Below are 52,123 nucleotides of genomic sequence, written 5' to 3'. Positions count from 1 at the left end.
TACTAGGAGAGAAAATAAAAGACATGAAAAAGATGACTAGGAAGGGAAGAAGAAAAATTTGTGATAAGGGGATAAAAAAGGCAGGAAAAACATATGGAAAAGAAGGTAGCTTGAGAGAGGCCTTCCTTACTGGGCATCTCTTTTTATGAGAGTAAAAGAATGGCAAGGAGACACAAGATGCTCACGTGCTTTTAGGGAGGGAAACTGGGAGCTGGAAATCCTGGAAAATATCTCTCCACAAGGGCTATAAGCATAGCCTGACACTTATAATCATTCAACCTGGTCTGGAGTTACTTTTGGGAACTGGCATGACAGCAACAGCTAAGAAAAAGTGTTCAGTATTTGTACTGCTGACTAAAGCACTGATTAATATGCAGTCCAAACACAAAGGAGCTGTGCAGATGTGTGAATAACATCTGAGAGCTTTTTTCAGATCCTGCATTGCTGTATTGTGTGCACTGTTTAATGCTTTTTTTTCATACCTTTTAGAATGAATTCGGAAAGAAAAATGGTAATATGCCACAACCATCAATTTAATTAGTTGGAAACCAGAGGAAGAGGCAATGTCAGCTGACAAAACAGCTCTAGTATTTTTCCAGGCTTAGTTTTCATCCTGTAAACTATATGCTTTTCCATGTTTCATCAGCTTATATGTCTAGTTTTATCAGCTGATGTATCAGACACTGGCTGATGTAAGATCCAAAGTTTACTAATTTTCAGAGGCATGTTTACTTGTTGAGTCTTACAGAAGCACGATGGCTGCCTAAATACTTTCAGGTGCTGAATCATGGCTCAGAGGTACTACAAGATCAGAAGCAAAGTTTTGCTTCTTGCTAGCCTCCATTTCATTTTATGCAAAGAAAAGTCCTATTTTTTTCTAGGAATACTGGAAAAAAATTGTCCATGTTGAAGGTGAAAAGTCAATATTTGATTATTATAGAAAAAATACTTAAAGAAGTTCTAAGAACTGTTCAAACACTGCTCAATATAAAGTATTTGGCCACCTAAGTGAGATGGCTTTGTAAAGTCATCTTACTCCTGATGGGAAAACAACTGCATACTTAATGTTGATTGATGTGGACCAAATTTAAATTTAAATTCATATTTTAGAATGTCAGAAATCCAACTTGATTTTTTCCACTGAAAACTGGGTTACCTTTCACGATAATAATTTTTCAAGGCTGCTTTTTTTTTTTTTTTTTTTTTTTTTTTTTTTTTTTTTTTTTTTTATTCAGATAAGCATCTGATCTGAAATCCTCTGGGGTTCCAGGAATGTAAAAGTGAATTTCTTATTATAGAGATAGATTGGGTTACATAGGTCCCAAATGGATTATGGTCAACAAATTGACAGTGAGAACAGCAGCACTGTTTTGAAATGGCCATGACAGCAAAAGCAACACAATTCAGCTGTTCCCTCATTCGGGACAGTGAAGCAGCTGTTCCCAGACAGGGAAGATGATCTTATGGGTCTCTATTAAAAACTAAGGGAAAAGGAAGGGCTAAAATGTGGATTGTGAATTTCCCTAAGCCCTTTTCTACCTCAATCATATATAGAACAGTAAAAAAAAGGTATCAATTTTGAAAGTTAATTTCAAAGGAAGGGAAAGTTGAGAAGAAAATACTCAACAACTCTCTTACCAAATCCCTGTACCCACAGAACTGCTTTTTGGCTCAACCTTAACACAGCATATTTTTATTTCAATACACAATCTAATTAGGGAATAAAATGTTGGTTTGGATCATTCATTGCTTCTCCACAGTGACTCATCTTCTTGCCAGAATTCCACAGTGGCAAGGTTGTTCTTTGTGTCAATAGCTCCCAATTGAGTGATACTTATGCTTGTTTCAGTACGTTTTTTTCCAAATAAATATGTGTAGCACACAAAAGAAACATACTGCATGCACGTAGAAGACACAGGAGAAAGGAAGAGTCACAAGAGTGAATAAAAGCTACTATAAAATGAAGACTTTTATGAAATTTGGTTTAGTTAGAAGAAAATAAACCTTTTAGCCATAACCAATGCTTCAAGCTATTCTGGAAATAATCCAAGATAAATGAAATGAGGTACATGAAAGCTTCTGGGTTTGAAAAAGTAACAGCTGTGTCTAGAGAACCTGGACAAGAGGGCTTCTTATTCAAATATGTCTGTTTTAATAGTATTTCTAATTCAAGCATACATCTTAGTCCATTAAAACAAAGGAAAAAAAACAGGGTAAGCACAAAGGACAAGCACCATATGATCTTCAATAAACAGCCTTATAATCAAACACTGTAATTATTTCAAGAATTGAATGCCAAAAATATGTTGTGATTCCGTGAAATATACCCTTAAGGATTTGTGCAAAAGAATAGATATTCTAGGACCTTTGCCCATTTATCCCCTTTTGTTCCACATGAAAGAAATTATATTAAATCAACTGAATATCTGGAAAGAATTAAATCATCATCTCTCACTGGCAAACCTAAAGGAAAAATTCACAAGAAAGTTTTATATAATAAAAGTTCTCATGTTTCATGGAGTAAAAGGAAAAAAAACTAACTGCCAAAGGGAAAGTTTTTGTTGCCTTTTGGTTATCCTTCTTAGACTATATATTAAGGAGTTCTCCTCTGCTCCCCTTTATTATCTTTATTCAATGATATAAAATTCCAGATGTAATGAAATGAAACCATTTCAAATGTTCTTGCATTAAGTACTTCAGGAACTTTTCTCTGTAGCAATTGATACAGTGACAGTCATCGGCACTACAGAGTAGCAACCAAAGCTGACTAGTCCCCTCAGCAGGATTCTTTTTAATGATAGAAATGTCTGACTTAGTGCCCTTGAATTCTATTTAAAGTAGCACATGGGCCAAAATATGCCTTTGTTAATGGGGTTTCAGAGGTGTAAATGAAAGCAATTACTTTTGCCAGCAGACTGAGCTCACCACAGGTTCCAAGTGATTTACCTCAGAGATGGCTCTACTTCAGTAATGTAGTTTTTTACAAGTCACACTGCATTGTTCTTTAATTAGTTTTGGCCCATCGTGCTTATGTTGTAGTTATCATTAAACTACCGTAAAATGTTGAGGGCTCAACTTTCATTACTCTGCACTCTGACAGGAAAATCTGATGTTTTTCACCAGTTGCAGCTCTCTCCCTCAGTATTTACTAAGGCAAAGAAAATCTACAAATACTAGAAATTACAAATGAGATGAACACTTTCTTCTCCGCATAACAGAGATAAGCTGAAATGTCTTTTTTCCTTCCAGGAAACGATTACGTGGTTTTGCATCTTATTTATGGGTTAAACAGCCACACTGGTAATTGGGTGTCCTCTGACTTCTCAGGTCACTCTTCAGTAGCTCTTAGTCCTTCCCTCAATCTCTTCCACTCCTTGCTGATTTCCCTCTGCTCATTTTCCTTGGGCAAGTTTAATGATTCACACTACTTGATCTTTATCCTCTGTGGTAGGGATTCCCCAGTCTCCTGTTGACAACTATATTAAAGAAACTGGAATTTTAAATGGGGAATATGGAGCTTACTCTTTCTCTTCTGTAATTCTTCACAATGTGTCTTCCTTACTGATATCTAACACAACCTTCTGGATGCCTTCTGAACTCCAGTACCGCAATTATTTTTATTTTCCTTCTCTCCTTGTACATGGTTATTCAGATACACTTCATACATTATAAACACCCAGTTTCAAATGCTCCTTCTTGTCTGCCATTTTGACTATGTCAGGTTATTGTTGCATATTCCCACTTAATGCCTTTCCCCAGATGCTAAAACAACCTCTTCTGATTTCATGTACAACTTTTTAATTTGGAGCAAGAATCTCCATTATTTATTATCACATAAACTAAATAATGCATTCCTGTGATTGTATGCTAAAACGACCAAAGTGTCCTGGGTTGTAGTTTAGGATGTATTCTATCACCATCTTCAGTTAATGGCCCATCAATGCCTTGTGCATGACTCATAGATAACTCCCTCCGGGAGCTATCTCTCTTTAATGAACCATCAAGGCCCTCCTCTATGACTCATCATCCCATTGTGAGATGCTCCACCCAGGGGGAGGAGCCAAGCATTCTCACCTGGATATAAACTGGGATTTGGGACAGTAGAAGCAGTCTTCACTTACTGGATTCCCAGAGGACTGGAGCTACCAGACCTTTCTATGAGATCACTGCTTCAGGAAGACCACCTCGTCTGGACTGTTTCCATCACCCTGATCAGGTTGTATTCTGACTCTGTCACTGGTTTTTTCTTTTTGTATTGTTGCTTTTATTTTATTTTATTTCCTTTTCTTCTCATTAAATTTTATTTCTGACTTAGAGCCTCTCACTTGGTTTGTTTTCAAACCACAACACAAAGGCTTTCCACCATCACAGGACAATTCCTCTACAGCTCTTACAGTTGGGAACTTAAAAGCTTCCACCTGAATTTATATATGGCTGACAGAAGGCCTTTTGCTATGGTGCCAGCAGATAACTTTTTTCCCAGTTACTCACAGTGGACCAATTGACTACCAAAGGTATCAGCAAAATAACTGTGGACATCTGGGCAAACAACACTATAATAACTGCACTGCTCATCAAAGGACAGAAGCAAAAAGAAAGCACCATTTTTACAATGAGATTTAACACTGTTTCCCCTGAGCCTGGATGTAGAATTTTTCTCTGCACAGGGTTGGAGTTATTCCCTTAGTCTAAAATTGGATTAATCCAGATTAATCTGGGTTTCCAGATTTCAGGAAACTTGCACAAGCTGAAACTTCCCCATGAATGATTCCTTTTCATATTCATCAGCACACCTTTATGTGAAAACAGGACATAAGCAACCTTGAAATAGCACAGAAACTCACTGTATTTGCAGTTATGTGGAAACCTAACACTTTGCTTTTGCCTTCTGTGTATCATCCATTTCTTGTGTATTTTCCCAACACTTAACACTTGCTTGGATTAGGTGCTCAGGTTTTGCTTTTTTTGTCTCTTCAGGATGATATCCAATAGTGAAATTTCACTCTGTGAACAATTTTATCTGTATTTTAGCTGCATTGACCGTGGTGGATAAAAAGCCTTTCATCACCCTGTTCTGATCCTGTTTCTGTTAACAACAACAGAGAGATGATGGAGTTTGCAGAGCAGAGACCACGTGGTAACAATGCAGATGGTGAGCTGAGTAAATACTGATTTTAAGCAATGAGGCTCAATGACACATTCTGCACGCAATGAAACACAACAAAGAAACCTCCTAAAAGACAATGCCACTAATCAAAAGTTTAAAGGCCATTTTATCTCACTATCTTGAGATCTTTCGAAGCTACCAAGATCTGTGTGTGTGTGTATATAAATTAGAAAAAAACTTTTGAAATGTGCCACCTCTATTTCAAATAGAGCTAAAAAGAAATGTAACACTTCAGTTCAACAACGCATATAAGCACAGAATATTAACTTAAGTATTTTTCTTGGATACCTGCATTTTAAAAATATGAATGTTTGACTTGTAAAATAGCAGAGAAATTCACATGCTGCTCATTAACAAATAATTATTTCCTTCATTGTCATGCTCATAGCAACCGGCACTTTTTCTGAACTGCTATCTCTGTTGACATTTTCTCCAAACTTTGTAAAGAGGCCTTCCAAACATTTAATTTTTATAAATGAATGTCTGATTAAAAACATCTTTAATTCTCATTCATAGCCACATTATTTTATCAGCAATAAACAAATCCATAGTAATTCTAATAGTTTTCCTTAAAATCTATGAGAAAAACCAAGATTCTCACATTCTTTGTACATTAGTGTCTCTAAGGACATGTTCCCACATGTACTCAGAAACAAAACAGTTTAAAGCAGAAATTCAAACCAAATAAACAGAACTATTGGCTGAAGGGTCTCTTATTTACAGTGCCAGAGGTCCTGGAGTCAGACTGTGGTTAGCCCTGGCCCAGAGCAGCTCTGTCTGTCTCACTCTGTGCAACTCGTCCACTTCTGCCCCATGTTCCCTGACCACAGCACCCACTGTGTGCCACCCTTCCTTCTCTGCCTTCAGCTGTGGAAGTTAAAGCATCCAAAAGCCGGATAGAGTCTGAAATTCTGTGTATAGTCAGGGCTGGATCATCTAACAGGACTCTTATTCAATCATTGATTCCATAAGAGATTAAGAGAGTTAATATATTTCAAATATACTAGATCAGAGCAATGTAAATTAAGGTCAGTAGAGCTTCCCTTGAGATCAAAACCCTCAGAGCCACTACCTTGGCTTCTTCTAGAAGAAACAATCAAAAGGGGATGATGCATATATGGCATTGAGATGTGCAACTGATATTTTGAGAACATGAATGTTAACTGCACATCTGACACACTGGTGACCAGGGAAATTCTTAAACTGACTGATTTATACACTGCACTAATAATTCCCAGATTGGATTCTACAGTCTGGAGAAATTATGAATTTTTGGATCACTGTGTGTGAGAATTACTTGCTAGAAATGGACTGTCATAAAATTTAGGATATTACAAGTTATTAATATTCATTTAATATAATAGCATTTTGTAACAAATTCAATAAAAGCAGAAAACACCTTTATGTTGCAAATGTGGGATCAGTTGAAGGCAGTCAAATGCAAGAGGTCATGCCATCTTCTTTACATTTTTTAATGTATTGGAAACACAAATGGAAGGTATAAACCACTGCAACATATGTAATGCAACATGCAAACCTAAGAGCATGCATGCAATTTCAAACTTCATATGAAACTGGGAAATATTTGTGGTAATGAGAAAATAAACTTTAATTTGTTACATCAATTTCACATTTTCCATAGGATTGAGAACACTGTGCTACAAGAAGTTTGTTATAGTCTCTATCCATTAAATAAGTGCAATGTAATAATGCTCAAAATTTCATTTGAATAAATGGGTATGTCAACATAAAACACAAATCTTGTGATTTTCTGAATTCAAAGTCCTTGTCTTATTGAACTTTTTTTCTGGTTTATTTTTCAATCCCAAGCAAAATATCATTCATCTTTTAGCGATAACTATGATAACCCAGCTCTGAACTGTACTTGTTTAGCTAAGCAAAAACAGATTGAAATTTTCCATCTCTGAGGCCAGGAACTGCATTTTCCTGAAAGGGTCTAACACCACCAGTCTGCAGGCTAGGCTGGAACAGCAGACAACAGCTCTGTATGCTAATAAAAACCATTTTGCAATACCACATGCTTGCGTACTCAGCAGTGCTATGTTATATTCAACCATCATTAAGGAAAGAACAGCAATTTCTTTCCCTGCCCCTTCTCAAAACTGATGTAAATTATACCTCTTAAACAGCAACTGTAAATTTGGTTTTAGAAGAATGACAGTCTGTCTAATATGAGTGGAGTAGAACCCAAGTATGTGAGCCTGAAGCTCTGACTCCTGCCTTTGGCCTCACTGGGAATTCCTGAAACTGCCTTCATTAATGAGCTCTGGTATAACCTGCAAAGATCTGTGTGCATGCACGTACCCGACAGAACAACCCAGCTGTGTTGTAACTCAAGTAATTTCAAAAGTATGAAAGGAGTAGTAACAAGGTAGAAAAAATTGACCCATTAAGATTTTTCCAGCAAAATCTTAAAAAAAAAATTTCTTTTCCTTCTCTCATATGCATTTTTGTATGGAAAAGGGAAAATTTTTATCTTAGGCACCAACATCAACTTAGATAATATTTTAGTCTTACCTCCCAATTGTTTCAAAACCAAAATTACTAAATATCTTTCAAAAATATATTGTCTTGATACTTTTTAATCAAATAAAAAGAAGTGCAAATAATATGATTTATAAAAAAGGGCATTTCGGACCAGTTTTAGCAGCATTTGAATAATTGGACTTCTCTGATTTCCCAAGTGCTTTTCTAGGCTAACTATATGGTTTATTCTTATACAGTATATATTAACAATCTGACAAAAAACCAAGCTTTTCATCTGCTTTAAACTTTATAACATACAGAAAGAAGGAATAGCATGCTATGATGGATTTAACTTGTGGGCTTATTATACAAACAAATGTTGGAGATGTAAAACTGGCAATATATTTAAGGAGGATCTTTGAACTTTACATCAAGCCTGGCTTAAGGTGATTAAAAGTAATAAGTTTTGGATCTTGCTCACAGTTAGCCACAAAGTTTAGTAATTTCAGAAGCAGATATTGGAGTTTCTAAATCGCCCTTTCTGAAAGGAAAGTGGAAGCCTTCCATTCCTGTTGCTATAATTATGGATTGTTTGATTATACTGTAAATGTGCATGATCTCTGTCAAAACCAATGCATTTTCTTGACAACTAAAAAATTTCAAGTATATTGAACACAATGATGTATCAGAGATTATGTAGATATAGTCGTTCCTTATGAAAGAAAACAGTACTCTGAATGCTGATTAAGAAACACATCAGTTTAGTAGACCAGACTGCATGAAAAATTTCTGAGATTTTACTCTTAGTAAGCAATATTAGGTGGATCTAGCATACATCTGACAATTTTTAAATTGGCATGGGTTTTTTTCCAAGATATTTAAAAAACCCTCACCAAAAAAAAACGAAACCAAAACCAAACAACCAAACTCAAAAAACTGAAAGCCCCCCAAATCCAAAGCCAAACAGCTGGACAGGCAGTACAAAAAAAAGCTGCAATATATATTTGAAGGACAGGAGGAAAAGTCGTATACTATCTGCCTGTATCAGCCATGGAAGTAAGAGGTGACAATTAAAGTAACCACAGAGGAAAAGAATAACATACTTTAAGAGTACGTGAATTGAAGTCTGCCATCAAGAACAAAAAATCAGGCAAACATGAGAAATAAGACACTTGAGTAGATCTGTATGTAAAGAGTAGTTATTTCTGTGACTCATTAAAAACCTTTTTATTGCTTACATTCACTGTTTATGCATTAATAATTAAATCCAAACAAGACTTTGCTAGCAAAAACAGTTGTAGCTATCTCACATTTTCTTTTTAACTCTCTTTTCCCTGCTGTTTATGCTAATTTGCACAGGGGATGGAACAGTTGGAGCACTCTAAATCCTTCTTTTGTGCTTCTCTTAACTTTGATGAGCAAAATGGAAATGCTAATCCCTTCTGCAGACACATGATTTCCTTCCTTTCTCCTTCTCTCTGAGATATTTGTTTTTCTGTTATCCAGCCTTTATTCCCTAGTCCCAGCAAGGTTCATATGATGCTATCCTTTTCCCAGGGCCCTAGGGTGAACGGAATTCCACAATCCAGCAATTCATGAAATGCAAGTGATACTGAGACAGGCAAGAGCTCTATCAAAGCAGATTCCTACCTCTCCATTCTTTCCCTGTGCCTATGGAACAAACAAACAAACAAAACAAACAAAACCAACCAACCAAACAAAAAAAACAGTCACAAGTGTTCTGTATTGCAGAAGGAATCAGTTTAAAATAGTGGCCTGAATTTTAGCCCTGAAACTGATTGCAGTAACTTCAATTATTCCAGCATTTCATATTGTGCTTTTCCTTTGTTCAGTATAACTCTGACCACGTATTTAAGATTGGAAAATTAATAATAAATAATGATTCATGAAATAATAAAGTCACAACCCAAAAACAAGGTTAGAAAAACTTTTTTTTGGACATGAAGCAGATGCACTGGTATATCATGTAACACACAAAAAATATTGGAGGATTTTCATATTAAATGACTGGAAGACATGGGATGTAAAAGATGGTTATCTAGATGTGAAAAGGGAGTGCTCTTTGCTACGCATTGTAGTAAAATTTCTCATTCAGTGGGCATAATCTGGAATACTAAATACAACTTTTATTTAGAGAACTAAAACAAATAAATTAGAGTTAGGTAAAGGTACATATATGTAGGTAAAAGGATGTTGTTTAAAAAGTCATATTTTAAATCTTAATTTCTTTTAAATTCACAATAATACATGACTTTCCAAAGAATTTAGTGTCTTTAGAAGGAGTTACATCTACTTTGCAGTCACTTGTTTACAGTAAATTAAAAAAAAAAACAAACACACATTAATTTGCTTCCTCATACTAACATTAACAAGCTCATGAAGCATAGCATTTTTTGAAAAATAAATATTCATGGACCTCCCACTTCTGACCAAAATTGTCTCTGTCACACAATATGAGTGACCTTATTTTGTTTATCTGACAGATGCATTTTCTGGTCACAGAATATGAAAAAGTTGGAGGAAACGGAATGCGACTTTTTAAGATACTGTGTAACCCAACCAACCAACTTACTGTCACCATTACTGGAACACTCATTTAATACCTCCTCCTTATGCAGGACTGGTCCCTGGCCCAGGAGCAGGTGACCTTTCATTTTGTAACTGTTGTTTTAGATGAAAATATACCAACATGTTAACTTATTTTGCTTTATTACTCTTGCACTATAGCTTCAGACCAGGAGAATCTTTTAGCTGGGTGCCAAGGTGAAACATCAAAAGGAGCAAGTTATTTTGGGATTTCCCTGTCACTCCTTTCAAAGTGGGACATATCTTGCTTTTCTTGTTAAAAATCTGTACTAGAATTTTCCAGAGCTGACACAGTAGACTGAAGACCTCTGCTTCTGTTCAGACTGGCAGGCCGAGAAGTCGACAAGAGGGAAAGCTGGTACAATACTCAAGCTCTTTCTGAGAGTCAGGAAGGATTTTTCATTTCATGGCAAAAGTACCATTTTTTTCCACATATTTTTTTCTTATTGTAAGTTCCTGGGGATGAATCTGTGAGGACCAAAAGAAAAGAAAGCAAAGAAAAAATTATAATGAATGAATGTTGACAGTCTGGATCAAAGGCTCAGTGCTTTATAATCAAAGTTTTGGAAAAACAAGAATAGGACGACCCTGAGGCTTTGGCACTGAGTTCAAGAGCACACTTAGGAGTCATTGCACCTCCAAGAACTGGGAGAGAACTGAAATGGAAACAAAGCCCTCTCAAAAAAACAGGGGAATAAATTAATTCATTTACTACTGCCAGAAATTATGCAGCGGGAATACATTCTGACTAGGAATGTGTTAGGCAATGATCACAGCTGGGTATGCTTCCAGTTTAAGCAGTGCCCCAAAAACCACTGAATGTGATGGAACTCTCTATTAACTTCAGTGAGCTTTTAATTAAGCCCAAGTGAGTCAGACAGCAAGATTTAAAGACAGCTGAGGAAGTTCACAAGACAGTAACTTAGATTGCACAAGGCCAGAGGATCTGGAAAAACCCCAAGTGTCAGTGAAGGGACTGATTAGAGGACGTGAAAAGCTCACTCCCAAATGTCCTTTTGTCAGTCTCGGGAATTTCATTATCTTCTGTGATAACAGGATTCAGAAAATGCAAGCACTGATCTGAATCAGTTTCTAACTCAAGCACAAATTTTCTGTGAGCTTTTTAAATGCTTGGGGTTTTCTCAGCAGTACCACAAGGCCTCTAAGTAGTCTTTCTTTTCTTTTATCTTTTTTTTATTTTTGGTGCTGGGTCTCTTGGGTTTCTAGCTGGTCTAGTATTGCTAGCATCAGGACTTCTGTCATCCAAGCTCAAACACATTGACAAACATTAATTTCAGCATCAACTAAGGCATGTCCCCTATAGATACACCACTCAATCTCTAAATTCTTGTTCTTTAAAGCATAAACCAAAACAAACAAAACTGTTTTCTTATTTGTGTGCTATGTAAACCATCATGCTTGTAAGCTTGTAAAATTCTTTATATAAAATATATTCTTTTTCAGACAAGTTTCCCTAGCTCAAACAAAAAATTGAAGTCCAATATTTGTAAGTTACCATTTGCCTTCAATTAATTTCACTTGCTTAGTGTTTCTGGAAAACAAGGCCAGCAAAGCATATTGTATTCTGATAGGAATACAGTAAATCACTAAAATCAAAGTTAAGATCCAGACACAAAGTGGTTTGAACTTCACTGGTCTTATAAAATTAAAAAAGCAGACCTACAGACCAAAAGATACAAAGATTACAGACCCTAGGTCTGAGTATGCCTAAATGTACTTAGTTTTGTAAGAATGAAGAGAAGCATTAATAATTATATGAATAACCTGTTACAGATAAGATTTTTCCTTCAATAAATAAAAAAATGATATCTTTTGCACAAATGAAAGCAATGAATATTGGACTTACCTAGAGAGGATATGCTTTGTAAATGAAAGAGATACATTGGAAGTGAGGCTTTAGCAGAATAAATCTTAAATTACCAAGCATAGCAGAAAATACTGTCCTTAAAAGTGAAATAATGTTAACTACTTGCAAATTAGCAGCATAACAATTAGCAGGAGCAGTAAGAAGGTGAATGACAAATTTTTGCTGCAGAAGCTACAGATGTTTGTTTTGTTGTCAGGAAGGCACATACACAGGCATTGCAAGCAACTAGATCACTAAATTAAGGAGTGATCTGAGGCTATTGATCCGAAGAAAGAGAAGAGCAACAGGACACTGTGTTTTCACTGTACTTGCTGCCCTGATTCTTAATGGAAGAAGATGCTTTTACACCAGGATAGACAATGAAAAAATAAATTTAAAACACCTGATTTAATGATTCAGGACCCCTATTTTCATAGAAGCAATTCATGCTAAACTCCGCCATCTAAGAGTGGTCATAATACTACTAGCCACTGCAGACTTGATTCAATTGCCAAAACAACACATGATACCTTGAGCTATCTGGTGTGCCCCACAACACGCTAACATCTACCTGTCTGCTAACAGAGCTATTGCTCTTCTACTCTTTGACCTATGGGCCAAACCCTGCCAAACATCTTGGATTTTTGCCACAAGGCATGTGGCTTAAAATTCTTGATGTGCTTTCAGTGCCTCATGTAAATTTGGTCCACTAGGATGGTCTTATTGGAAAAAAAAAAAAAATGCTGTAGAAGTTACATAAAGCCAAGGGAATAAAGTTTCCTTAGCACATTGGAGTCTTATACATGGATCTTACATCCCTCCAGAGATACAGGAGAGATTCTGTAGTTAATATTGAATGTTGACAGTATTAGGAGGCATATTTCACTGAAGAGTTGGAAAAAATGTGAAAATATTCAGAGGAATAGGTGCATGTTGTACAAATACTGATAATATAAAAGTACAAAATTAAGTAGGAACTGGTAACAAAGAAAACACAATTAATTAAGAAAAGAGATAGCTTGACATACTAACATAGTAAAACTTTTTTCCAATGTAATAGAACACATTATACTACTGTGTATGCCCATAATTTGCTTATGATAAAGGTTCGTATCTATCAAGAAAGTGGCATTTTCTCTCAGAAGAAAAACACTGGTAATAGTATATTCTATGAACATTGCTTCATAAGTACTAATAGAAAAGTAAAGAGAGGAAAAAGTACCTCTGAATACATAGCAGATAATGCCTGCAGTGGCTGGAAATTCATTAAATATTATCATATATAATAAGTCACAAAATAGAGGTGATACATATAGAAAAAATGTTAACATATAATCAAATTTGCTTCTGCCTTGATTTTGGACACTGAAAAATTTGTATTTGTAAGTTACCAGGTAACACAAAAAAAGTTGTTTCCTGAATACAACTAGAGAGTGTTATTGGTATATTGGTAGGAGCAGCAGGAAATTTGAGAGGAAGGGGTAAAAAAACTACCTCCCACAGCCCCAGAATACCACTGCCATTGGTCAGGGTCTAATAGCACTGGCTCTTCACTCTGAGTAACTCCAACCCATTTGAGACAGTGGAAGCTAAAGGTAAGTTTTAGCATTTCTCTCTTAGTTGAATTTTTAATGCTGGAAATACTAGTATTTGTTTTATTTTATCATGGTTAATACTGATTCAAAGCTCGCAGATTGTGAAGACTATTTATTTTTTCCTGCATATGTCTTAGTTCCTTCCTGTGAGAGGTGTACATAATCTTCATCAAAATATTTGATCTTATAAGTTCATACTGCAGATGCCAATATTTCTACAGTGCGTTCCAATATATTACATGAAAGGGAAATAGAGACAGGCAAACCCTGCAAATTACTGCAAAAACTATAGCCACATATAAACCTTTTTATTCCACAGATATTTGCTGATTTTGTCTCTATATATATGCAAAATATTAATACTTATCAAGACTTATACCCCTTAAAAATATTTTATTTTTAGGAGTTGTGACATGAAAACAATTTTGCATAGTGAGCAATGTTTTATTTAAGAATTGTTTATTCAGAGGAAAAATTACACCATATATATGTTAGTACTACATTTTGGATTGATAGCTGAATCATCTGGGATAAATGACATGGAAAGGAAAAAGCAAGACCAAAACCAATTCTGTCAAAAATAAGCAGCAGAAAACATAAGACAGACAAAACCCCACTAATTCTAACATACTTGCTTATTTAAAAGATTGATTGTGCTTTTATTATACTTTATTTAATTTTTTAGTGAAGCAGAATACTTTTAGCAATATTGGAACCTAATACTGAAAGGTGAAATTCATCTAAGCTTTCTCAAAGAGAAGATCCAGTGACTCTAGCTTCTTCCAGCAGCAGCTGAAGTCTTTCTGAATAAAGAAAATGAGAGAAAAAAGAACGCCTTGTGTTACTGGCCATCCCCAGAGGAATTTCATGTCCTCATGCCTAAACCAACTTTATAAAGACCTCTTTTCATGAAGCTAAAATTCAGCTCGTTGCTCAGCACATACATTTAAAAAGATCTCATGTATTTTTTATACTTTATTATAAGTAGTTACAATTTTGAAATGAAATATTTAAGAGTGCTTACCATGACATCACATAAGGAGTACAGCTTATTAGATGTATACATTGCTCATTATTATTGTGCTTTTGGTGAAATTAATGTGAGCTGTGGATAAATAGAAGCGTAAGTAAAGAATACTGAATAGAGCCTTGTGTCAGGCATCTTATATGATAACAGGGAATGCATCTCTTACAAGGAAAAGGGAATGAATGAAGACTAGTGCTCAAGCCTAGCACGAATTTTTTACCATTTTACAAAATTTTGGGACTTTAAATAGGTGATAATTCAATTCTATAGAATTTTAAATGGGTGAGAATTCAATTTTACAATTCTATTTTCCAAGGATAACAGGTGAATTCACTACAACCACAATTTTTCACTACTTTAAAAAACGTGTTGATTGAATAATGACGGAATTCAGAATACTGGCTCTACTGTCCACGGGGCTATGGAGGATATCTTTTTATTTTGTGCCCAAGACTGTTGCAAAAAGTATGATGCAAATGTGCCACACCAATTAAAATTATGTTCTGACAAAACAACTAGCAAGTGAAAAGTGTTTTGATTATGCTTATCCAGAAATAGCAAAGTTTCTAATGTTTTCTAATGAGTGGGGGGAGTGGTGTAGGTTGGTGGTTTGGGGTATTCTTTGTTTTCTGTGGGGTCTTTGGGGTTTGTGTTTTCTTTTTCTTATGGGGGTGGGTTGGTTGGTTTTTTTATTTTTTTTTTGTTTGTTTGTTTTTGTTTATTTGATTGGTTCCATTTATTTTTTTTATAATGGAGGAGAGATATAATGTTACACTGTTATACATCCCAGAATATAATTTAGTGTGATAAAGACAAGTAATATAATAATTTATCTTTTCTCTAGTTTCTCGAAAGTTCATATCTAAGTGCAATGAAAATAGATAAAGTTAGATGAAAGGGAAAAAGTACCATTCCGACTCTTTCTCATTGAAGTCCATTTATTTTTACACCAATAAAATTCAACAGGTCTTTTCTAAATTATATGACTGTGAGTATGGCCAAAGCAGTCTGCAGAATTCTTAGATCTAGGGACTCTTCACAAAGAAAACAACTGAGTTACCATAAATAAATATAAAATATTAATCAGAAATATTTTGGGGTGTTTATATATAAATACTGTATTTGTGACATTAAATAGTCATAGATTCCATGTCAATACCATAGTACCTACAATCTGTCCATTTTCTTCTCTTTCAGAAAAGAAAGCAGAATGCAGACCTTTGTAAATGTTTTTCTGGGATTTTTTATCTTTGAGTCTGTAGGAGCTGCCCCTATCAGTGGTAACATAATTTATGATTCTGAGTTCTATGACATACCACTTGGAGAGCTGCCTCATCCATTTGCCTATGATGAAAACAAGCAGTCTGACCAAGCAGAGGTAATTAGAACTTAATTTATTCTATCTTTCCAAAGTGCATAAATGGAGTAGTTACTAATCAGTTTTTCTTCGCCATGAAAGTATTTATCAGACAAATCTACTTATGTGGTTTCTATTGTCTTCACAGTTCATTCACTTTTTCCCTAACCTTCAAACACTGCCAAAATATATTCTGATTGAGGTTTTATTTGTGTCAGTCTTTAAGAGTAGGTGAAAGGTACCATGCTTTCCTCAGGTCTCCATGCAATTCCACAAATTCTGTTGGAGGTCATTGTTGTGATTTCTCTGTCTGGGTGATGCACAGAGGCAGTGGAGACAGGATTTTCAGCATTTCCCATTAAACAAAGTTGTAAAATTCTGTTTCCTTAAGTTTATGTTCAGTACAAGTATTTCAGGCTATAAATGCTAATGCTTTCTATTGCTGTTAGGAAAGTGACAGAAGGAAGAAAAAAGAAAGAGAAACCATTTGAATTTAAACACAGGGAAGTAAGAAAAATTACTGAAGAAAACCTTTTGAAATTCTGATACAGTATGAGCCGGTAAGGTATGTTGCCTGTAGAAGCAAGGGACTCCACTTGACTTAAATGCTTCCTTCCTCTTCTACAGCCCTTTATTTCTTTACACTTACTAAAATGCTACATTATTTCTATTCTCACCCTGCTGATTAGACATCCACACTACTTCTCTGAAGGTTATATAAGCGCTCTGTGATTCAGGATTGTGTGTGATAGAAGTTGAGTCAAAAATACAGCATTGAAATAATATGGTATTTTCATTTTTTATACATAATATTTTAACACTTTTTAAATGTAATGAATAATTCATTAAAATGCAATTATTTGAAAGATTCATGATTACAACAGGAAGGATGGGAGATATATTTTCATCAATGTGAGACAGAAATTGTATAACAGTTTTGAAATCAAAGGACAAAGACAATTTAAGAATAACTATATTCCAAAACAGGAGAACTGTAGAGATAAAAATAATGTTAAAGTTAGCACTAAGATCAGAACCTTATAATTTGTAGGAAATAAAGTTTCAGTGTCTAAGAGGGATTGATAAGAATTTTGCTGTAAGGAACTTACCTTGCCTTTGGCATGTTTGTTTGCGCCACTCTTGTGCTCTACTTGATCCTACTTGAGCTTGCTTTCCTGATAAAGTCACTACCAATTTTAGTTGCTGTGCTCTATTTCATGTTGGTTCATAAACCACAGTTTCTGTCTCTCTTTGCTCTTAGAAATGAAGCCTTTATCATTCCTACAGAAACTACTTTCTTCCCAGAAATGGAAAATGTTATTTTGAATGTGCCTCATGGTTGAGTTTTTCTCATTTAAACAAATTTCTTAGTAATGCATTGAATTCTCCTGTGCTGTGCTCTTTCTGTGAGGTCCTATAACACCAAAACATGAGATGGCCCTTTCCAAGTTTATGAGTGAAGGATAGAGATAAAGAAAGGCTTTAGGTGTTGTTTTCAGGCTGAAAGGAAATTCAGGAGGACTGATGTTACACCCAACAAGAAAAGATACAAGACATCCCAACACAGGTTGTTTTCTTTTTAGAAGGCATGGAATGGGCAGAGTCAGGGTAAACTGGCAGCTTCTTTTCCAGAGCAGGATTATCTTCCATTGCTGCGCTCTTCAGACAGGCTTTTTAAAATTCATCCAGTGAAGCCCATCCATCACAGCAGTTGAACAGAGTTTTGCTTTGCATATGGATGGACCTCCCTGTGAGAGCCTTTTTTGGTATAAGTCTAGCCAAAATAATTTTTTTTTTGCTTACATTCCTAATACCATGTACCACCCAAGAGAATCCTAAGCATTCATAGTTCCTCATATCCCAGGAGATATAAGTGGTCAGTACTGTAGAAATCAAGAAAATTTTATAGATATGTCAGTGTACTGTTTGATAGGCCATGTCAGTCTTGAAAGTTATATTTTAATCTGAATATAATTGATGTCCCCAAATTTTAAGCAGAATACATTTCATTTCTTAATTCTGGATATGACTTTATTGCTTAAAATCTTGTTGATATAATGATGTGAACAGCACAAGTGGGTCTATGTGCAAAATCCAATATTTATTCAAGGTCACAGGTTAGTTTTTATTATGCATAGTTTACATGATGAGCAATACCACAGAGGCCCAGACAAACAGGAAGCCTTCAACAGATCTAGCCTGTGTGCAGTAACTCTTTAAGACTTGAATTTCCCTTTAGAGAGCTTTGAATCGTGTCTTCAGACTTCTGAAATGGTGAAGATAAGATTCAAATAACATTTTCTGTTGTACAGTAAGATTTTCAACGTAAGATTTTAAATGTAATTGTAAATGTAAGATTTTAAAATTCAGTTATATGCAAATGGAATCATTTTTTTCACCCATTTTTAGACTCATTGGCAAAATGCAAACTTTACGAAGGTTGTATATCCAACTGATTTACAGGAGGTCCAGGAGACTGACCAGTTCTAGCACTTAAGATACATTTAGTGTTCTACTGCTGTTAATTGCAATGTCAATTAATCATATGTGCACCTCTAGGAGTTAAACTAAAGCATCTGTGTCCACATGTCGTTTTCCAGACCATAAGGTACTGTAATCACACATCTGATGTATAATCACTGAAGTGAGGAAATATCTACAGGTAATTAGAAAGGGATTCTTTCCACTCGTTCTGTCTGGTTAAAAATTAGGCTTGGCATCCCAAGACCATGCTCCAAGACAATTATGAATCATTCTCTTAGGATATCTGTTGAGGTGGGTTGACCTTAGCTGGCTGCTTATGACCATCAAGATGCTTTCTCCCTCCCACTTCTCAGAGAGACAGGCGAAGAAATTAAGGTTAAAAAACTTGTGAGTTGATATATAGGCAGTTTAATGAAGAAAGACAAAGGTTGCAAGCAGAAGCAAAAGGAAAGAAAAGACTTATTCTCTACTTCCCATGAGCAGGTGAGGGCCAAACACTTCCAGGGAAGTAAGACTTGAGTATGTGCAGGAGGTGCTCCTGATGACAAACCTGTAAATAATAAAGCCTACCCCCTTGCCCTTGCTGCCTCCTTTCTCTCAGCTTTTATTGCTGACAAAATGCCATATTGAATATATATCCCTTTGCTCAGCTTGGGTCCCCTGTTCTGGTTGTATCCCTACCTTACTGGTGAGAGGGAATGTTGGAGAGTCAGCCTTGGTGCTGTGCCAGCTCTGCTCAGCAGTCGCTGAGCACTGGTGCATTAACAACACCTTTTCAGCTGAAAACACAAAGCACAGCACTGAGGGATGCCATGGGGAAAGTCAATTCCATCCCAGCCTGACCCCATGCACCTATCTGCCTCAAATAACTTATGATGAACCACAGACATCTGTTTCAGACTTAGTATGAGAATTTCATGTTAATACAGTTAACTAAGAGTGACTGGGTCCAAGTTTCTGACTTCTTTGCTACTTCTCCTACTCTGGAAATATTGTTTCTTATATGTTTCTGAAAACATTTCTAGATAATGGCTCTTGATATTCTTTCACTTTAAGTCTATTTTTGTCAGAGATTCTAGAATAATCTTAAGATTGGAAAAGGTTACTAAATGTATACATGGAATACTTTTTTAATGCAAATATTCGCATGGGGGAAGCAATTTCAACTGTGAATTACTTGGGAGAATTATATTGAATCCTCAATCTAAGCTATGTATTGTCATGTGTTAGGTGACACTATAGATTATAAAATCGGTGGCTTCCAACAACTCAGGTTAGTGAGACACAGAAGACTTAGCTAATGCTTTGCATCCAAATGGAGATTATTACCGAAAAAACTGTAAGTAATATATCACTCAGAAATAAAACGTGCATCAAGACATTAAGATAGCAGTATCAACTCTTTCACAGATAATGGCTAAAAAGGCAGTGTAAAAGAAAAGCCTATTATCAAGGAATGAATTCCAAGGTCCTCAAGGAGAAAAATATAGCAAAGAAATGTCACTGAAAGAGTATAAGCTTTCTGTTGAATTTATCTTCTGGCAGTAACAATAATATAAACATGAGCTGATGTATCTTCCCTTTTCTTTACAGTTCATTAGTCTTTTGAATTAATATTTTTATCATGATAGAGTCCAGAGGTCACAGTCAAGATTGGGTCTCCCAACTCCTCTGAAAGCATACACAAAGAGAGATTTCCTTCTTTGAAATTAATAGAATCAAACCAGGCTCTCGGAGGAATTCTTGTGTGAGCTTCTCACTTTTCCCCTCTTTGAAACTAAAACTTTGTTTGGAAAAAGTGTGAGAAAAACTGATTGTGGAGACAGATTCTTATGTACATCAGCTACTAATGCCTAATAAAATGGCACTACAATTTTATCACAGTGTCTGTTAAAGATAATCAGTCATTTTTTCTTTAGGCAGGAAAAACTAAGTCTGAAAAATAAGAAGTAAAAATATAGGAACATCAGAAAAGTATTTTCATTTCTAAGATAGGCTATCAGTGAGGCTGAAAAGCAAGGGAGCACTTAATTAAGAATGGTTAAGAGTGGCCTAGCACTAAATAAGCAGAAAAGGAAGGGAGTTAAATACAGATGGGTCTGGATCTGTTTACACAAAATAGGTGAGCTATAAAGTATGATTCACAAAACATTTAGAAACACTGTGAAAACCTAATATTTGATGGATTTTGATTAGCATTAGTTCACAGCTTGTTGAATTTGAATCAAAATAATAGTAGGGCATTTTGTTGCCTGCGTAAAGCTCAGAGCTTGGGCTCCACACTCACATTTGCTCATACCTGTGCGCATACACACAAACTGTCTCTCCTGTTAGGATAGCACACACAAAGAGGAACCACATGAACAAGAACTCACTCTTGCCATTCTGCAGAGTTGAGAGAGACTTACACTGCTGTTCCTATCTTTGTCATAGGTATCTGATTAAATAAGACACTTCAAAGTGGATATACAATGACTTCTCAGAATATACATTTTTCATTGTATATACTTTTCATAGAAAGAATATACTTTTCATTGTATACATTTTTAAGAAACCCTATTAATTGGTACAAGTAATGTACAAGTCAGCTACATAATTGATAGAAGACTCAAACCTATCATTTGAAGTATTATCCCCAAATAGGATTTTTTCTCATTTTTCAGAAAACTGTTGACATAAGCTCTTGTTATTCACTTGTCTGCAGTGACTAATAGTTCTATTTCTTTTTAAGATAGAACAATAGGAGAAAAGGAGTCTTTAAATGCAAAATTCAAGAACAAGTATAGGCCACTTTTGGAAAGGAAAACAAACCTCCCTGCCCATGGCAAGTGGGTTGGAAATATATAATTTTTTTATTCCCATCCAACCCAAACCATTCTGTGATTCTATGAATAACTTCTACCATAATTTGAGATTTTTTGTAAGCCTTTGGTAGTTTCAGAACAGCTATGGGAGAAATCAGTTCCTTTTGATGGGTCATTGTGTGGAACAACGGTCCCTTCAAGGTTAAAATGTCTTTTTTTAAGTTTTAAAATTTTATTTGTTTAAGAAATGCATCTTTTGCAATAAAAGAAACACTGAAACAGAACACACTTCTCAGTCTCCTGTGGATTTAAACTTATCACAAGTAATACATCAGCTTTGATCCTAAAAGATGCAGATATAAAATAAACATATAAAAAAGACATATAAAATAAACTTCTGAGCCTTTTCTAGTCTTTTGTTTGTCTCGCCTCCTTTACTGTCAGTGGTGAGATACAGATACCTAAAGAGCCCACCTTAAAAGGAATTTCTGTAGCCAGTGTCTGGAGCTGCTTTTCAGAAGTTTTGTCTCATTCTGTACTGACTGTGAAGCAATGATAATATAAAATAAATATCCAGCCTATGGAAGGCAAGTTGCAAGTTGGATTTTACCAATTGCATTTTATCATTTACTGTTGTGTTCTGATTTCTGCATTCTAGATTTTTGTTACTTCCTGATCTGAAAGTGCCTCTGAATTGGCCAGCCACACTAAGAACTTCCATTAGAAAATGGAGTCGCATTGGATAAATATAGGATGAGGAAAAATGTAGGTACTCCATGCAATCCTAGGAAAGATACCAACTATCCTTTGGCATGCTCTGGGACTAATCTGCACTGGTATTTTCTAAAACTCTTGGTTGATTCCAAAGACAGAGTAGAGTAACTATTAACCACATAGATACCTAAAGATAGGTGATGTGATACCCCTTCAGTTTTTTTATGTCATGTATTAAAACTTTCTTGGAAGGCAGATTATTATCTGAAGACTTGTAGCTATTGGCAAAGAGAAACATAGTTTATTGTATTTCTCTACAATACTCTTTCTGCTTTGTGATTTTTCACAAAGCATATTTCTAAAAGTATCAAATGAAATACAAATCCACTCCCTGCCTAATTCTAGGTTCCCTCCAAAAAACTCTATGGAAAATAATGTCATTAAGTGATATACAATAATTTAGGTTTCAATTTTTTTTTTTTAGTAAAGTCCAGTTGCCAAAAATAAACAAACATCTGAAAGATGAGAGATTATTCTGTACAGTACAGTACATAGTCCAAGAAACATCTTTGTCTTGTTACAATCTCGCATGATTTATCCAACTTGTAAAAGATACAAAGCTGTATGGATCAGATGACCAGTAATGGGAAACAGACTTTTACCTTTAGGTCACTGGTTAAAGTCCAAGTTATGTACAGCAAGAAAATCCTGCTCATGCTCTGGGTCTGGTATGTAAAGCACATATATCAATGAACTCCTACACTGTTACAAGTACAAAAATTTGCAACGTCATTAAGTTAATGTCAATAATTTTAATTTTCTTATGACACTCACAACTGCAGGAGACTAAATAGATAACGCTAACTACTTGGAAGAGTTTCCCTAAACCCCAGACTTAGTGCATTTGCAGGGAAACTGCGGGGAGACTTTCACCTGTGCATCAACAAATGTAGATAACATCCTACAGTAAGAAAGAGATAACAGTGTAGAAATGGAAGTGCTAGAGGTTAACACCTCTGCTTTGCTACCCAACAACTACAGTGACTATTCAACTAAGAACTCTCAGAAAGCACAAAGTAATCACAAATCCCAAAATAGTACATCCCATAAAGAATGGCCTGAAATATGCAGAGAGGTGGCAGTCAGCGTAGATGACCCAAATCCCATAACAAGTGAAAGGAAAATTATCTTTGGTCTGAAGCCTATTTACAGAGCCTCTTCTCCAGAATAATGCATTCAGTAGAACAAGAATTGTATATGAAGATATTAACAGATCTTAAGATCTCTGGATTTAATTCCAAAGTTCTGAAGAGGGATTCTTATCTGATTTCTACAAATCCGGTGAAGAAGTAGACAGCATGTGCAAGAACTTTAGGGCAGTACGAACCTGGGTCAATAAAAGTCTGGAATGTATCTTTCCCTCTAGGCTTCCTCCATTCGGAGAACAGCTGTCCCATTTCCTTTGTTCCCAAAGCCTTCTTTTGATTTGTCCCCAAGTCCATTCCTGGTTAAGCTGTCTACTGTCAGTGCAGCAGATGGTAACATTGTGTATCTGTCTGCACAAAATGCCAAGGTACATCCTTACTCTTTCTTACATCAACTCAAGTTATTCAGTTCAGCTGAAGGTCATCTTGCTCATTTGATTACCTTGCATTTTGTGAGGTTGTGACCTTGGTAACTGTATTGGGGCATTTTTATCTATAAACTCTAATTAGTAATAGTATCTGTGGCTTAGTAGAATACAACTAAAGAATATACAGAAAACCTAAGATGTTCTTAGTCAAAGTCTGAGCCTGTGTGGTTCAGAGTGCTTACTGGTTTTTTATTGTTTTCATGTTTTCTGTCTTCAGTGAAACTAATTGATATAAAATATCTGAACCTATTGCCATTATATAACCTAAACCAAATTATTTGTGTACAAAAAAATAATTAGGTAATTATTTAGATGTTCTAAGGCAATCCAGGATCATAATGCTTAATACTGCTTGTAATGATATATAGCTATGCTGCAGGATAGTCTATTATGTGATGTAAAGCTTTTTTTTCCAAAATTTTCACAGTTCATAGAATCAGAATTATTTTGGTTGGAAGGGATTAAAATCTTCTACTTCCAAACCCCCTGCCATGGGTAGGGACACTTTCAACTAGCCCAGGCTCAAAACCCCATCCAACCTTGCCTTGAGCAAGGGAATCCATAACTTCTCTGGACAACCACATCCAATGCTCCAGCACCCTCACAGTGAAGAATTTAATAATATGCAAAATTTTCAGTTTCAAGTTCCCCTTGTCCTATCACTACATGTCCTTCCAAAAAAATCTCTCTCCAGCTTTTTTGTAGGTCCCCTTTAGGTACTGAAAAGCTAATATAAGGTGTTCCTAGAGCATTCTTTTCTATAGACTGAACAAGCCAAACTCTCTCGGCCTGTGTTCATCTTCCTTTGGACTTGCCCCATGTCCTCCTTGTGCTGAAGACTCCAGAGCTGAATGCAGTACTGCAGGTGGGGTCTCACAAGAACAGGGTAGAAGAGCAGAATCATATCCCTTGAGCTGCTGGTTACATATGAAATATATATACACATACAAAGAGATTCAAATAGAGATCAAATACAGCAAAGCTTTGCCTGTGCTTGGAATCCAGATGTTAGGTGTTTTAGTTCCTTTAACTCCTATAGTCTACATACAAAATCAAGATTTAAAAATTCCGACTTTTTGGCCAGTCTGGATGAAGTTCCTTTTAACCTGTCTTTTACAATTAGAATTTATGAACACCTCTGTGATTGATTTACAACTTGTACTTCACGGAGTACACAAAGAAAACAGTAGCTGTTGGATGGTCTCAGAAAAGGAGATGCTTGATCAGGTGAAAGAATCGAGATTCAATAGTTCTGCAGTAGTGTTGTGTTAGAAAGCCATAGTGGATGAAAACTGAAGCAGAATTTTGGGCTTTGGTGCCTTTGCACTCAGAATAATGATACTGTGACAAAATTCCTATATTTGGCTGTGCCTTAGAAGAAAATAAGGACTGTTAACTGCAGCACAAGCGTGCAGTGCCCACAGGGTTAAATGCATTACGTACATTTTTAACAGCACCTCAGATGTGCAAAATTCTATAATGACACTAATGAATTGTTTTGGATTTAAAGAATAAAGAGTGCACTTTCAAAAGGGGCTCTGGCTCCATTGAACAATATTATTGCATGTTGGGAAATGAAGATACAGTAGGAAAGTAACTTGCAAAGATCACACAACTATGTCTGGGTGATAACAGAAAACAACTCTGCCTCTTTGCTAATGCAGAACTCTCTGCAACAAGCCTGGCAAGTCTGCAATACTCTCTTTATAAGTGGTGATGTGATACAAGAGAAATGCTGCATCTTAATTTTTATCCTCAATTGTCATAGAGGAAAATCAGCAGAACGCATTTTTAGAATTAAAGTTAACCTGATAAAAATTACTGCTTTGACTAATTGATTGAAGGACAAAAAAAAAAAAAAAAAAAAAAAAAAAAAAAAAAAAAAAAAAAAAAAAAAAGTTTTCCAGTTCCACCCAAGGATCTTCCAAATTTTATAAGTGTTTTAAAACCAAGGTTTTATCCGGTATTTTTTATCTATATCAATTTTTTTCATATTACATAATACAGCTACTAATGAATATAGTTAATCAGTCTTTAATGTATTAGAAAGTTCTATGTGAAGTAGGAGTTCAGAATTATTTAGTAATATTTTTAAATCAAGTTAGTGTTCTAAGCAGAGTCTGCACAGTTATAGTGGATTTGGATTTATGGTGGTACAATTTACAATTTTATGATTAATGACTTGCACCTGTTTGATATTTCACAGCAAATTTTCATTTTTTCACACACCTGTTTATCAATTTTTATCACAAATCTAATTTATCTTCAAATAAATATTGCAAAGTAATTTTTCTAGTATATATTCTCAGTATTGAAGTATACGTATGTGTGCATACATAAAAAAAACATTCAAAACACTGAGATAAAAACTAAATAAATATGTTGAATTTTCAGGTATTGTTTATATACCATTAGAATTCATTATAGGTCCTGGATAAAAATGCAGCTCAAGCACTAAACCTCAGAAAATATATGACCTCTAGTGGGAGAATATGAATAACTGGAAGAGAAACAGCTTGCAAGGGAAGTAAATAGTAACATTTCTTTCTCATTTTCCCTAGAGAGATACTGGGACAGAACTATCTTCAGTAATTCGAGAGTTATTCTTCTGCACCATTGACAGAAGAAACTGAGGATGAAGCATCAACGCCAAAATTAGTTGATGGATCTTCAGCACAGGGGTCAGGTGTTCTTGGACCCCAGACTCAAGATGGTTAGTAGGAAAGTGAAATTTTTTTGTGTGTATCTTAGATTTGAGCAAGCCCTTTTTTTTTTTTTTTTTTTTTTTTTTTTTTTTTTTTTTTTTTTTTCTGAAAATGAAGTACATATTTTCTGTGTGTCTCATACTGAAGAAAGATGCAACAAGCCTATCTTGAATGCTCCAAAGTGAGTTAGCTGCCTAGTCAAAAGACTTCCATACTATTTAACTGCCAGTGAATATTTACCACTTGAAAATTTGCTGATAGTTGGCAATACTACTTGTTTTTCTATCTTATATTCCAATATTATTATCAACTGTCTTTACTTAAAATGATCTTCTATGCTTTTTATACATGTATTTATACAAAGTATAATTAAAATGTTGAAGAATTTTGACCATGAAAACTACAAACTGAAAAACTTAAGGAAAGAGAGCTACTTAGAAATTTTTAGTGAAAATTATTTTCAATTCTTCTGACTATCTATAGTGAAATAAGAACTTCATAAATCTTGTAGGGGAATGAAAATTGCAAAACATTATCTGTCTGTCTCTCACACAAATTTTGCACTGCTAATTTTTGACATTTGTCCAAAGCTTCTCTAAATTACAGTAGGTAAAGCTCACTAGAGTTATCCATTGCTGTGAGAGGTCTTTGTGCTGTATGGTGATCAACATCCAGTAAGAGGAAAATCCTACTTTTTACTATGCGCAATATTACAGCTGAGTGCCATAGAAGAAAAATTTAATAAAAAAAACCCCAACAAAACAACACAACAAACCCAAGCATAAACCCCAGAGTTCCTGCATCCAAAATTGTGTATTCAGTGAAGTTAATAATTCATAGTCTTATTTTGGTACATACTACAATTGAGCTTAGCCAGGAAAAAATATACAACGTCAAAACAAATAGAAATGGAATAAAAACTTCCCAGGAGATTCCAGAAAAAAAGAAAAAAAAGAGGCTCATACTTTTTTTCAATTTTGAAAATTAAAAGATGTTACAATATGTCCTGTAAATATTATATATAATGAATTCTGCATCTGTCAATATTTTTGAGTTGTGTAAGTTGTGCATCAACTAAAGAAATGCTCAGGAAATGTCCAATATATCAAATCAGATTTCTCTTGTGTCTTTCTTTTTTTAGCAACACATTTTCCTGTCAGATGTTGCTGCATTTGGCCTGGTACTGAATAGAAGACTACATGGCTCAGTAACATTAAGCCAAGCTCATTTTTCTTGTTGATATCTTTTTGAATCCTTCCTCTACCTCTGTTTATTTTCAGTGTCCACCAGACATAGTGGAAAAGTACCACACCTCCAAGATCAGAAATAGGACAGGGCAAAACCCTTTCCCCATACTATGGTACTATATTGAAATATTATGGAAAATATCAGCCATCCTTAACTCTATATTGATTTAGGCTTAGATTTGCTGCAATAGCTCGATGTGTGAATACTTTTTTCCCTGTGTCAGACTTCCTCTCTTCAGCCAATTCAATCTGTACTGTAGTGAAGGTTAGGGAAAGCATGAAAAGGTCCTTATCTCTCCAGAAATTGTACTCCTGGATGTACAAGTAGAGATTATCACATAAAAATAAAGGAGTATTCTGGTTACTGATTCTTTAATCTTGCCTCAAAAGGCACCTGAATAATCCACCAATAACTAGGGCAGATTGAGAAGGCACATCTCTCATGTAGCCACATTGGATCTGGAGGAAAAATGTAGCCCTGATTCCATGCCTGAGGTGTTTTGGTTTTCTGAAATTCTTTTCCCAGGGAATTTTTGGTAAACAGGAGAAATGTTTTTGCAATTGTACCCATGTTATTAATTCCTTTCCCTAGGAGGGACTTCTTGATGTCCCTCTGGTCTGACCAATGTGATTGAAGAGATTTGCCTTTGTTTCACCAATCAAATTGGTCTGTATAGAATAGTATGAAAAAGAGACACATCCCAAAAATAAAGGAGTCATTTTCAGCCTTCTGAATCTAGAATCTGTGTCATTGTAGTGTAAAAGAGCGTCAGAAAAACTAATCTGCAAGAAAAACATTCTCATATTCCTGAATTATCCTGCTACTCTATAAGACATAGTATATATCCTACAAAAGCAAACCATCCTATCTGCTACAAGGAGGAAGAAAAAATGAAATAGAAAAGTATTTCTATGGGATTAAAAGCTGATAAACAGATATGCTCATTTATACTCATAATCAAGGAAAAGGTGTATCAAAAAGTCAGTGTCACAAGAGTTACTATCCTGTTATTAAAATTGTTAGAGGGATTATGCCTCTGCCTGAATTAAGGTGCAAAGGAGACTATACGCCAAACCCTGTAAGATGGATTTTATTTAGTAGTAAATATGAGGGAGAGAGAGAGAGGTAGAAAGGAATATAAAAAGGGAGGCAGAGGAGAGAAGGAGAGTGACAAAGAGACAGATTAAGTAGAAAATATAATTTATCAGCTATTATTCTTCCATCTAGATGGAAGTATACACCATCTAGTATACACCATGCTAGCTTAAGAGGAAATCAACTTCTGGCTGGTTGCTGTCACCAAATATTGTATTACAGTCTGAGAAACAATTTATTAAAACAATTTAATTGTTCTTCTAGGCATAGGAAGTAAAATAAATTCATTTTTTAAATAATTTAATCACTTTAACTCTTGCAGTTACACAATCTGGTGTGTCAAAGCAGAATGAGAAGTGAACTTTACCATAGACATAGTCTGATAATTAGGTGCTTATGTGAGCATTTTATTGTAGTAATTTATGCATGATTTTTATACATGTCCTTTCTAACAAAGTGTTTTCTTTTAAATTCCTTGATAGGTCTTCCCACTTGCCTTTTGTGCACATGCCTAGGGACCACAGTCTACTGTGATGACCGTGAGCTTGATGCTGTTCCACCATTGCCTAAGAAAACCACTTATTTCTATTCACGATATAACAGAATCAAGAAGATCAGCAGAAATGATTTTGCTAACTTAAGTATGCATAGCAGTATCATTGGAATCAACTTTAACTTTTATTATTTCTGGCTCATAACAACCAAAAATATAGTGATATATTTTAATATAATGTTTGATTATCGTAAATTTTACACATAAATGCACATGCATTTTGCTACTTTGGAGCATAAAAGTCCATACATTAGATGCAGATTCTCTGTCAAACTTTTAAATTATTATAAATAACAATGATCCGTGATCTTTTTGCCTCTAGTTGCAATTATCTTTAGAAAAGTAATAAAGCCCCCAAATATTCAGTTTATTTTTTTAATTGGAAAAAGTCTTGAGTGTATTTTATAAAGAAGTCAATATATCAAATTTCTTATATAGAGGAAAGTGTTGAAACAAAGAAATTACAAACAAGGTAGTAGAAAATACATTTATTTTCTTTTAAGTGTCATTTTCCCAAAAGATAATAATTTATAAGATTCCCCAAACACACCAAAATCTTAAAACTCAACTTTGAAATATTTCACTGAAAGATGTGTAAAGAATGACACAGGCAGGGTTGGTTTTTTTTTTATTATTTTCTGGAAATACATTCTTATAAGTCTGTTGTATCTTATTTCTCTGCCAGACCATTTAAAGAGGATTGATTTGACTGCAAACTTCATATCAGATATCCACAAGGATGCTTTCCGAAGATTGCCCCAACTTCAGGAGTTGGTGCTTCGTGACAATAGGATAAGGCAACTCCCTGAGTTACCATCCACCTTAACGTTCATTGACGTTAGTAAGAACAGGCTTGGTCGCAGAGGGATACCAAATGAGGCATTTAAAGTAAGTTTGGGTGTGATGGGAAAATCTTTTCTTCCTCTCTCCAGAGGGTGTGGTTAGAAGTGCAACCTATTCTCATAAGAGAGATAGATCCTCCAGTCCCATAATCATCTTTGTAGCACTCAAATGGACCTGGTCAAGGAGCTCCATGTGTTTCTCTTGTCCTGAGGTGCCTAGAACTTGACACTGCACTCCAGATGTGCCTCACCAGAACTGAGTAAAGGGGCAGGATCACCTCTGTTGACCTGCTGGCAATGCTCTTAATGTACCTCAGGACTCCATCAGCCTTCTTGGCCACAGGAATGGCTGAATTTCAGATGGTTCTTCTTTGCCCATCTCTGCAACCTGTTGGGGTCCTTCTGGAGGGCTGCACAGCACTCTGGGGTATTGGCCAGCTTTGTGTTGTCAGTGAACTTGCTGAGGAGGCATCTGTCCCTCCACCCAAGTCATTGATGAACGTGTTAAAGAATACTGGGTCCAACACTGAACCTTGAGGGACAGCCTTAGTGGCAGAACTCCCACTAGAGTGCCATTGATTATGTCCTTCTGGGATCTGCCATTCAGTCAGTTCTCAATACACCTCATTCTCCACTCTTCCAGTCCACACCTCCTGAATTTGCTAAGAGTATGTTATGAGAGAAAACATCAAAAGCCTTGCTGAAATCAGGGTAGAAAATATTCAGTGTTCACCCCTTATCTGTTTTGAGTTTTGGTTTTTTTTTATTTATTTATTTTAGAAGCAATCAGGTTGGTCAAGCATGATTTACCTTTAGTGAATACATGCTGGCTACTCCTGATCACCTTCTTGGTGAAGATGATCAAGATGGCCTCTGGAATGAGACCCTCCATCCCCTTTCAGGGACTGAGGTGAAGCTGACTGGATAATAGATCCCTAGATCCTCCTTGCCCTGTTTGTAGATAGGGGTGACACTGGCTTACCTCCAGTCCTCAGGCACTTCTCCTGATCCCTGTGACCTTTCAAAGACCGCTGTGAGCAGCCTAACTATGGTGTCTGCCAGCACTCATTCCTCCAACAAGACAAGGGAGAAAATGATTTAACTTTTGAAATTGAATGAGAAATGTCTTTTTAACTGAGGCTTATACAGTTATAATTTGCTTCAACACAATACACTTTTGCAAAATAGAGAAGCCTTGCCACAAAAGGAAACAACATCATCATTAAAATAACATCTTTAATAATTCTCTAGATATTTGAAAAACATTTTTCCGCTTAATTTTAGTCTTATCAGCAACATTCTCAGTCTATGCAAATCAAAGTTCATTACTGTCTTTGAATTTCTGTCTTTTCACCATATCATGTGGAAACAAAATATTTTGCCATCCAGTGGTGTTCATTGCAGTGATAGATTTCACACTTCCCAGAGATTTTCAAATGTGTCAGTCATTTCCCCCTGTTTTATCCATCTTACTCTAGAATCTGGATGAACTGCAGCATCTTTATATTACTGACAATAATTTGGCTCATATTCCATTGCCGCTTCCTGAAAGCCTCCAAGCTCTTCATCTTCAGGTAGGCTACAAAAGCAATGGCTCCTTATATCATGTGCAAATAGTATGCAGAACTGAGAAGGGCAAACATTTGTCTTGAAATGTTTCTTCTTTTTATCCAAAAGTGTTCTTACTTAACAAAAAAGCTATGGGAAACATAAAATTAACTAGAGATTGCAGTGTTTCAAAGAAGTAAAATATGGATCAACTAAGTTTTAGAATTTGTAACACAATATTTTTTCTAAAATCAAATTCTAGAATCACTCTTATCTAATAGTTTCTTTCTGAATTCTTCTTTTTAACCTTTTCCAGCTCTATTTCTTTCCCTTTATCTTCTCTTGTGCTAATTTACAGTTTTGTTCATCAGAGATTTTTATTTATTACATCATACAGAAAAAAACGTTCGGTTTTTTCAGCAATGTAATGTACCTTACATAATTTAACCTCTATCTTTCAGTAACTAAATTTATTGAATCTCTCTGCCTGCCAACTGACTTGTTTTTCACCTATTTGTGCCTATAAATTAAATATTAAGTGCTATGTGCTACAGAAAAAAGTTAGTGAGGTGGACTTTTTTCACACCAATTTTTGACTAGCAAAGGAATAGAGAAGGGAAGAATTTTCAGACAGCCATTATTCTAGGTGATAAATTTTTTAGTCCCAGTTTCCTGAAAATGCTGTATTCCACCAATTCTTTGTTGAGAATGGTTCACTTCAAGAAGGGAGCTCAGTGAATAAAAGGCATGTCAGAGGAATTTAAATCAAAGGAATAAAACCAAAAGCATTCAATTTTCCCAGATGCTAACAGATGTGAGTTAAACTAATGTGAGAGGGCCTGGGGGAAAGAAACTGTCAAATTTTAGAGTTGTACCTTTGCAGGTTGAGGCATATTAAGATGTCAGGATGATAACTATGTTTCTATGATTTTTGGACTGGCCTATCATGGATCAAATTTGTCTTAATAAGGCTCTTCACTACAATATGGAAATGAAAATGCCCTATACTTCTACCAGGCTCCTCCTTTAAAGCCTGTCTCTGCTACATGGTTTGAGTTACTTAGTTTTGAAGCTTTGCACTGGCCAAGAAATTTTCCCCTGCTTGGAAGATTTCTCTGTTGATGACTTGCTGCCAGAATTTGCATCCTTGACTTCAAGCAAGTATCTCTCTAGACACTGAATATACATCTATAAATGGTGTTTCAGAGTAAAATACTTTCAGGTAACTATTCTGATAGCTTCTTTTTTGTTTGCTTGTTTTCTTTCAGAACAACAACATTCAAGAGATGCATGAAGATACTTTCTGTAAAATGAGAGATTTTACTTATGTGCGTAGGGCCCTCGAAGACATCAGACTGGATGGTAATCCCATCAACCTGAGCAAAACACCTTATGCATACATGTGTCTACCCAGATTGCCAGTTGGTAACCTCATCTAAGCTTTGACAGCCGCCAGGACTGTCACATGCTGTAAGAATATCTAAAGACAAATCATTAACTTGCTGCTACATTAATCTAGATGAATTTTTACAATTATCATTGATTTGGGAAATATTTCTGTTAATATAAGAATTAATTACTGAGAAACTGAAAAGATTATGAAATGCTAATCCATTATCTACCCAACTGCAAGTTATTTAGCAAAAACAAGAAAAATACTTTCTTACAAAAACAATGCAAATACCACATTTTAGGTGAGTTGTTCAGATCTAATGTATGAATTCTAAATTTAAATAATTTTACATATAAAGTTTAACTATTACATGGTAAATAAAAAAATTAAAATAAAATATGTATACACAATTGATTATTTATTGGGTTTTATTTTAATTAAGTATTATTCTTTCAGAGATACATCTATTTTTTTACTTCTTTCCTTAAAAGTCCTTTCATCTTGGAAAAGTTCCAGCAATATTCCAAAAAACATTTATTTCAGAAAACAGAATCTTTCCTTGAATCAATAATGAAATATAGAGCTCAAATCTCAACTATCAGATTACCCTCCCATAATCTATATTTTTGCAGCAATAATTTGTCCTTGTAATGTTGATGAGACCCAAAGCTGTTTTCTGTATCTTTGATAAACTTGCCTGACAAATTATGTGGTAATAAAAATCTCACATAATGTAGTCTATTTGAGAAATACTAGATTTTATTCTACATAGAAAATGGCAAAACCCCTCCCTTTGTCATATTTACATAGACAAAATTTTTCAGTTCAATACACTAAAGAGACCAAAGTCACAAATCATGTTGTGGAGCCCAATTTCCAATTAATCGATTCACAAAAAAAAAAAAAAAAAAGTCCTTCTGCTTCACTGTTTAACAGGCTTTTCAGATTAGAAAGATTAGAGAATATCCCTCTTGGGATAATTTGAATAACTCTTCTCCTTTAGTGGAGGAGATTTAATACATTTTTCTAGAGAGAACGCCCCTAGGAAAGATCCAATAGATACAACATAGGTACCTGCTCATTCTGTTCTATGGTGACAAGCAGTGAATAACATCTGCACACCTTCAGTGATAAAGGTTTGATGAACAACTTTGGCAAAAAAAAAAAAAAATCCCTTTAAGCATAACAAATCAACCTAGACAATCTGGTATTTCTTCAATATCTAAGTTCCCTTTCATCTAGCTGAATATATATGCTCATTTAAAGTGTAAATGACAAATTTCTGTTGGGCCAGACAATGGAACCTGTCCACAGAGACCTCACTCTTCACCCTCACTGCAACTTTCTAGAAGTGAACACACATAGAACATCACACAGACTAAAGTCGTCATGGTTTGAGCTGGGAGGAAGGAGGTGAGGTGATGTAAGGACAGGATATGGAGTGATATGATGAAGCAAGAGAGGAAGTAAAAAGTGTTTACTGAGTAGAGACTGGTAATTCTTTTTCTCTCCTGTCTTGCTGAAAGGCAGAGGGAGAGCAGCAAAATTCCAAAAGTCTTAGACCCTAGCTGCATTTAGTCTTACTGTCAAGCCCATACCACATCTGTTTTAGGGAAGATGCATTTCTGTTGGAGACAACAAACCTTGTTAATCATGAAGAGTATGGTGTGCCCAATTATACAAAGAAATATGAATGTTTAGATGTCTGACCTCTAAGCATATTCTATGGTGCGAACCTGCAAAGTCAATGCTGTTTTGCAAGATACTCTCAGATCAAGGACAGCAAGAAAAGGGTATACTGTAAATAAAAAACAGCTATTGTGCTTCAGAAGTTGAGAAATATTAAACGGAATATAATCTCTCTAAACTTTGGCCTGGAAGAAACCTCCAAAAAATCACAAGAGCTCCATCTCTTGTGCAGTGGTCAGCTGTGCTAATCCAATACAGACCTTATTTAGTTGTGGAAATTCAGCCAGGGAGTTCACAGGTTTTGTGTGTATATTTCCCTTTTTTGGGGGGGTGTGTGTGTGTGCTTTCCCTCACCACCATTAGAGTGTTATCAGAGGTAATACAGTTGCTGCTATTCCCACTTCAGATAACAGTTCAGAGGTTAGCAGCAACAATGCCAAGGTTATGTGTTCAAATCATGTATGGGGCAATCTGCTACAGCTTTATACCATTCCTGCCAGACACACACCAAAGTCATGGAAATGAACAGAGCCCTGCCTCTTCAGGGGTTTCTGCCATTTGGCCTCTGCTGGAAAGACAATGTTCTCAGAAAAACTCCTGTTAGTGAATCACAAAAGTAAAACCAGTGCTGATTTAAAAAAAAAAAAAAGATTGCTATTACATTTCATAAATTTTATCTTCAGTGCAGCAGTTGTGTGCTTGACATCTTTTAAGAATGTCTGCAAGTACTATCACAGGAGAAGTTAAGAACTTGTAAATAACTTTTTGGCCTGGGGAACTGAACAGTGCTGGGAGAACATAAGGTGGCTGAAACAGCACAGCTATCTTACCCTTGAGATCTTCTTGGTAAATCCTGTTAACTTAGGCTTTTTGGAGTGATGCTTTCTGCTGCTGGGTTCTGAAGCTGGGAAGCATATAGGGTAACCTCAGCAGCTTTATCCATTGACCAGTACAAATATTCTTTCAGCCACAGAGTCGACTTTGGAGACCCATGAGAATCTCAACCATGTAATTACTTTAAGCTACAGGGAGTTGATTTTAAATGAGTTTCTATTAAAGATCTCACCTGAAAGTAAACCCATGAAGACATGTTCTGCAGAAAGGCTGAAGCTATTAGTGTTCAACAAGGAGACAAGCAATGACATTAAATCAAACTCATAATTGTGATGATTAAGCTACATATCTAAAAGACTTTTTCTTGATGCAGTGAAAATGAAGTGGGAATGTAGTTTGAAAGAAGTTGTATTTACTTAGTCAATATGAATCTCCAGTAAGCCCCTTTGATACCTCACTCAAAACTGATCACAGATAAGGGAGCATTATTAGCTAAATGGGCTGCTAGAGATATCCTTGATTTGTGAAGATCCCCAAAATGCTACAATCTGACCAGGAGATAAAGAAGAACTACAGAACCTTCTATAGTTAATATTACAGGCCACAAAGGTTTCCAAAAAGTTTTTTGGTTAATGAAAGCACTGATCACAAATTGTATCTGGGATAACAACTAGGCTCACCTTGATCAAGAAAAAACTGTGAACCTTTCCTACCTTTTTTTTTTTTTTTTTCCTCAGTGGAGCTGGGCTCAGAACTGTCAGTATTCATAAGCAAAAGCTGTGGCTATCTCTAGACAAAAAGTCCTTAGGAAGATTTTGCTTCACTTATGTACAGCATCAGTTAATAATTTCATGGACCACTACTGCCATCATGTGTTGATAAATAGTGACACTTGAAATCATACCAAAGCCCGACACTAAGGGTAGATGAGACTTGTTGTTACTTGTTTGGTAAACTTGATCGTATGCACATTTTATTTTCTTTTCATCTTTAATGAAAGCTAAAGAAATGGAAAACTCCTTAATAATAAAAACAAAGGAAGATTATGTTAAGTTTTTTTGTTGAGGAGGTTGTTTGGTTGGCTTTGCTATTTTGATTGGGGTTTTTAAATCAACCTAGAAAATTTTTTTAAAAAAGAAGAAAACCTCCTTTTTGTGTACTGTATTGTGAACAAATATGTTATATATTTTTAAAATTCTAATATTTTTCTATGTTTGCATTTAAATAAGTAGATTATAAATGCCATCAGAACTATTTATGTTGCAGGCCATGATACTATACAAATGCTCTAATCGTTAGATACAAAAATGCAGAGTCCTTGATGATACCTCTCAGCAAAAGATAAACACAGTTTCTGGTCTAAATGTTGATATGCATCACTTACTATGAAGCCATAAGCCTGATCTGACAGTATTGGTGGATGGATGGGGAGCCTAAAACAGTAATTACCCACCTATTCCCAGCAACGTAAAATGTGCACACTTCCAAAGACAAACAGCCCCAAAAATCCCATCCCTATCTTTGTGTCGTGAGAATGAGGACACTCTTCTCTTCAACCTAGCTGTCATCTATAAAGCTTTTTCTCTCACCATAACAGACACACTTAAAAATAAAATAAAATAAAATTAAATAAAAAGTTTTAATTTTATTTAGTCCTATCCCTGGCAGTGTTCAAGGTCAGGTTCAGGGTTTTGAGAAGCCTAGTCTAGTGGGAGATGTGCCTGCCCATGGCAAGGAGGTTGGAAATAGATGATCTTTAAGATCCCTTCCAGGCCAAAACATTCTGTGATTCTGTGATTTATTAGTTTTTATTCTGTATCACAAAAAACAACAAGAGAGATGCTCCGATTAGCAACCTGCTGTTATGTAAATATACCATGTATAGAAAATTAATCTTGAGATAAGTCTGGTATCTATCTATCTTTCCACCTTCCACACTGAAAAAGTAGAAATTAATTTCAACAGCTGACATAAAGGGCTGGATGAAGGATTTTGAGTCAGGAGGGCAAGAAAGGCTTTTTGAAGGTGCTGACTTTCTATGCCAGCTTGTGACAGCTGCTTAGTCTCTCCACACCCTTCTTCACCAGGTGCCCAGGACAACTTTCCCTCAGTCAGTCCCATGCGGTGTTGGGAGGGAAGCATGGACCAGGGCTGGTGATGGATTCAGAGCTGGCAATGGTATCAGGGCCAGAGATTGGATTTGTTTTGCCCAGGCCTGGCCTGGGCCTGCAGGGCCCACACGGGAGGGCCTCTATACTGACTGATGGACTGTTCCCTTGTCACCAGCTCCAGGTCACCGCCCAGCACCGCTGCCTCCTCCAGGCAGGGTGGCAAGGCCGTCTGTCATAGAGTCCCCACACGAAGGGCCTCTGCAGGACAGCAGGGTGTCAGCATGGAGAGGGCAAGGCACAAGGCTCCCTCACGGGCCTGCCCGCTGAACACCCACCATGGGGCCATCGCTGCACGACCAGGCCGCAGCTGGAGGCAAAACCGAGCCCAGCGCAGTCCCCCAGGATGTGCCCTGCTGCTGTCTGCAGTCACTGCTGGGCAGAGCAAGAAGGCACAGAAAGGTGAGGACAGGGACAAGACACCAAGGCAGTGCCAGCAAGTACAGGCAAAAGACATGCTCATCGTGCTCCTGTGTAGCAACAGGTCTGGCAGGGGCAGGAGACAACAGCAGGAATGGAAGCACAGGGGCGGAAGGCTCGTTAACGGAGACAATCAACGAGAGCAACAGAAGAGAGAGAAGGACCTCATGGAGCAGGACCCCTGTGCATCTTCCTCAAATGGCTGTGAGAGAGAGGGTGGCCAGCACAGCAGTCCTGTGCATGGACCACAGCAGAAGCAGCCTGGGAAGGCACAGAGGCAGGGTCACGACTGCAGCAGGAATTGGGAGCAACAACCTCGACAGTGCACTGAGCCCCTCCACCAAGACCAGGAAGGTGAGCAGAGTGGCAGTGATCAAAAGAAAGAACTGCTCTGGAATGCAAAGAAACGCTGCTGGATCACGACCTCACATTTGCCAACAGCAATATGGCAAGAGGCAAGAGCGCGCCTCCGGCCCATGAACCTGGCAGGGTACCGCCTGCCGGGGATGTGCACACCCCACAACACCAACCAGTACGTCATGGGCCCCCCCGAGTACATGAAGATAGATGAAAACCAAGTGGCAGTGGAGGAATCTGGAGAAGATAGTGAGGGCAGCACTGAAGATGACGATTTCCCTCTGATGGCGGCTTTCTCTTCCACGGATCAGTAGGCTGAAGGCACGTCAGCAGAAGAGGAAGAGGGGAGCACACACCCTGCCCGCCAAGACTGCAAGTGCCAAGATGGTGTCTCATGTGAAACCCTAACCGGAGTGACAGCACAAGGAAAGTGTCTGACTTATAAAATCATCATCTATTAAGAGCAGAGAACCACTTGACATTCAGCTCCCTAAATAAATATATATATATGTACTTCTAACCCTGCTGCCTACTGTCTAATGATTCACGTACACTAAGAGAGGCTTGGCAGAATAAGAACCAGAAAAATGTTAGCATGGCGTGTGCCAAACTGGTCAAAACTGCTACCCCAGACATTTATTTTTAGAGACCCTCTGTTCCCCTTATGAACATATACTCCATTCAGGAAGGTTTTTAAGAATATTATTATGTTATACTGAAAAGAGAAAGCCTAACTAGATGACTAAATTTTAAAAAATCCCAACATGTATTTCAGCAAACATTAGACTAGAGGTATTTTTGAGCATTAGGAAAGAAAAGAGAGTACTTGTCAGATAAATATAATTTTTGCTATAAACAGACACTACAACCTGTTTATCAATGACTGAAGTGTTCATTTACATGTGTACAAGTAAGCAAATTAAATGCATCACAAAAATAGGAGAAAAAGAACAAAAAAATCCCATTTAGATCACAGATCATGCACCTGGACCTGTCATGAATGCTCATATGGTTTTCCTTTTAGAAGATGTCAAGAAGAGACAGAGGCTTGGTGATATGCCATAGCTTTGCTTTTCAAGCTGGCTGAAATTATAGCCATGGAAACCATCCCAAATATACCGGTATTCACAGCAGGCTGCTTGAGAGAGAATGATGCCGATGTGGCCTAGGGATTTAAAATGGTGAGAAGTTAAAGTGGTAGTGGAAAATGCTGCAGATGTGATCCTTATATTTGTAGCCAAAGATAAAACGAGGTGCCATAAGCTTTTTCCTAACTTTGCTCTAAGTTGAGAGAAGATTTAAAACTGAGTTTGTTATGAAAGTATTCAATTTTTTATGTTTCCAGTATAACAAACCACAAAAAAAAAAAAAATTTAAATACAATGTTGCTATAGATGTTGATAGGCTGTCTGTGCAAAGCAAATATATATAAGTATATATATTTTATATAAAAATATACATATTTAAATGTCTTGAATACTTCATAAAATTAAGTGCCTACCTAGATCTGTGGATCTGTTTCTCTTATTTGGGTTTTTTCCCCAACTAATTTTTGAAAGTCCTAAATTCTCTTGCTGAAGTTCACCTTCAAATCTTAAAATGCTTTAATACTTTTTGGTCTTCCTCCTTCACACTCTTTACTGCTGATTAATAGAAACCCTCTTAAACCATTGGGACTTGGGCACAAATCTCTTATTTGGCAGAAAACCTTGTTTTTAGCTCCCATATCCTGACATAGCCCACAAGATAATATCATAAGACAGGGTGATGTTGAGAGAGAGAGGGAGTGAGTCAGTAAAGCAAGAAAAGCTTTGATGTGCCATAGAACTTTATGCTAGACTTATCAAACCCTTGCTTAATTGAAAACCATGTTACCAAATTTATTCCTCAGTGTCATTTTCTATCTTTTTACTCTCTGTAAAAATTACTTCAAGTTCATTAATCATGAAGAAAACAATTTGAAGAAATTTAAGGTTTATAGTCTCTTTATAGTATCTCTTTTTGGTATATTTTTGTCTTTGAAAGACAATAAAAACCTCCTAGCTTATCAAAAAGGATCTTGGTAGACTGCAGCACTGGGCAATCATTAATGGGACGAAATTTAACAAGTACAAATGCCTTATTCTGCACCTGAGAAGAGTAATGCTGGACACAAGTATAAAGTGGGAGAAGAGTGACTGTAGAGGAGCCCTGCAGGAGAGGATATGCGGATGTTGGTGAGCAGCAGGTCAGCAGTGAGTGAGCCCTGTCAGACTAGAGGGAAAAACACATGGAGTGTATCAAACACTGCATGAGCAGCTGGGGAAAAGAGGAGATTGTCCCGCTGTACTCGGTGTGGGCTTCCTTGGAGCACTGTGTGCAATCCTGGGCCCCACAGTTTGAGAAGCTTATGGAGATCCTTGAATGCAGAGGAGGGCAGCAATGCTGAGGAAAGGGCTGGAAGGCTGAGGACTTTGGGCTTGTTTAATTCTGAGGAGAGGAGGCTGAGAGGCTGGTTTATTGCTTTCTACAGCATCCCAAGAAAGGGAAGTGAAAGCAGACAGGCTGGTCTCTTTTCCCAGGTATCCAGTGACAGGATGCATGGGAATGATTCGAATATGTGCCAGGAAGGTTTCACCTGAGACATTAAGCATTTTTTTACTGAGAGGACAGGCAAACACTGAAAGAGGCTTCCTAGAGAGGTGGTCAAGGCTCCAGGCTTGTCAGTGTTTAAGAGGCATTTGGACAATGGCCTTAATCACATGCCTTAACTTTTGGTCATGATCATTGCAAGTCCCTTCCTGCTGAAAGTATTCTATTCTATTCTATTCTATTCTATTCTATTCTATTCTATTCTATTCTATTCTATTCTATTCTATTCTATTCATATTGGAAGGTTGGCAAGAACTGCAGTATTACAAGAACAAAAAACAGAACTTCCCCAAAGGCATTTTAGATGTAGCTCTCAAGTATTTCACATTCTAATTCAGACTGCTTCTATTCAAATTTTCTTACTGTTTTCCCAATTGAAAGATCAAGATAAACATCTTTATTTTCTTTCATGGATAAGAAATATTTGTCTGATTTATTTAATTTTGTTTTTTAATGGATGAATTTATATTTCAAGCCACATGAATTAGCCTTCAAAATTCAGAAAAAATATTTGTCTTCTTAACTCAAGAGTTCTTAGGTCATTGCAATGCCAAGGCCCCATAAATTGTGTATTCCCTTTCTCTGTTTTGTTATTGCACTAGAAAAGATGACAATTTAATGCACCACAGTTAGTATGAAATATTTATCATTTTGATACACAGTTGAATGTATTCAAATTATTACAGAATATTTTCTCCATTCACAGTGTACAAGTTGTTTGTCATCTTTTTGAGTTCAGTGGTGGACCACTGACTATGTACAGCTCACAGGAGATTGTTTTAAAAGACTCTGAGTATAAATTCAGTTATAAGGTTGAAATTCATTTCTTCAAAATGAAATCTGCCATTATTTATATATATTTAAAAATAGTCTTTTAGAAGTACTTGCAATATGGCAATAAATCCCAGGTTTTGAATACCTGAATTTTCCATCTATTTCATCTGCTTTTGTGTAGAATTGGGATAAACAGCTCTGAGTACTGCTCAATAATATGGCAGAGAATGGCTTAAATATTGAATTTCTGTATAAAATATTTCTAAGGAAAACCAGCTTACTACACTTTAAAAAGTTTCATCTTCTGACAAAAGAAACCACAGTTGTTAGGGGAAAGCTGTTCAGGAATAATATTTTATCTCAGGAGTATAAGGAAAAATGTGTGGGCTTTTAATTTACTGCTGTGAATTGGAGAACTAAAAAGAAAGTAGAAAGCATTCTTTTAATAGTAAAGAGTCTGGGCAAATTTTGTTAAAACAATTGTTTATATAGAATGGTACCCCATGAGGATATGAGTTACACATATGAATCTCTAGAAAAAACAATAACTGAGAGAAAATAACAGCTTCTTCCTCCCCTCTCCTCCTTGTTTTTTAATGCAGGCTAATATAGAAAAATAGTTCTCTCTAAAGTGCCCTCATAGTGAAGAGGATGAAACAACCCTAACTTTATGGCAACATTTTGAATTTATCTTATTTATCAAACTAAAATTTAAATTTAAGTTCTCCAGACAACCAATATCTAATAATTTTAAGTTGTCTAAATATGTTAAAAATTGTGGCACATCACCAGAAGGCTTCCCAAAATAAAACTTCTTAATATCTCCCCAAACACACACACTTCCTAAAGCATGAATTTATTCTGAACTGTGTCTTAATAGGTATTTCTGGTGACATGTGATGGCACACATAGATCAGTTTAGTGTTCACACTAAAAAAAGCTCATTACACAAAAATCTAAGTCACTACTATTTTTACTTTACATAATTAAATACATACTCAATTTAGTAAATGAGTCTGACAGAGAATGCCGTTAATGGCAGTCCACAGACCTGGCAATATCTCTCTATTGCACACTAATGAAGAAACAAGACTATTTTTACTACTCTTTATATCCTGGCAGTGAAGCCTGACAAGGGAAACTCATTCCTCATTTACTAAATGGGATATTGACAGACAAGTTACACCTTTCTGCTCCTTCTCCCCGGGAGCAGAGCATACAAGCAGCACATCTGGGTGGTGTCTCTTCCTTTCCATGGTCTTATGTGCCAGAGGCAAGAGATCAGGCTGATTAGTGTTTCATTTTAGGTATTACATGCAAAGGGTGGCCAAAAAAAAGCTGAGAAGAACACTGCAGCCACTAGTTTAGCATTTTGCTAAAGAGAAGAAAAGGCTGAGGGAGATCTTATGAATGTATGTGATCATCCAAGGAGGACTGTACAGAAGACAGAGATGGAGACTCTTCTTAGTGGTGTCCAAGTGGTGACCCAAAGCAAGGGGTACAATATGAAATATAAGGAATTTCATGTAAATATGAGAAATACTGACCACCTCAGTGAAGGTGGTCAAACACTGACTCAGATTATTGCCCAAAGATGCTGTGGCGTCTCCATCTCTGGATCTTCAAGACCTGCCCTGGGCAACCTGCTCTAGCAGACCTTGCTCTGTGTTATAGAGGTTTGGCTCCACAATCTCTAAACGGATCTCAGCCTCAGCCATTGTGTGATTCTGTAAGCACTTTACCTTGGCTGTATTTTTTTTTTTCCTTTAGCAACACAGATTAGTTGCTAAGCACTACTTTAGCAAACCTGTGATTTCACTAAAAACCAGTTCCACACCATTAATGAGAGCATAGTAATTCTCCCTTGCATTTATCTTCCTACTGATAATGAATGAACTTTTCAAAAACAATAAAATTCCTGCAGGAATTACAGTTTAAATGGGAGGTGTGGCTTAGAATATACATCTGAAATGTAAACATTAAACAAATTATTCCACATAGATTTAAGAAATTGCAACATTAGGGGTATGCTTAAAAGAAATCCAAACAATGTAACTTTGGTTTCACTTAATGTTTTTTTGCAAACGAAATATCCACATGATTTATGTTTTATTATATATTGATATTATTACAAAAACACATGAATGCATCATCTTTCAAAATCCATGAAATCTAATCTGGGACTGCAAAGTCCCAAACTGATTATCATTCTGTCTGACTGCTGTTATTGCTATATCAGAAGAGAGATTTGGGCATCTTGCTTTGATAAATGTTTAGGAGATAAGTATCCAGTATTTGAAAATTTTATAGTTGTTTACAAAGATTACAATTAAATTACTTTCAGATCCCAGCCTTCTTCATCCAGGAGCATTTCATCCATGGTAAGCACTTTTTCTAAAGCCGGCTTTCTCCCAAACTTATGTTTTCTATTTAAACTCCTTACTCAGCCATCTTCTCTAATACTCCCAGACTGAGCTGTCCAATGTTTTCTCTGTTTCCACCTCACTATCACCAGAAGCCTTCATCTACATGAGAAAAGTAAAATGCACAAGGCACTGTCGGGCAGATGTGTATACCTTCAATATAGTTTGGCATCTTTTTGACCTGAATTAACTAACACTTTTCTACACAATAACTGCAGTCTGCAAGAGCTGAAGAGCACTCAGCAGTCTGGATGAGCCCATCCTATTTTTGGGTGGGAAGGGACAAAGTTATATAGACACTATTCTGTGTCAGTAGGCCTCAAATCCCAGTGCAGCTTCAGAGACTTTGTTGCTATCTGTATGTCTTTCCTTTCCTTGTTTGTACCAACTTTTCTGTCCTCTCGGTTTGAATTTTCTTGTTGGTAGCAGCACAACAGTAAGCTTCAGTTTATTAACAGTAAAATCATATTCTGAATTTAGTCCACACCCTCAACTCAGCCTCCAAAGAACAGAGCTGCCCAAATCCTTTTGTAGTCCTTTCAACCCTGCCCTTTCAACCATATGAGCTGATATATGTGTCCATGTGGATTCCACTTACTCAGAGTAAGTGGAATCTTCAGCCAAAACGTAAAACCTTTTCAAACCTCCTATAGTTGTAACAAAACTGCACTATTTTTAAAAGATTCATAAATGGAAGAAAAAAAACATTGATGTACTTTTCATTCACAACAGAAGAGGTGTGCCCTAAAATAAAAGTCATACTTAAGTTCAACATTGATTCCTGTCCTTCAGAGGAAGTGTAGGAGGCTGAAAAAGAAGGAGCACAAACGTTTTTAACAGGGACATGACGTTTTTTTGTATTCTCAGGAACAGCTAAAATAAATTTGATTATATGTTTCCCAAAAGTTAAAACTGAAGAATATTTCTGACATGGAAAATTTTAGTCCATGCTCAGTTACAAACACCTGAAGACAGGATACTATAGTGACAATTACAATGGATAACGGGCAATACTTAAAATTACAAACCAGTGAACTACTAATAAAAACTGCACATATATGATATAGTTGTTCCCCCATGAAATTACACCTGAATAAAAACATATTTTGAGAACGCAACAACTATGTGTTAAATAACTTTGATCTGTGCCAAACTCTTCACACCTAAACCTGTGATGGGAATCATCCCACCTCTTTAGACATCTAAAAAATCAGTTGTCCTCTCCAGGACTTTAAGAACGTGGCCCAGACACAAATGAAAACAAAAATGATCTTCAGCCCTGAAAGTGTAAGATTGCTTTTTTAGGTTGCACTGAGCAGAAGTCCATGCCTCATCCACAGTATGACTGGTTTTAGCCTCTGGAGTAAAAGGTGGTTTCTGAAGCATTATGGAGTTCAAATTACTGGAACACTTTGCCAGACTAACACATGCATTATGGAAATATTAGCAAGATGTAGTTTTTGCCTATCCACTACTTCAGATGCCCAGAGAAAATTCTTGTAATTTAGGTAGGAACAATCTGTACAGAGCCATGAGTTATAATATTTTAAGTCAGAGGACTAGACAGGTCGTGATACTCAGCTATGACAAATTTGAGATCCCAGTACTGTACAATCTCTTCAAAACGGTGACTTAAATTGTTTACTATTATCTTCTAAAATCCTTTTGAATGGATGGAAATCCTTGAGTAATAACAGAGCCAGCATGTCGACACAAGACAAGGATGCATTAACCAAATTAAATGTGGTGGGCTTGGGGAGGGGGGGTTGTTGTGGTGCTGTGTTGTTAGTTTTTGGTGTTTTTCTTTTATTCCTTCTGTATATGAGTAATTTCCAGCCCCTGCATTTTGCTCTTGTACTTCAGAACGCCTTGCTCCCGATTGCAGCGCACAGGCTGTCGAGGCGCGGGGCTGCTCCCGGCCGGCGGCGCTGCGCGCCCGGGAACGCGGGGAGGCGGAGGCGGCGATTGGAAGGGCAAGGCGATGGCTCCTCCTGCCGGCTCCTGCTCCTCCTGCCAGCTCCTGCTCTTCCTGCCGGCTCCTGCTCCTCCTGCCGGCTCCTGCTCCTCCTGCGGGCTCCTGCTCCCCTTGCCGGCTCCGGAGCAGCGCCTCGCTCGCTGCCCCTTGCCGCGCCGCCAGGCTCGGGGCTCCCCAGCAGCGGCCCCGCTCCGCTGCGCTCAGGAGCTGCTGCCAAACGGGGCGGCAGCGGCGTTTCGTCACTGTCAGTGCAACGCGTATTTGTCACCACGAAACTGGCAGGCCCTTTGCAGCAAAGAGGTCCTATTTGTGATTGTAGCTTTTTGTCAGATCCGAGCTTTAATTCCTGGCACTGAAACGCGTCTCTGGTTCAGCAGAGCTTTTAGCACCAAGTCACTGCTGACTGAAAGGAACAGATTAAACTCAAAATATCCTTTCAATTTCCCTAACACATGACACCTGGGCACTAAGGCATTAATTTTTTTGGACGGGGAAGGGACAGTCGTTTTAGGGCAAGTCCTACATAGTTTAATAGTCTTAATGGTTAAGAAACAAAATAATTCAAGAAAGCATGAATAACCTGCCCTTAGCCATGAAAACTCTGAATTTCAATCTCCACTGAAGTCCTGGCATTTTGAATGGCGATGAGTGAGTTGCCAAAAAAAAAAATTAAACTTTGATTTTTCCACAGACAAAACAGCAGTGTCTTTCTTGCTGAATATTCCAGTGTGTTTCATCCATTCATAAACTGTTTAGGAAACTCTGGATGCACACTGCAAAAGAAATAAAAATATTTGTATATCCAGGGGTCATCCCAGCTCTTGTTTCAGGTGAGGAATATTTTTAATTGTTACTGAGAAGCAATAACTGAAAAGCAAGAGAAAAGGCTGGTTTCAGCTCCAAAGAGGATTGAGGGTTGAGAGTGGGAGGAGAAAAATTTGAAGCTAGTAAAAATTCCTGGGAACTGAAAAGCATCAACTGCCTGAATCTCATGCTGGTGGGAGTAGTACAAGCTTTCCATCTGCTCATCTCTGGTATGCAGAGCTAGTCAGAGAGCCCAACAGAGCATTTTCCTGCTTGAAGACACAGTTTGTCAAAATTAAAGCATAATTCAGGTTCACAATGAAAAATTGTCACTGTTTAGAAAAGAACAATGGTGACAGAGGGGGAGATTCTGCTAAAAGCAAAATGGAACATGTCATGGCTTTGTTTCCAGTTAATTTTTCATTTCTATTAACTTGAGTTTTAAGAAACTGAATTATCTGTAAATGATAATACCAGGTCCATCATATATCCCAAAATATTGCTAAAAATGACCATTATATTCTGCTGCCGTGTTATCTGGATATGCCACAAAGGGTGCATAAGAGCTGCTTTAGAAATGTTTTGGAGACTTAAAAAATTCCACACATTGATATTTTTTAATGTCATTATCTCTATGGAATAGACGTTGAGAGAATGAAACCATCCTGAATTCATTAAATATAGTGATTATTTTATGCCCACATAAAAAAAAAAAAAAAAGTGTTTAGAAAGGTGCCAATAGCTGGTGAAATATGCGGCTGAATTTGGCAGTTTGATGCAAAAACACAGTTTTACCATTCTAGGGTTGAATTTTCTCCTTTTTAGGCTCAGTAAAATAAAGGTTAGAGATACTTTGCTCTTAAATGTAGAAGAAAACCTACTTGTAATAGATTATCTGAGGAGACAGAGGTAAATCAATATATAACAGTAACTTTCAGAAGAAAGGGGTGCTTGACCAGAAAATGTCTGAGATAACAGAAGATTCATAAGTGCTTCATGCACTGGCAGAGAAAAACAATAAACTGTTCTCCAGAGACTTTGTCTTCATCATATTGTTTCTTTCATAAATAACCAAGCTTATGAAGATTTTTTTTAAAGGCTAGCAAATTGTCCTGTTTGCTGTACATTTAAGGCATAATGGAAGGTGCAACTTTCCAAAAGGTGAAATTTTTCTAGTATTCTTGTGAATGCATGGGAAGGAAGACCCTTCTAACTGCCTGGGGAACTAAACTACCTGGCTATATTTTATCTTCTCTCCCTGCCCCCAGCACCCATCCCATAATATCAGGCAGCTAAGTAGTTTGCTAGATAAATTACAAAAATCCAAAACACATCAAGCTTAATTTTTAAGCTATAATAGTAAGAGTGTAATTTGTATCAGGGGAACTCTGTGACATTATATAGATATACGTCATCCATATTATTTAAAATGCACTCACATTTGTCTTGATCTTTCCACCAGCTTTTTCTGCCATTTTGCCTAATTATCAAAGTGATGTCTTGCCCCCAGAGAGAAAGTAATTTGATATGTTTTTCTAGTTGCTGCAGTAGCTGAGTCATAATACATGGTTTGTGAAATTACATCCTTTCTTTGGTGATGGCAATAAGATAGAGGGAGCTGCATGAATTAGTATATACGTAGGAGAGTTTCAGAGAAGAGAAAGATTTTGGCAAGGTAAAGTCTTCTTTTAATCCACAGAAGTGTCTCTACTGCAGAAAAGAGGACTAAAAAGCCCACTGGCAAACTAATGGTTTTGGCAGAACATTTCTCCTGGAACCATGCTTTGGTGTGAATTGTTTCTAAAAAAAACCCTTAGATAATATATTAAAGTAGCTTGAAAGTACTTCTTGTACATTTTTACATCCCTAAGCACGTTTTTAAAAACCTAAGACTTTTTAAGAAGAAGATGGCTAATTAGAAAAGACATGCCGAGAAATTATGTAACTTCTGTACTGTAGTGTACTGGAAAACAAATCTTCACAGGGATTTTTTTCCCCCTGTTTTTTTAGCAATTAATCTTTTAAATAAATGCCTATACTGATTAAGACAGCTATCTTGGCCAAATAATTAATTAAGAAAGCAATCAAACAGAAGGCATAAGTGAACAGCGTCCTGTGACTGGAGGGCTTTTTAATGCTGCACATGTTCCTACCAGTCAGCATTTCCTTTGAAAGGCTGGAACAGCCTTGTTTGCTCTTCAGTGACAGATTAAGCACAGATGGCAATTCAACAGTCTTGTCTGCACATGTTGGCCCAGAGAACGTGACCTGCATCTGTTTTAAGCAGGAGACTAATGTGTTTGCTCAAGACACCAGCAGGCATTGCTGAGTAATCCTTGGATTCACACGACAGCCTCTTTTCTTTCCTATGAGACTTCTCCAATGTGGAAAAGCAGGTGTTCATACGTGCTTGCTATAGGCTGAATGATGGCTTTCTGGAACGTGGCTGAAATTTCTATTTTGAGAGATTTTTTGTGGAGAATGTGAAAGCAAGCATATTATATTTTAGAGAAAGGTTAGTGGATGTTATGCCACAAAAATTTTGTTCTTAATATGTAATCATATTAATCATGGCAGCATGCTATGGTTCAAATATGCATTTTGAATAAAAATCAAAGTATTAGTTGCAAGTCTAGGAATATTTACTCTGTACATGTACAGCATTCCAGTATTTTTGTGAAGTAAACACAAAATCTACATATAGCAAGCTTTCCTTCAAATAAGCAAACAAAACCACTTTATAGTTTCTTTATTGTATAAGTTTTTATGCAACACTGGATAAAACAGCACATATTTTGTCCTTTGTTCAGAAAACTGGTAAGATATAATTAACATGGAAAATAAAGACTTTGGGGATTTTCTGGAAAGAACTCTAAAGTGCTATCTCAAAGATGTCAGATAAGGCTGAGATCCTAATGGCCAATGTTGGTTTCATTTGTTTGGTTGGTTTTTTTTAAATCTTAATTAAATCTTTACCTTTTGTGTAACATTTAAACAATTGCTATTGAAAAAAAAAAAGTACAGTCATATTTTGAAAGAGTTGCTCAAACTTCACATTACTGGAATTTCTATCTTATTGTCACAGGTATTTTTTTTTTTCAAAATCAGTTTTATTTGTCCTTTTTTTCCACTGATGATAATATTGCACTGGTGATAATACTGCATTAGAGCAGGATATGATCATGAAATGCACATTTTGGGGATTATGGCAAAAAGGCTGAGGATTATATCACAGCGATAAGGAGAAACTACTCATAATGTAGGGACAATTGTAAATTTTAGACATTTTTGTTGTCAGATTATATACATTCCTTTCAAGGAAAAGAATTTTCATGGTTTTCACACAATTCAGTTGGCGTGACCTAAATTCAGCAGTTAATTTTAATGCTGATATACTTACTTTTTAAAATCCATTCCTAAAACTCTTTAAACTCACAAATAAAATTAACTTGAAGTTTGGTCATAAGAAAATTATAATTTAATAGGTTTTTCAACCCTTCCAGCCCTTTTTGCAATATTTTTTTCACTAGTTCTTCACAAGGAGGACAGATATGTTTTCTACAATTTTAAGGAACTAAGAACAGGAGATTTTGGAGTTAAAATGTTAAATCATTTTTTGATAAAAAAATCCTGAAGCACATCCTTGCACTTTAATGGGTGTCTCAGTACATAATACTCCTAAAAACAAGCTAAATATTTTTTTTTGTCAATTTTCAGCACTAAACCCTTGCAATTTCATGAAAAATCAACTTTCTCCAGAGATGGTAGTTGAAGCTTGTAATATTTTTTCTTCTGAAATCAATCTCTGGAGCCAAATGGCAAGACCAAATCAATATGACTAAAGAAAGTCTCTGATCAGTTTTTCTACTTTACTTGGAAGGTATTTTTGGGGAAAAAATTATGAGAGTCTGTCATTTATTTTTTACATGTAACTTACTCTTCAATAAAAAGTGTCAAAAAATACAAACTTTGAATTTTTAGATCATGTCATTGATTAACTTATTTTAAAAGAAATAGAAGTAAGAATCACTGAAAGTGTCTGCAATGTCCCTCCTGTCTTAATGATTCAAGCAGTCTTCACTTAATAAAGGCTGTTACTTGGAACAGTTAGAATAGATGGTTAGATTTCTTTAATTTTATTTTTTTCTTAAAGACAAAAATAAAGAATAAGTCTGGTCACATGCAAATCTTTTTCCCTTTTAAGTGTTAGATTTTGCGAAACTTGAAAAACACAGGAGACCAAAGGAAGACTAGGAAATGTCGGCTAATGCTTCACTGAGTTGGAGACCGGTTACACAAGACACAGGACATGAAACAGATGGAAATACAAAATACCCTCTTTGTCTCACACTTTACTAGCAAGAATGGCCTTCAGGAATTCCAGAAGGAAATGTTAGAGCTGGACCCTTAGTGGAAGAGAATCAGGCCAAGGAATAGTTAAGAAACTTGGCATTGATCATGGTAGCTGAGAGAAGTGCCTGAAGACTGGAGGAAAACAAATGTCCCCCAGTGTCTTCCAGAAGGGTAAGACATAGGACCTGATGAACTACAGGCTGGTCAGCCTTCATCCTTGGGAAGGTAATTCCAGAAAGTATTTCCAGGTATATTAAGAATGCGAAGGTCATAAAAAGTAGTCAATGTGGCTTCACCAAAGTGAAGTCATGGATGGATGAGCACACAAAGAGACAGAGTGAAAACTGGATAAATGTCTGGCCCCAGAGGTGACGAACAATAGCATAAAGTCTAGCTGGAGGCCAGTGACTAGTGGCGTCCCCCAAGGATCAATACTGGAGCCATTCCTGTTTAATATTCTCCATTAATAGTCTGGATGATGGGGCAGAGGGCAACTTTTCAAATACCAAAGTGACAGGAAAGGCTGTTACACCAGTGGGTTGCGCTGCCATCTGGAGGAACAATGGCAG

At 36.5% G+C, this 52,123-nt stretch overlaps 1 protein-coding gene across 1 annotated transcript; it reads left to right on the top strand.

The window, feature by feature from the left end:
• Positions 1–15,960: 15,960 nt before the first annotated feature.
• Positions 15,961–33,337, top strand: EPYC (epiphycan). The gene is made up of 7 exons (XM_066318751.1): positions 15,961–16,128; positions 23,536–23,682; positions 26,341–26,455; positions 29,273–29,431; positions 30,029–30,231; positions 31,664–31,759; positions 33,002–33,337. Exons 1-7 carry the CDS (start codon positions 15,961–15,963, stop codon positions 33,170–33,172), a joined length of 1,059 nt encoding a protein of 352 aa, XP_066174848.1. The 3' UTR covers positions 33,173–33,337.
• The last annotated feature ends 18,786 nt before the right edge of the window (positions 33,338–52,123 follow it).

The sequence above is a fragment of the Sylvia atricapilla genome, chromosome 5, assembly GCF_009819655.1.
Source record: "Sylvia atricapilla isolate bSylAtr1 chromosome 5, bSylAtr1.pri, whole genome shotgun sequence".
In the NCBI taxonomy this organism is placed as follows: domain Eukaryota; kingdom Metazoa; phylum Chordata; class Aves; order Passeriformes; family Sylviidae; genus Sylvia; species Sylvia atricapilla.
Note: the sequence above shows the minus strand (reverse complement) of the source record. Positions and strands in the feature narration are given on the sequence as shown.

Coding starts and splice junctions, on each gene's coding strand:
- EPYC (XM_066318751.1), top strand. CDS start 15,961: ATGCAGACCTTTGTAAATGTTTTTCTGGGATTTTTTATCTTTGAGTCT. Junction 26,456..29,272: donor TGGACCCCAGACTCAAGATG/GTTAGTAGGAAA, acceptor ATTCCTTGATAG/GTCTTCCCACTTGCCTTTTG. Junction 30,232..31,663: donor TACCAAATGAGGCATTTAAA/GTAAGTTTGGGT, acceptor ATCTTACTCTAG/AATCTGGATGAACTGCAGCA.